Source organism: Pollicipes pollicipes, unplaced genomic scaffold (assembly GCF_011947565.3).
Source record: "Pollicipes pollicipes isolate AB1234 unplaced genomic scaffold, Ppol_2.1 Scaffold_7261;HRSCAF=8764_pilon_pilon_pilon, whole genome shotgun sequence".
In the NCBI taxonomy this organism is placed as follows: domain Eukaryota; kingdom Metazoa; phylum Arthropoda; class Thecostraca; order Pollicipedomorpha; family Pollicipedidae; genus Pollicipes; species Pollicipes pollicipes.
In genome coordinates, this window is record NW_023597054.1 from 59,545,110 (window position 1) to 59,606,057 (window position 60,948).

A 60,948-nucleotide genomic window follows, 5' to 3' on the forward strand; every position below is an offset into this window, starting at 1 on the left:
CAGCGACAGCGTCGGCCGGGCTGCCGAGCTGCAGCGACAGCGTCGGCCGGGCTGCCGAGCTGCAGCGACAACGTCGGCCGGGCTGCCGAGCCGCAGCGACAGCGTCGGCCGGGCTACCGAGCTGCAGCGACAGCGTCGGTCGAGCTGCCGAGCTGCAGCGACAGCGTCAGCCGAGGCCGCACACGCGCCGCGGAGGCCGAATCTAACGGCCGCCCGACTTTGACTTGGCAATCAGCCACTGCAGCGTGATGTCTATGTTGTCTTTCTCCTTGCAGGAGATGGAGTAACAGCATATCTCCCGGTCTTGGACTGCCGATAGGTTCCTGAAAACAACAGCATAGATTCAACAAGCCGTAGATCAGGGGAATGTACCATCTCCCACCCATTATCATGACCAGCCCATGTAATCATGTGGTCCAGTGGCATAACTGTATTAAGTGGGAAATCATTTATCAGGGTTGGGTAATATGCAACTTCAAAATAATGCTTGATCTTATCACCGCTCTTCCCTCTACTTAAATTAAGGAGAAGGGACACATATCCCCATCCCATGTCCAACAAACTGTTACTCCCGTTCTGCTCGGGCTCAGCCTGCACGGCAGCATCACCCGAGAGGGGGGGGGGGGGGGGTTGAGGGACGGCCGGCTGAGTAGACAGCTGGCTCACATGCGTTCGATGAGGCCCTTCTCGTCCAGCGCGTTTGGCAGGTCACGCTTGTTGCCCAGCACCAGCACGGGCAGGCCGGCCAGCTGCGGCTTGTCCAGCAGGTTGTGCAGCTCGTTCCTGGAGGCCTCCAGCTTGTCCAGATCAGCGGCATCCACCATGTAGCTGGCAAGAGCGAAAGCGATGGTGACGATGGATCGCCGCTTTTAAGTGCTGCGGCGGATGTGGTCATTTTGTATCGCGTCTGGTTACGGAACGAACTTATCATGTGAACATGTAGGGTGGCATTTGCATTCCGTTACGCGCATTGCCCAGTCCGAGTGCTCCGACCGCTGTCATACAGCTTAACTCAGAGGCTGAAGTGAAGAGACCGTCCAGTCAGTGTCCATGTCAGAGCTGATGTCTGATCCAATATATTATTAGTGTAGCCTGATTCATAGGATAGGTTTCAAGTCAAATGGTACATAGATCAGTGTCGAGGACAAAGTACCTGCCAAAAAAAACGCGACATTAAGTGTTCTGACCACTTAGTCAAACCTGTGCTAAGGTGAAGTGAATTCTCTTTCTCAAATGGTGGCACAGGCATCCCCACAAACAGAGTCTCATCCTTACAGTATCAACATCGGCCAGACTTGGAAACCTGTGCATTCAGCGCCGCGCACTACGGTGCTGTTCCACATGGCCTGTGTGGTTGGCTGGCCTGCTGAGGCCCACTAGAGGGACTCACACGATGGCGTTCACGCCTCGGCAGTAGCGCTCCCACATCGACCGGAAGCGCGGCTGTCCGCCGATGTCCCACAGCTTGATTGTCACGTTGCCCTTCGAGATCTTGCGCATGTTGAACCCCACTGTTGGGATCATGTCTTCATTGAACTGGCCGGACTGAGGGATGCAAACAAAGCATGATCACCCACAGAAATGGATTCTGCCGGCAATCAGCCCCATTTTTTAATCTACCACGGGCTAGAAATGGTTGCTACATGGCTTGAGATGCAAGCTCTCTTATTACTACCTCATAAGCAGCATTGAAAGATTTAGCCTTGGACTTAGATTAAATGGACTGGATGATTCAGCCTTCGGTTTGACAATGGTCAATGAAGTGTATAATATGCTGTACTTAATTTGTGGTTGTTTTGATTTTTGTATGGGTAACTGGTGATTTTGCAAGCCACAGAGAACTAATTGAAGACTGTATGGCATGGAACACTTAGAAATTAAGGGTATATATGCCAAACTAATGCCCAAGTAGTGGAAAAGATATACTGAGGAGTTATCTTCTCTGAGGCAGCAACTAACAGCTGCTTACATGAAGCAAGTACGGGCTTGTTTTACATTCATGTCTTGATTTGTAGTCATTACTATGTCTTAAAATGTGGTTTATTTGGACAGTACTTCCTATACCATTGTGTAAAATGCACGTAACTTTGCCAACTGATAAAATGGCCAAAATCTATACTACTAAGCTCTTGGCCAGTTAACTCATGCATATTCTAGATCCAAAGGCTATATCACTAATTTTCTGTTATGGCTTAGTTTGCTATGGTTGCTGGCCTGATGTGCACAACTAATATTACACAAGGTCTGATACCATTAGCACTGCCATTAGCCTGAAAATGAGACAGAAGCCATAATATAAGGTGAGCTCTAACCTGGTCCACAAAGAAGTGTTGTCCATTATGCACAGTAAGTTAGGCCAAAATATTTTTTTTCTGAAAGCAGTCTAGGAATACATGTTTTGCTTTAATAAACAATATTAATTTGAATGCTTTTATTAACCCATTTGCAAATTATTGCTGCTTTTCTTGCAAGCACTTGCCTGCATAGTAAACATTCATTTCTTGGTTTGGGTTATGAGTCTTATCTCATTATTCATACAATCACCATATGTCCACAGTATACTGGCAGTGGAATGTTGTGGGATGTTGGAAGTTCTACATAAGCTACATTACATCACTCCTTTCATCACTATGCTTAAAATCCAGCTATCATTGAAGGTTCTGGCTTGGTTTGTTGGTCAACAAACAGCAGCACTGATTGCAAGATGAATATCCCTAGGAAGGTGCAATGGCTAAAGGAAAGTAAGCCATGTCCACATGCATCCAGGGACTTCAGGCTGCACATTCAAACACATAAGTCCAGAAGGTTACATATCATAGACTGGTGATGATGATCATGATGATTTGGGCTTTGTGACATGACAATAACTTTAAAACTTGAATAGGAAAACATAGCTCAACAAAAAATATATCTTCAAATTGTCGCTACATTTAGCCACTGGTCTTAGCCAGAGAGCCAGTCACAGATCAATTGTAAATTAGTTAGTAACCATGACCACAACACCAGTCAGTGATTCAGACTAACAAGAGTTCAAGCCAGCCTTCAAATACTACCTGAAGTCATATTATTCAGAACACAACAAGCTTCACTTACTGCAATAACATTCACGAAGGTCGTTTTGCCAGAATGCTGCAGCCCCACCAACGTGAGTTCCATTTCTTCCTTCCAAAACAAACTTTTTACCCAGTCCAGAAACTTATTCACAAGGGACATCATCTTGTACACCTTAAAGCTGAACAGGCCCAAATATATGTTCACTGGGCCCCTCTAATCACTCCTACCGGACACCCACTGTGCTACAAAGAGATCTACACAAAGAGATCTCATCAGTACAACATACACTAAACGTGAAGTCTGATTGAGCTTGGTCGATATTTGGCCATATTTGTCTCGGATGCGGCATTACCCGCTACGTTAATTGCTACCACATCCTTTATGCACCAAGGACAAAACAGCATGATGCAATATTGCCGTAAATGCCGAGAAATACGAGCGCATTGCAACGTCTGGCTTCCTGCTTACGAAAGCAGGGGTCAAAGATGATTTGTTTCGTTCGTGCAGTCTACTTGCGTCACTGCATGGGCTTTTGTAATGCCCGCTTACTATATTTTCGTATTCATCTTCTCGTGCACATAGATTTGAACTCCATGAACGGAACCATTGTCCATGTACCTGTGTGCGTATTTGTGATTTGAGTGATAGAAGTGATTGATGCTGGAGTGACTGAGCCCTTGGGGGTTGATGTCGTTATGCCCGTCTCACAGCACTTCTTGACAACACCTCGCTGCTTGGTCCCACGCAGCTGTTATCAGTCACCATTATCTGCAAGTGCAGCTCCTAACGCGAGTTCCCAGTGTAGGTATGCACCACATGGGCCGATGAAAAATGGTGCTGAGAGTCTGCACTGGAACTGGTGAACATTAGCCTCGAGTCCAATTGTCAGTGTTCCTCTCGCAAGATAGGGGTGGGCCATGAAGCCCGGCAAGGCAGCCTGCACCAGGTTGCCATTGGGCATTGGCGTCGGGTCCGAATTCAACCGTCTTTCGAGTAGGCTGGACTTTCTGCGTTTTGTCTGTAACAGGTGACACTAGAACAGAACGAAACACCAGCAGCATTTGAAGCGGGTTTATGTCCATGGACATGGGCTTGGTCATGCAACACTGCTTGTCGTCATTCTCTGCAACGTTGGGACGCCTGTAAGAAGCAACCCTAATTTCTAGACTTCGCATCACTGGTTTTCTGGGAGTATGTATGCCTTAAGTTAAGGATCGTATGCAGTTTGCAACAGCTACATTGAAGTTTTGTCTGTCTGTCTACGTTTTGGTCCGCGTCACCCAGACAAAACAAAAATGTGGTTGCAACCAAGATAATAAGGCTGGGGGAGCACCCATGTTGTCTATAAGATCATCGGTTACCACGCCATGATATTTCATGTAATGCACTTTTTCGACATCAAGGCAATATATCATGTCAATCCAACCTGCGCAAAACAAACCCGCAGTAACTATCATCTTGGTGACACACGTGTGTTGGCGAATGTGGCAGTTTATCACATGGCACATTAAGGACAAACCACGGAGAGGCGGGGTCGAGTACACCCCTTTTTGAGAGGTGCTGCCTTACTGGCACGCTTCAAAGTCACCTTTCCAGTCCATGAGTGCTTAAGCATACCATTCCATCCGGAAGATTTTTAGCGCTATAGCAATCATGAAATTGATTGTTGACCTACAGGTCACAATGTCCATGATACACGTGTTCCATGCGCCTTTGGCTCAGTTAAATACGTTCCACGTGACCATATCCCCTCGAATAATTGCGTCTTATGCAAAATGGGCAAACAATCCGTTGAGCTGCTGACTTTTTAGCGTCGTTATGAGTGGGTAGTTTTTATGCCGAAGATAAATGACCCCCAATATAATAGGAGGTACTAGTTAAACTGCGTTATGAAGCACGCACTAGTTCTTATTGACAAAACTCGTCGTTTGGGAGCCGTGGTCATGATCGCGAGTGAACCATGTAAGCAAATAAACCAACATTGCTCCTCAATAAATGGCAACGCTAAGGATCGCACGAAACCTACGTGGTTAAGCCGAAAGGTTTTGATGAGCCATGCCGCGCGCAAATTAAACAATGACGTACCACGAACATCAGGCACCACAAACATCACTCTAACATGGGATCAACGTAACAGCCACTTAGGCTTTCAAACGCGTAACACCTCATACATGGTGTTGTACCGAGGCTGCCCGAATGGCTAAGCCGAACAGTCTCGAGGACCCGTAGGATGTATAACGATAGACAGGACTTGCCAGCCAGTTTTCGTCACAACGACCAAAGTGTATGTCTAAGCGTACATAACATGACAAATTTGTTCAAACCAAATCCCAATGTTGGCGTGTATGTGTGTCATTTGTGTGTGTGTCATTGGGGCTTTACGACGCACTCAACTGCTGAGGATAAATGGCGTTGCCTGTCTCTCACCCTGGCAGGAAGGGCGGGCACCGCGGGGTATGGGCTACCAACGCAGACGCGCTAACCACTACACTACCGGCACCCCGTTGGCGTTCATGTGTCAGCCTCTGACGACAAGTACGAATGTTCAAATATCTTGGCATCCATACTGCCTTGCGTTATGCCTTCTTGTTTGCGCTATGCTCCATCATCGCGAGCCAGTCGACCATGCAATCCCCTAGCGGGACGTACGCTCTCCGCACACGTACGTCTCCAATGCATTTATTCAGCTTAACCCAACGTAGCATTCTTCAAACAAAATGACGTAAAACAAAACGTCGCTTTCGTGACCAGCTGCACGAACGCTTTGAAGGCGACCGTTTACCGAGAACACGTACACCACTAGGGAGACATGTGATAGGCAGACACGCGGCAGGAAGCATAGTGCAACAAATACCAATTTTACAGCAGAAATTAACAGCAGCGAAAGACAGAGCCGATCTCGAGACGCTGGATTCGCCGCGTGTCTGTAATCTCTTTCGAGGCTAAACTCACAGATCGTCTTCAGGGTTCAGTTTTAACAACGCTGTTTAGGTTGTGTACTTAAAGAAATAGGTTCCCAGTGGTTCCAGCACCTGTGAAAAACACTGGTGCACGCTGGTAAGATTTTTGCTGTCCTCACACTAGATAATGGAACGCAGACTCGGTGTTTCGGGTGGCCTTCGGCACAGCACCGCGTATTGGATGTTCGGATGTGGGAACCTGATTGGCTGGAATGTTCGCAATGCTCGTGCAATGTCCGTGATGCCTGACAGTCGCGGGAAGTAATTTTCTAACCAGATGCTTGGTATATGCCGTCTTAACCTTTCGGTTAAGCCAACTGTGCTCCTTGCAGTCTTCGGCGTAGAACCGTGTATCGGGTAATATGTAATATGTGAGCTTAAATTATTGACTATTTTGAAGCATTTTCTTACATTAGTGTTCGCGTGGATCCAAAGCATGAGCGCATCTTCGGTACATCAGGTTTTCTCAACATAATTTAGGCTTGCTTGATAGAGCCGTTAGGCCATAGCATTTTGATGCATTGAGGGTTTTTAATTTTCACCATCAGGACTCGCAACTTGCAACAGTTCTTTGCACTCATAGCCCAGACAAATGGGTTTTGAACGAATCAGCATTTTGTCTTCGGCTTGTAAGCATTGCAGCACGTCTTTTCCTGGGTGAGTCCGCCAGTCGGATACGCCGGATTACCTGTATATTGCACGATTTGCTTTATCGTGCTTGCCATCGCAACAGTGCATTCAACTGAACCTGATCGGTTCAGTCGAAATCCAACTAAATCCAACGTCCCAGACAAAATCCACCGGAATCGTCGCAAGCATGAAGGGCATTTATTGGTGATACCCTTATCCAAATCTTGGCAGCCATTTTCGCTCACCAAAGTCCAGCAGACGGAATGGAAGCTTATGCGGCATTTTTTAGAGAAAAAGACCGTTTCGTCACTTTCGGTTTCTTCTTTTTTTATCAACGAGTTACTGCCTCCCCACAAACAATACTCATCACAGTCTCTGTCAGAAGGGCATTACGCAGTCGCGGATCTGGTCGGATGTGAGCTGCTGGCAAAACAGCGTTTTCACAGGTTTGGGGTGAGAAGAGTATCTGTTTGCTGCGGGGCGGGGGGGGGGGGGAATTTGGTGGTTTGTGGTGGGGATTGTCACATTAACATGCTAACGTAGTATCTGGTGTTAAGAATTATATACTGCAAGCGAAGCATCGGTTCCACGAAAAGATGATGACGTGTTCTGTCGGGTTATCACCACCTGACATACCAACACGCGACCACAGAAATCGACCTTCAGTCGCTCCTAGTTTAGAGTTTCCCCAATTTGGAAATCAAACATGTCTGTAGTCAACGAAAATTAGCTGAATACCTTAATTTCTGCAACTTGCAGCTTGACATTGCAATCCATGAATCTAACCGACAAGTGCATTCCATACCATACGCATGCCTTCATCCGAGTGACTTTAGAGCTCAAAGGCCAACAACGAAGAATCGAAACTGAGCAAATATTATTCCGTCGCCTGGCGTTTGCATCGGCGGTGGCCATCTTGCCCATCCAGATGTAGCAGAACACACGATAAACGGATGGGACGGGTGGGTGACGTTCATATCCAGCCCTGCAATCTCCAGGTCGTAATGAGCTGACAAAATGTATTTCAAAGTGCTTGTCGCACATTTTAACCACACAGTACCCAACACTCGTTAAAAATATCGATGACTAGTCGGAAGAACGACCATGACAAGCCTGTCACGACGCAGATGACGGTCATGCACGTCTGCGTCGCACTCGTTCACTTCTCGCAGCGCCAGGCAAATTGACAAGACAGGACGGCCAGTCAGGCAGCTGATTCGACCTGTCGGCGGTGTTCCACTGTGCTCCGTGAGCACTCCTCTGGGACGGAGGCCCTCCGCAACAATAACAGCGCAGGTCGTCAGCTGGCGGCATTGCCAATGACGACTCGGACTATCCAAAAAGCAATCATAATCACTAAAAACTATCGTAATCATCTCGAAAATACAAAACGGCGCATCTAGTGCGCGCAATTGGCCTCGGGCCCAATTTCAGAGTTAACGACGACAAACACGGACCCGTAAGGACGTCAGTGATTGACGATAGACAAGCCAGCTATAAATAGCGTAATCATTTACTGCCGCCACGACCTTTCTCTGCCTGCAGAGTTCACTGACGAAAATATACGTAGATTCGTGGTCGGTATTGCACGACGTAACAAGGGTGGTAACAAAATATAGTTATTGCCTTTGATTGCGTCTTCTAAGGCTTAGAGGTCACGCCTATCAGAAGAACCTGCTATAGGTCTACTAAAAAGGCATTGGCAGACATCATATGCGCCTGCGCACATCCTCAATGCACAGAGTGTACTCATTTACGCCCCCCTGAGCGCAGCTCCGGTGTGCCAGCATGCCACGCGTCCAAAAGCAGCGGATCGGCGGCGTCCATTCCATCGGCCCCGAAGATAGCGATCTGGCGGCGTCTGGCGGGCGCCAGCTGTAACCTGACCGCGGAGCCTGTCGAGCCAACTGTGACCTGACCGCGAGGCCTGTCGAGCAACTGTGACCTGACCGCAGAGCCTGTCGAGCCAACTGTGACCTGACCGCGGAGCCTGTCGAGCCAACTGTGACCTGACCGCGGAGCCTGTCGAGCCAACTGTGACCTGACCGCGGAGCCTGTCGAGCCAACTGCCGAGCCAGCCGCAGGCGCCGGTGGCGGTCCTTTGCCGCCTCCCCGCCGGCGTCACAGGGTGCGGACCTGCCCCGGCCGACGGGCTGGCGTCACAGGATGCGGACCCGCCCCGCCCCGGTCACAGGATGCGGACCTGCCCCGGCCGGCGTCACAGGATGCGGACCTGCCCCGGCGGCCGGCGGGCTGGCGTCACAGGATGCGGACCTGCGTGGCTCGGCTGAGCGCGCGGCCCAGCGCCCTCAGAGCGACGATGTCGAGCAGGCCGATGCCGTGCCAGGTCTTGACCCGGCCCAGCCGGCAGAGCGAGGCACAGCGGCGCAGCAGCAGACTGGCGCCGCGCAGACCCAGCTGGGCGGGACCGATCTCAAGCACCTGCCGACATACAGCGATGCGATTTACGACTGGTGGTGTGACGCTGGCGGATAGGAGCACTGGTAGACAGACCACTGGCAGACAGGCGGCGCAGCAAGGTCCTGTCACACCGCCGGCAGACAGGCGGCGGCAGCAAGGTCCTGTCGCACCACCTGCAGACAAGCGGCGGCAGCAAGGTCCTGTCACACCGCCGGCAGACAGGCGGCGCAGCACGGTCCTGTCACACCACCGGCAGACAGGCGGCGGCAGCGAGGTCCTGTCACACCACCTGCAGACAAGCGGCGGCAGCAGGGTCCTATCACACCGCCGGCAGACAGGCAGCGGCAGCAAGGTCCTGTCACACCACCTGCAGACAAGCGGCGCAGCACGGTCCTGTCACACCACCGGCAGACAGGCGGCGGCAGCAAGGTCCTGTCACACCGCTGGCAGACAGGAGGCGGCAGCAAGGTACTGTTACATCGCTGGCAGAGAGGCAGCGGCGGGGAGGTATTGTTTCTCCACTGCAGATATATTTTTATGCCAACTACGCAACTGACAGAAAGACAGTATATCAGAGAGACGCAACTGTCACATCACTGACAAAAAATAACACTGTCACACAACTGGCAGCCCAGTACAATTCTGTCATGATGCTGGAAAATTGTCACCGTCACACCATTGGCTGAAAGACGGTGCCGTGACACTGCCGGTGGAGAGACGACACCATCACATTGCTGACAGAGAAACGGTGCCGTCATACGACTGGCAGAGACAGTATTGTTCTGGCCGAGGGACGACACCGTTGCTCTTGACCGGTAGAGGGACACTACCGGAATATTAATGACAGAAGGATGTCACTATCACACCGCTGGCACAAAGACGATAAGGTCACCCCACTAGTATTGCCTCGCTTTGAGTGTGATGTGACAACCGTTGTAAGTATCTGATGTGCGAATATGCGATCTACTTTCAAATTCTACAGCAATGGCTGGAATGGAGCCGCCGACACATACATTAGCAGGATCGATGCCACAAGTTCCTAAAGCGGCTGTGTGGCTACTGCTGTAGTGGCTAAAGCGGCTGTGTGGCTACTGCTGCCACAAGTTCCTAAAGCGGCTATTTGGTCCGTGTCGCGTGACGGGCGTTTGAACAAATGTTCACGTCTCGTTTATTGTTCGGTGGAAGCGGGTGCACTGACGGCCTAGTGGGAGCAGCATGTTTCATGTTCATCGCTAACGTTCATCGTCGAACCGTCTGTTCTTCTAGAGAAGATACATCTGGCTGTTTCCCCTCGGCAGCTCCGCAATAAGATTCTTCTTCATTCGCAGTTTGCTAGGGCGAGGGCATTTGGAGGCGGTCTGTTCCATCGCGCTCCGAAACTGTTACGGATTCCCAGGCGCCCACTGCGGTGTGGATAGTTGGGACCACAGGCTTCTGCCCATTAAGTAACGATGGCAATTATGCATGCAGTCAGCGGTGTAGTGAGGTTTGCGTTGAAGTGTGTGTGTTTTAGTGCTTATGGACTTAACCTTAATGGTAATAATAGGGGTTTTACGTGTCATCGAATGCCAGGGTCGTTTCTAGACGGGAAGCCCGTAACAAGGACCACGTGGTATACGAAAGTGGCGCGGCAGGGACGGGCGCTTTATCTTTATGTGCTTTACTTTACGGTTTCCTGTGCCCTTGGGCATGCACTGGTAAGGGATCTGATGGCATTCCAAACCAAGCCAAACCAAAACTACCATCACAGCACCGTCAGGGAGACGCACCGTTTCGCCACTGGCAGAGAGACGATGCCACTACACCACTCGCAGAGACACAGCACGCTCGTAGCACTGGCGGAGAAACGATCCAGTAGCATTACTGACAGAGGCGGTCTGTCGCACTGCTGGTGAAGAGATAGTTTCTTCAGTCCCACTTCAGTGAGGGTGTGACAGTACCGGTAGCGGCGGTGATGACGATAGAGCCAATGCTACATTTTCAGGAAACTGGAGGGGCTCAGCCCCCCCCCCCCCTCCTCCCGATTTCTGCGCCCTTGGCAACGTCACACCATTAACAGAGATGGCATGTCATATTGCTGACATCACACCACTGGCAGAGAGCAGATGAATCACGTCAATGACAGAAATGGTGCCGTCACAACGACAGAGCGACGGAACCGTAATGCCGATGATCTTGGGACGACATACCCTTGTGTGTGTGCCATTCTGGCTTGGCAACAGACTCAGCTATAGAGCCTATTCGGCATCGCCTGCACCTGGCTATTCTGATCGAGTGTTCTCTTTTCTCTTGTTTTTCCGTAATTATGTTCCTACCGATTACATTTTGAACAGCTCGCGATGCTCTGCAAATTCGTTGATTTGTATGCACAGCTCCATCATCGTCAGCGTCATCATAATGACAAATCGCTGTCCCAGAACCCACAACGCGTCAAGCCGCCCACGAGTGTGACATGTCACATCTGACCTGAAGTGGGACGTCCGAATGCATGATTAACCAGCACATGTTCCAAGCAAATATTAAATTAATGAAATGTGCCAACGTTCTCACGAAAGCGTCGCAAGCTACAAGCCGCTTCTGCCAGCCTGTTTTCAAGGAAGAATATTAACTCCGGCCCGTTCAGGGCATACGTTTTTTCAGACAAACCGTCGCAATTTTCCGATCGGGCGCGCGCGGACCGTTCGGCGTCCAACACCCAACCATGCGAACATGCCGCCGCAGAGCGCAGCGGAAAAGCGCCCCGCCGAACGAACGCGACCACAGTGTCCGCCAGCGACCGCACAAACCTCCAGCGGCCGCTCAAACCTCCAGCGGTCGCACAAACCTCCAGCTCGGAGAGCGGGTTCTGCGCCAGGATCGCCTCCAGGTCATCATCGACGAGCGGGAAGGGCCGGCAGCGGACGGTGCGGAGGCGGGCGGCGCGCAGCAGCACGGCTCGCAGCGCCGCCGCCTCGGCCGTGACGTCGCGACCCCAGGCTGCCGTTACGCCCGACAGGCAGTCGTACTCGAACGTGTGCAGCCGGCCGAGGAGGGGCGCGCCGGCGGCAGTCAGCGCGCGCGCCGCCTCGCCGTCGGCCAGCGTCAGGCTCGGCAGCTTGAGCACCTCCAGGTGCGGGCAGTAGACGGCGATGAGGGCCACGTCCAGCGTCTCGTACACGTCGCCAGAGATGGCGAGCGTGCGCAGTTGGTGGCCCTGCCGCCAGAGCGTGGCCGCCAGCTCCTCTTGCGTCAGCAAGTACGGGTCCTTGCAGCGGAAGGTGAGGTGCTGCAACTGCGGCAGGCACGTGACGTCACGCAGTGACACGCCCACCTGCTGGAAGACGAGCGTGACCGAGCTGAGCTGCGGGCAGAGCCGCGCGAAGTTGCGCAAGTGGCCGCCGCTCGCCTGGAACTCGGGCAGCTCGCGCAGCCCGAACTGCGCCGGCACGTCCAGCTGCTCAAGCAGCGCGATCGTCTGCGCGCAGCCGACGTGCTCGAGCAGCGGTAGCGTCTCCAGCACGTGGAGCACGCCATCGACGGTCACGTCGGTCTTGTGCAGCGCCAGCCGGCGCAGCGGCGGCGGCTGCGGCCGCTCGCGGCGCGCCACCGCCACCGCCAGCTGGCGCAACCCGGCGTCCGTGACGGCCGGGCAGCCGCTCACGTCCAGCTCGCGCAGCTGCGCGCACTGCCAGCTGACCGCCTTCAGCAGCGCGTCGGTGGCGCCGAGCAGGCGTAGCCGCGCCAGCCGCGCGCACGTGCGCGTCAGCTCGCGCAGCAGGCGCTGCGCCTCGGCGCCCGGCTCGGGCACGTACACGGTGAGGCTGCGCAGGCCGTCGCCGTGGCGTAGCACGAGGCACAGGTCGGCCGGCGGCGGCTGGCCCGGTCGCGGAAAGCTGAGGTAGACGGCGCGCTCGACGACCACCTCGGCGCTGAGCAGCACCAGCGCCGTGTTGGTCAGCTGGTCGCGCGTGTCCGTGTCGCCGGCGTCGGACGGCGCCAGCGCCAGGTGCAGCATCTCGGCGCGCAGCGCTGCTGGCAGTGCCGATAGGTAACGCTGTAGCTGCCAGAGGCCAGCCGGCTCGGGCGCCAACCGCACCCGGCCGCGCAGAGCCTGCAGCCAGTACTTCTGGCCGATCTGGCGCAACGGCAGCGGACGGTTGTCCGACACCACCGCGTCCTCCATTGCCGGCGCCGGCCGATCGGTCCACTCGCCCGTTGGAGGGAACAGGTATGTGCTGGGAAAAGAGCTGCTGCACACGGTCGGGGCTCCCGCCCGTGAAAGCAGACGGGGGCTGAACAAACCGGTCTTCGGATGGTGGGCGGGTCCCGCCGGCAGAGCCGCGCGCCACAGCAGCGGTTAGTCACCTCACCCAGGCACCACTCTCGTCACCACTGTTTTCGTGGTCCATGGCGATCACTCCGTCGCCTGCTCTTCGGTCACTGTCACCGCGCGCCACCGCCGCCCGCGGTGTCCGCCGCCACTGGTGACGGCATCCGCAGCTCGACTGCCGGCGTCAGCAGGCGATCCGCACGGCTGGCGACGATGGCCGGCCGCAGCCGAGGGCGGGAGGGGGCGCAACGGTACACCGCGGGGATTCACTCGCGCCCAGGCGCCGCCATCATTCTGCAGCGCCACAACCGGAGGCGCGCCCGCGCGCGTCCGTATAATTAGGACGGACTGCGGCGCGGGCTACCGCGCGGGGCCGACCGCACTAGCCTTGGCACTACTTTGTGTAAGGGCTTGGCACGCGGCGAGGACGCTATTTTTACGGGAACGTCGCCAAAGGCTGGCAGGCGCCGGTGGCCGCTGTGAAGGCAGGTGTCCGCGGCTGCGGACCGCGCCGCAGTTCGTGCAGCGCGAGCCACGTCCGACCCCGCTCTGAGCCGTGACATGCCCCCGATGCCGTGCAGCGCGGGCGGCGGCAGGCCCGGCGCCGGCTGGCACCGGCGACCCTGAGAGGTCCGTGCCAGCGTCCCGGCTCCCGAGGCGACGCGGGCCGTCGCCGTCGACGAGTCAGCTGACTGGCCTTGACATCGGAGACGGCGCGGGCAGCGTTGCGTTACATGAAGCGGACCGCCGCTACGCCCTGCTCGCAGACGGCTGTAGAGAGGGGTGTGGAAGAGAAGCAAGCGAGGAGCCGTGTGCGAGGTGATAAAAAACACCTATCTCCATTACCTCCATTCTCTCTGTCTGTCTCAAAAAACCTCGACCAAATCGCAGGCAGCAATTAATCAAACAAAATAGGATCGCTGTGAGCAGCAATCAGACAGCAAAACTGACCGCTGATGATGCATGCGTTCGAGAAGGATTTTATAGCCTCGTCACCATGGGACTCCAAATCTTTGGCATCACACCAACGGGTCAAGCTTGGCGTGTCATCCTATCAAAACATACCAAAATGCCAAGGGGTGTAATTATTTAAGCCAGATTTGATCAGTTCATTTTCACATCTCATTTCTCCATCGTTTGTGTAAAAATCCCCTCCTCTCTCTCTCTCTCTCTCTCTCTCTCCCCCCTCCCTCTCTCTCTCTCTCTCTCTCTCTCTCTCTCTCTCTCTCTCTCTCTCTCTCTCTCTCTCTCTCTCTCTCTCTCTCCTCTCTCTCTCTCTCTCTTCTCTGTCTCCCTGCTGTTCTCAGCAGTACACCAAATGAATGGATCTACGTGGTGTTCTGTATTAGATTTTCTTTTTACAGAAGGTCAAATACCTGCTCAAAATGTTTCTTGGGGTTTTCACACCAATGCTCGCTCTCGACATCACAGAAAAGGCTAGATCATAAATAATACCTCATTCTAAATCATGATCATCCAAATTGCACAGAATCATTTCAGCATGAACTCCCGTTGGGAACGTTTGATTCGAGGCAGACATCTTGCTCCGGTGGGGTGCCTAGTGATTCTAATTGTTGTTGCTGAAAGCTCCTTGGAGCTGAGATCGGCGACTGCAGAGACATTTGCTCGTATTGAACGTAATGTCTGGGCCGGACTGGGGCGCTGACCGCTGTCGGGCTGCTCGGGCTAGATGGCATCGACCCATGGGCCCGTTCTTAGCCTCGTTCGAAGCTTGATCTCAGCTGTCGCTACTGCCGCTGCCGCTACTGAAGGGTTTTTGATGGTTTTCCCTCGCTTAAGATGTCGAGAAACTGTGGGTGGCCCTCGGTATAATTTCTGCACAAAGAGCGTTGTAAAAGCTATAAAAGAAAGATGCCGTGAGCGGCATGGAACGAGCGAGCCTGAACCAGCTGTAAAGTTTCCATTTGTCATTAAGAAGAGGGGGTCGGAAAATAAGGTAATGGAGCGGACGCCTTTGGCAACCAGCACCGATGAGCTCGACTAAATCGTAAGAAAAGCACCTTTCATGAGAATTTGCAGGCTATGTCTAGTGCTGTAGAGTTTTAGTGCTATTCCATATCTGCAGCTACTTGAGAATAGGATATTATACGCCTGAACACGCTTGACAATGATTTTTGAGGGCATCGATGAACACGCGTTGATGTATAACTTCAGAAAATGGGATCCAAACTTTATAAAGGTTGCAGAGTGCACCCATGTTGATTGCATATTAGTAAAAATGAACAGGACCACATGCTTGTGCAGCTGTCATGTGCCAGCCTCTCTCAGCTTGAGCCGCATCCTACTATGCTTGAGATGGATTCTTGAGCTGAAATGGGCCGTTTTCCGGTCGATCCCTGGCACACTTATGATGTTGGAAAGAGCCATGTTTCGGACAGTGTTGAGGTCTGTCAGCGAGTTGTGGTCGGTACGTTTTTCCTCACCATGAGGCTGGTAAGCCACCTGTACCCGACATTCGCCCGCACAACACAGTTGTTTTCGCGTCTTCGTCCATTCTGGTTGTTAAGCTCTGCCGAACGGCGCATGTCGTATCAGCTGCGCATGGAGCATGTTGCATCAGCTGTATATGTGGCATGTTATATAAGCTGTTGTGTCAGCTGTGCCTCCAGCATGTTGTATCAACTGTGCATGGGGCATTTTGTATCGGACGTGCATGGAGCATGTTGCATCAGCTGTTGTATCAGTTGTGCATGTGGCATGTTGTATCAGCGGTGCATGGGACATTTTTTGTCAGCTGTGCATGCGGCATGTTGTATCAGCTGTGATTGAAGCATGCTGTATCAGCTGTTGTGTCGGCCGTGTATGAAGCATGTTGTATCAGTTGTGCGTGGGGCATGTTGTATCAGCTGTGCACGGGACATGTATCAGTGATAAAATGCATCGGCAATGATATCATTGACTGATCTTCTGCCAATCATTGGCTGACATGATTTTCAAGACCCATTGTCACCCATACTTAATAATTTCCGCCTGAGCAGGGGAACCGATGCGGCAGTAGGTGTAAAACAAATACTGATTACAAAGTGCGGATATTTAGCATGTCGCAGTCGAAAAGAGCTGCGGCATAGCAGTGACTAATGCATTTCATTTATCAATCGGAACGCCTTTGCTGGTTTGCGATGCAGCCTTCTTAAACAAAATAAGCTCAGTACAGCTTCACCCGTCACGTGATATAATTTGCCAAAAGGTGGGTCAAGCTTCCTGATCTGAAATGGGTTCATTCAGAAATCATTCACCAAAGGGAATAATTACTTCTTCTGGAGAAGCATTTGGTGCTTCAGAAAATTGAGATATTTACATGTATTTACAGGTAAAGGTTCATACACACGAAAGTCGAACTTTCTACACGCTTACTGACTTGGACACGGCCGCAAAATAGGTGATGCTTTACTAACAGTACCAACTATAAGGTAGGTATTTTATAGTAGCTCTAAGCCTCTTCACTGATTTTAACTATATCTTCTGAAAATCTAAAGATATTGCTCTGAGTTCCTGTACTGGAGACATTCAATGGTGTTTGCTGTCTCGTTCGATCCTGCAGAAAACTACTGGGGCCAGACTCAAGACTTTGGACAAGATAGCGACACAGACTCAGACTAGGACTCAGACTCTGGCCCTCACTCAGGCTCTGAGGGCTTAGACTCAGACTCGGACTTCCGGGACTTGAAGTGATTGGACTCCGAGTCGTGTAATTTGACGAGTCTGGACCCGGGGCTCGGAAATAGACTCAACAACCAGAACACGGGCTCAGTTTGTTGGACGCGGACCTAAGCCTGTACATATTTATACATTTCAGCATACATGTAGGTGTGTGGAGAGTAGCGTACGGTTTGTGTTGCAGCCACGCGAAAATTTTGTTGAAACTAGCACGATGACACCACTTTGCTATTAAAAGAAACTCATCCTAGTAGCTCTGCCACTACAACTTTTCTTCGTCTCTTTTACCATGCCATAGATAGGCGTGCCTTTTTAAACGCTGTTGCGTGAGCGTAATAACGCCTACCATGTACGTAAGGTATTTTCCAAACGGAAGCCAAATGGTCTGAGTGGATGGCTTAAGGTTCGGAAGACTCACCAAACAGAGCCTTTTGTGCGTGCCCAGAACCTTCCATTCAAGCTGCGCTGTGCCATCAAGCCGATCCATTTCATGAGATAATCTTTCTCGGGGATTGATGTGAGATATTACATGATATTGTGTGATCTTATTTTCCTCTTCAGTCAGCTGTCGTCCTCTTCGGCCAGTTGACAGGTCACCTTTCCACATCGCTCGGGTCAGACAATGCGACCGTTTTAGTAGTCAAAACGCGGTTTAGCAGTCTGTAGCGCGGTTCGTATTGAAGACTTCGGAGTTAACAAAAGGCATTACACATCATCGACAAGCTGAGCGTGTGTCCAACAGATCACAATTTGCAAAAGATCCACTCTTAGCAAGACGTGCCGCCCTCGCTTTGGCGCCCTTGTCGGTACGTTGGGCCGACCACTGCTGAGATATCCGACGTTGAGCTGCGGTCACGTGTCCAGTGCAGGACCACCTCATACACGACACTGGCGGCCTGCGCTCGGCCGGTATCCCGCCAGCAGTGTCCAGCACGGAACCACCTCATACACGACACTGGCGGCCTGCGCTCGGCTCCCGCCAGCAGTGTCCAGCACGGAACCACCTCATACACGACACTGGCGGCCTGCGCTCGGCTCCCGCCAGCAGTGTCCAGCACGGAACCACCTCATACACGACACTGACGGCCTGCGCTCGGCCGGTATCCCGCCAGTAGTGTCCAGCGCAGGACCACCTCATACACGACACTGACGGCCTGCGCTCGGCCGGTATCCCGCCAGTAGTGTCCAGCGCAGGACCACCTCAAACACGACACTGGCGGCCTGCGCTCGGCCGGTATCCCGCCAGCAGTGTCCAGCACAGGACCACCTCATACACGACACTGGCGGCCTGCGCTCGGCTCCCGCCAGCAGTGTCCAGCGCAGGACCACCTCATACACGACACCGGCGGCCTGCGCTCGGCCGGTATCCCGCCAGTAGTGTCCAGCGCGGGACCACCTCATACACGACACTGGCGGCCTGCGCTCGGCCGGTATCCCGCCAGCAGTGTCCAGCGCAGGACCACCTCATACACGACACTGACGGCCTGCGCTCGGCCGGTATCCCGCCAGCAGTGTCCAGCACAGGACCACCTCATACACGACACTGACGGCCTGCGCTCGGCCCGGTATCCCGCCAGCAGTGTCCAGCGCGGGACCACCTCATACACGACACTGGCGGCCTGCGCTCGGCCGGTATCCCGCCAGCAGTGTCCAGCGCAGGACCACCTCATACACGACACTGGCGGCCTGCGCTCGGCCGGTATCCCGCCAGTAGTATCCAGCGCGGGACCACCTCATACACGACACTGGCGGCCTGCGCTCGGCCGGTATCCCGCCAGCAGTGTCCAGCACAGGACCACCTCATACACGACACTGACGGCCTGCGCTCAGTCAGCATCCCGACAGAATTGGCATCCAGAAGAGAGGTAAATAATGGAGCATTACTGCATTCATGGTGGAAGGCAGCCATGAGCTGACCCTGAGGTGATTCTTGTGCGGACCCCGAAGAGCGGTCCGTACAGGCACCGCTATTCGGGGTGTGTGCGAACGCTCGTGCGGGCTCCCGGCTGCCATTCGAGGTGAAGTGATGAGTACAGACGGAGAGTCAGATGTCTCGCGTCTCTTCCTTGGGAAATCTTCTTTGGTCTCGCGAATCTTCCTTGGGGAATCCTCTTTGGTCCCGCGAATCTTCCTTGGGGACGCCTGTCAGTGATCTTACGCATATTTGGTCATTCTCCACGCCTCTCCCACGGTTGCGCACTGGTTATGCTAAGCGAGAACTCCCATCCCCGTGGCTACGCTATGGTAGGAGAAACGTTCGAAAAAGTAACATCCGTTTGGCTTTTAATCGAGCTAGAGATGCGAAAAGGAGTGAAACGTGTTGCTTTTCATCAGGGAAACCAACGCCATCCGGATCCAGTTTTCAAATATTTCAAAAAACTAGCATGACAACCATGTGTGAGCGTGACGTCACACCGCCCCAACTTGCTGCCAAATTGCCCAAAACCCTTGTTACGCTCTGATTACGCCCCATCAAAACACCATTCCACCTCTAATGTAATACAATTTATCGTCAACACTTCATAAATAAGGCGTGACGACGTGCACTGCGTTCCTTCATAAACAAAAATGGTCACCTTCAAAGAGTGACATCGGAGACTGGGGTAGTCAATAATCGACCGTCTTCACTACACAGCGGCCGCACAGCCTTGAGCAATCACGACATAGCTCAATCTCAAACGTTCTGTTGGCCAAATAAATCACGAGACCCCAGGTCAGATTTGCCCCGCATGCGAGTCGACACGTCAAAAGTTTGGCAAGTCCCATCTCCCAGACATCCGTTGGACGCAGCCCACGCTGCCATCTAGGGGACATTTAGGGCACTAAGCACTCGTCTGCCGACCGCTGGAGTCTCAAGAGCGTGGAAGGCGGTATGCCAGTCGGTGCGCGCGCCGCTACGCCAGAGGCCTGCCGCCACGCGAGCCCAGGGAGGCGTGCCCGGAGGGCGCTGTGCCGTACAAGTGTACACTGAACAAGCTGGCTCCCCTCGGCCGGGGCGTACAGCCGCGAGGCGCGGCACGGAGCGAGGACGGCGCGCTGGGCACTACGCGGTGACGTGTTTGTTGTGTCCGAAGGTCGGGGCGGTCGTCGCCGTGGGCAGCCCGGGCCCGTGGCGTCTGAGGAGCCCGCCGCTCGCCGTAGCACTCGGTGGTTCGGAAGGGCGGCTGGTGGCATTCTGCGCGTGAGAGTGCGGAAGGCTTGCAGCATAGAAGGTAAATTTGTTTGTCACGAGTGCGTGTCTCCATAGGCTTAAGAACCGGTTGTCAATGGGACTTAAGTTTTCCCCACTTTGTATGCAATTCTTTAACTTAAAGTGTTAACGTAATTCATTAGTTCTACAGTGTGTCGTGGGAGTGACTGGCCGCACAAATGGCTTGTCCGTACATTTCGGTATGTCCCTGCGTCGCCAGTCATTTCGGTATGTCCCTGCGTCGCCAGTCATTTCGGTATGTCCCTGCGTCGCCAGTCATTTCGGTATGTCCCTGCGTCGCCAGTCATTTCGGTATGTCCCTGCGTCGCCAGTCATTTCGTATTTCGACGCTGGCAGCTGCAGGATGCATGGGTGTTGACATTTTCTTTCCCCGCGCAATGATTCGGGAAATGGGAATGGATGTTTTGTTACCGGTTGAGAATTGCGATAAGGAGTGTGGCCTTCAAAGCCAGCAAGGCCACGATGGAAGAGACATCAGGTACAGACTTGGGGAGTATGGAACCTCTGCCTCGGGTGAGCAGGTGGCTCGTGATCAGCTGGTGTTGGCGACGCCCGGCCGGCTGTGCGCCCTCGACAATAGGCCTCACCTGGCTCTAGGGGCGGCACCACCGGCACTTGTGACAACCGGGGCCGCTCCCCCCTGCAAGTTGCCAGAGGCGGGACGTGTATTGTGGCCCCTAGACGTATCAGAAGGCCCTACCGTGCTGACGGAAGGCTCCAGATGACCGAGAAAATATATTCAATTAAATAGAGAACCTTTACGGCATGCAGGAGACAATGTTTGCCCATGAGGGGTCCTAGCCGGCTAAAGAAGGTCTATTGGTTGACAGCAGACCTCAGATGATCCGAAAGGTTGTCCATCAAAAACCTAGAAGGCCCCATGAAAAACAGGACAAAAACATTGGCGGTCTACGAGGAGGCGCCAATAAGAAAAATGGGATGTCCAGAGGACCGAAATGTTTTATTCGATTATGTACGGTACTCGTTGGCGCCGACCCTGCCCTGCCCAGATTACGGCTCATCGCTGCCTAATTAACGTCGAACCAACTATTCATTTATAGACTTTTAAAGGAAGTAGACGCATTTTCTGCACCGTGCAAAGGTCTGCACTTCCGTGGGAAACGCGTGCTTCGTGCAATCGATCACAGTTTTGGAGGGCTGCGTCGCCCGTCCGTCTTCTGTCCCCGCCAATTCCTATTGAATGTTCCCCGTAAATCGCCTTTCTGGTGTCAAAGTAGGACATATTGGCTGTACCTACTTCGGCTGAACACTGCACGGCTGTGTCAGAGTTAGGAAGAGTACTGTCCGACAATTTTTAAAAAAGATAATTCGATCAGTTTTAAAACCAACATGTTTGTTTGTATTTTGAGCGCGTAGCGAATGAAACGCAGAATGTGAGTATCGCGACAAATTACATAAACTGCATGTGAGTCTAATACACGCTGGTAATCAGCGAGCTCACTAAATAGGTAGCTATTGAGTCTAATGCATGCTGTTAATTAGCGAAAAGGCACGTGACAAATTAGCGAAGGGTAACGATTCTTCAACACAGCTGTAGATTGAACACGTTTATTGTAGTGAAAACTAACCGCATGCATGATGACCACACGCTGGAGGCTACTGGGTGCAATATCATGTTTGATCTGCCATCGACCCCATCCTCATCCTCTCATCCCGGTATTTTTCCTAGCCCAGTGAAATAAGCCGTCATCTAATTGTCAGATCGTGACAATTCCAGTGACCAAATTTCGACCATATTTCGGGGCTCGGGGAGAGATCACAGCAGCTCAAATGGAATGGTAATGGCGGGTGCGACATCTGCCATTGGCAGGTGTACCACTTGCCACAAAGAACGTTTCCGCAGTAGGCGTAGAAATATCGTTTGATGTCTGCACGCTATTGTGAAAGTGAAGAATGCGCCTCATCATTTGCGCTATCATGCTATCAATATCACCACTGATGAAGTGTGGTGGGATGCACTGCTTAGTCGGGTTTCTTTCCCTAGGTGTCGCCATTCGGCTGTGCGCGCCGTTCTTTTCGTCAGTGAATTATGCTGCAGGACGGAGATAACATGTGCTCACAGCGCACAGCCAGCAAGCATTACCGCATTCGGTAGCAAAAGACTGACTCGTAATTTTGACCCTCCCGATATTTAGCCTACGAAACTATAACCGCTTCAATGCTGCGTGCTGTTTGGTCATCTCATCAGCGGCACCATCCACGTCGGCATGGCGGCGGGAATGCGGCGTGTCTCCGATCGGGGGCTGGTCATCTCATCATCGGGCCCCACGTCGGTATGGCGGCGGGGTGCGGCGTGTCTCCGATCGGGTCTCCGTTCCACGAGAGAGGGCGAGCAGCGCTGTGCAGCGGAGTGGCGGCGACTTTTCACACCATAGCTTACGAGGGTAACTGTGAAAATCCAAAGCCACGACAGGGCTTCTGGCTCATTCCGAGTCCGCGATCTTGGCTGGCAGTGATACAAGCGAATGGGAAAGGCCAAAGATGGTTTTGAGAAGGCAGCTGTTTACCTTTGGTCAATCCCAGGAAAATGTGACGTCACGAGAGGATCGATGGTTCGATGACTTCACTTAAAGCTCATTCCAGTGCGTGCTGAGTCGTAGCCTTCAAACACAATTTTTGTTCAATATTCTACAACTGTGAACCCAATAATGAAAAAAATCTGCCGGGCGTGTGTGACTTACTGTCTGGAATCCGTCCTGATCTTTCACAGGCACGCTTAGTTTACCTTTACTAAGCGGGTAAGCACCAGCAGCTGGGTTTCTCACAAATGTCTGCCATCCCGGTGCTACGGAGAACCAGAGCTTGTAAATATGTGTCACACTACACAATTTCTGCCGATCCAGGTCACGAGGCCGACCTCCAGACATCGGTGGCCACCCTGCACAACATACCGCGGTGTCACTAGGGCGACTGTGCAGGACGAGCGGGGGCAGTTCCAGGGAAGGGGTGTCACCTTACACAGCACACATGGCTACCGTCGCAAGCCTGGCGATCGGCGGAATCAAGACAACAGCGACGACACTGGCTCGATGGTCGCACGGGTGTGTCCTGGATGCCGGAAGGTCCAGGACGGCCACGACACGGTCTCAGCGACTGCAGAGCTGGCCTCTGGTTCACGGAAAGTCTAAAAAGCCTCGAAGCTTTTTCGACGCGTATAGAGGTCTGCTTGCCGTTGGAGCGGGGAATTTAGGAAGGACATTGTGTAGAATGCCGGGGCGGAAGCTAAGGCAAGGCTTGCAGCTGTTGGGCAAATAAGGGACGTCGTGGTTGGCTGTAGCATTAGTCTCCTTAATCACAAAGCTTTGAAGCTCACGCGCTCTTCACAAGTCGCGTCATCAAATCCAGCAAATGAGGTGTTGTAGGATATGAACGTAAACGGTAGGAGTGGTGAGAACTACGCTGAATCCTATAAAGCTTAGGGGAACACTATTCTTGATATTCCTTGCTTTACGCTTAGGCTTGCTCAATTTGCTTATGCGAAGTCTGATGTGCTTCATGCGTAAGGTGTAATATGTTTTATTAGATAATGGGAGCGTATGGCCGCTACCCGTCTTTCCTGTTAGCGCGTTGCGCCATGGACGTTCCATGAGTGGTGGAATAGTGCCGTGCGCTCGCACGGGGCCTGGCGGGTCTTTCCTGTGAGCGCGCTCCGGCATGGGCGTTCCAAGAGTGTTGATGCCGTGCGCTCGCACGGGGCCTGACGGGTCTTTCCTGTTAGCGCGCTCCGGCATGGACGCTCCATGAGTGGCGGAGTGGTGCCGTGCGCTCGCACGAGGCCTGGCGGGTCTTTCCTGTGAGCGCGCTCCGGCATGGACGTTCCAAGAGTGCTGGTGCCGTGCGCTCGCGCGGGGCCTGGCGGGTCTTTCCTGTGAGTGCGCTCCGGCATGGACGTTCCAAGAGTGCTGGTGCCGTGCGCTCACACGGGGCGTGGCGAGCTCACCGCGGCTGCATGCGAGCGGGCAGGGGCGCACGGCGTCAATACTGCGCTGCACCGGACCGCACGCTGCGAGACCTCGCCGAGCTCCGACTGAATGACGCGACGACGTTCCGGGCCGCCGGTTAGCGGGGACTCACAAAGGCCGGCCCGGATGGCGTGTGGACGTGTGGACGTGGACAAACGAGCGGTGTCGTCCGCGGCCGCGGCTAGGTCGTACTGGCGGCGGTGCGCGGCCGCCCGTGGCGTGTGATGTTCGGCGGGCTGACCGGTGCCGGCGGAACGTCTCTTCGCGCCGGCGGAACGTCTCTTCACGTGGCTATGTGGGCGAACGGTGTGCTCTACAAACGAATATATCCTGGAATGGGTCAGTCTGTGGACGTGTGAACGGGATTCTTTTGAGCATACGTGTGTTGTGTTGACTACAAGACGTCGATGGTCGATGGCATGTAGTCCACATTAGGTCAGCAGGTCCGCAGACCTGCAGAGTTGTCCGTTGACGGTGGTGGATCGCGCGAATTACTGGTGGCTCCGTCACATTGCACATTGAGAAAGGGGTTTCGAGTGTCACGTAGTTCACAATTGCTCCCATTCTTCTACAGTATGAAAACCTTCGTTGTTTGCACTGGATTGGTCTGTAACTCATGACTTCGCACGTACGGTGTAGCAGTGTGCCCATTGCGTGCTCTGTGTGGAAACTTGCCACGGCTGGCGCAGAGCCAAGTTTGACCTCGGCGCGTCAACGAGTTTCAGTATTCGGACAACGTAAATTTTGCTCCTCCTTTTCTGCCACAAGCTAGAGATCGTTCCGCAATCAATGCACGCAAAATGATCGGTTTTGACTCATGTGATGATAGTGTGACAGTGCCTTAATTACGACATGTGACGAACGTGAGAACTGTGATCTCGCAAATCACCTTCGATTTGAAACCGATAAATGCAGAGCCCATGCTCCTTTGATTGAAGCGTGTAACAGGTGTCGTGCAAAATAGTGCAATTAATTCATTGACATTGATGAGATGCATGACGGATCTATATACGCATAGTCGGCATAGGGTTTCTTGTTGTCCACGTGGCAAGGTGAATATTGCTGTATGTCACAGCGTCTTTGAATACATGGCATAAATTTGCGGAACAGCGTAATGAGCTGCCACATCGATTACTCGTGCATCATTACGCCGTCATCAGTAAGGTGCACACAATCATCGACGACGCGCAATAACATTTTTTTATATGCCTTTGCTTGCTTTCACCCGAACCATGTCACTAAGGTGGTTTGTTTGCCTGCTGCCATCGTGCTTTTGTTCTGTGCCATTGTTTGGCCGTTGGTCGATAGTGCATTTCGCATCCATCAAAACCACTTTTATCATATGGCTGCCGTTTCACGTAAATGAAATCGCTGGAAGTGTGACCGTCTACCACCTTGTGCTCCTTACGAAAGGAGATATGTAGATTGAGGATGTTTCAACATGTCTGCATTATGCTCTGGGCAAAACACAGCAATGTGGCATCGTCAAACCGTTAAAACCGTAAACCGCGTCGTCACCTTGTAGGGCCGATTACAAACGAAATCAGATGTCAGCGTGCACTCGGATGACGGCGCTGGGCCGGGAGACAGGCTGCGGTCCGGTGGAAGGATCTGGGTGACCTAGCCGATCCGCTTCGGCTGGTGACGGAGCCGGGCGGGGAGACAGACTGCGGCCCGAAGGAAGGACCTGAGTGCCCTAGTCGATCCGCTTCGGCTGGTGACGGCGCCGGGCCGGGAGACAGACTGCGGCCCGGTGGAAGGACCTGGGTGCTCTGGCCGATCCACTGCAGCCCGGGGTGGGGCGCGTCGCGCAGGACACTGCCGACTCGGATGCCAGTGTCCACTGGGGCGACGGGGCCGAGCCGGGCGCCAGGCCGCGCCCCGGCGGAAGGGCCTGGGTGTACTGGCCGACACCGGCCACGCAGCAGAAATTCGACGCTTCGTCGCTCGCCCAGGAGCCTCCAGTGATGGTACTCAGTACTTCTGAGGACTCTTATCAACTACGGTGGCCGGAAGGGTTTGGCCAGCTGTGTAACCCAGGTGCTGACTGGCGTGTGTTGTGGCGGTGGTGAGCAGGGTGACAGCCGTCACGCCCAGGCGCCCAGAGGCAGCTGTCACCAGCTCCGGCGTCCAGAGGCAGCTGTCACCAGCTCCAGCGTCCAGAGGCAGCTGTCACCGGCTCCAGCGTCCAGAGGCAGCTGTCACCAGCTCCGGCGTCCAGAGGCAGCTGTCACCAGCTCCAGCGTCCAAAGGCAGCTGTCACCAGCTCCAGCGTCCAGAGGCAGCTGTCACCAGCTCCGGCGTCCAGAGGCAGCTGTCACCAGCTCCAGCGTCCAGAGGTAGCTGTCACCGGCTCCAGCGTCCAGAGGCAGCTGTCACCAGCTCCAGCGTCCAGAGGCAGCTGTCACCGGCTCCAGCATCCAGAGGCAGCTGTCACCAGCTCCAGCGTCCAGAGGCAGCTGTCACCAGCTCCAGCGTCCAGAGGCAGCTGTCACCAGCTCCAGCGTCCAAAGGCAGCTGTCACCAGCTCCAGCGTCCAGAGGCAGCTGTCACCAGCTCCAGCGTCTAAAGGCAGCTGTCACCAGCTCCAGCGTCCAAAGGCAGCTGTCACTGGCTCCAACGCCCAGACACAGCTGTCACCGGCTCCAGCGCCCAGACACAGCTGTCACCAGCTCTAGCTCCCGGAGGCAGCTGTCACCAGCTCCAGCGTCCAAAGGCAGCTGTCACCGGCTCCAGCGCCCAGACACAGCTGTCACCGGCTCTAGCTCCCGGAGACAGCTATCACCGGCTCCAACGCGCAGAGGCAGCTGTCACCGGCTCCAGCTGCCAGAGGCAGATGTCACAGGCTCCAGCTCCCAAAGGCAGCTATCACCGGCTCCAGTTCCCAAAGGCAGCTGTCGCCGGCTCCAGCGCGCAGAGGCAGCTGCCACCGGCTCTAGTGCCCAGACGCAGCTGTCACCGGCTCCAGCGCCCAGAGAAAGCTGCCACCGGTTCCAGCTCCCAGAACGCATCAGAGGCTTCGTTCTAGCACAGTACTTAGTTATGATCGATATTTACTTTTTGTTAGACAGCGTTAAGCCTAACAGTGATGACTGAGACCATTTCCGTTATTGCCGGAGGAAACCAGTCTCACTGTTCTTTTCACTGTGCCACCCAGTCAGAGGCATGAAATGATGGACCATGGCCTCATCCCTAACTTATTCCTTCCCTATGGTTATATTTGTGTCCGAGTAAGCTGGGTAGCATTTGGTAGCAACACATCAGTTTTTTCAAAGTTTTCAGAACTTAACTCAGTTTACAACATAAATGCATACGACATTCTTACGCGATGATTCGTTGTAATCCTTTATGATAGCATTTTCGCAAAAATGTGGTGCGAGATTCTCTTTAAATTGTGTTTCCTATCGTACAGTTGTTTTGCTAGCTGTTTATGACATTGGATGATTTGAATGCGGAGGCAAATAGATTCGTGAGAGACAATAACAGCTTAACTAAAAATGTCGTCCGAAAGAGCATATCTAATTATGTGTTACCAGTGTCCAGGTGAGACCTCGACGGGACACAGAAGGCGCCGCACTCAAGGGTGTGACTCGACGGATTCTAACCAGGAGAGCAGACCGTCCACACCGGTCCTCGCGGTCCGATTACGTCTGGCGGGATTTATGGCGTCTGGGCTGGGGTAGGCCGGAACGTCTAGCTCCGCCTGGTTATTTAGTGCCTGATGCAATGCCATGACTATTTCGATTTCGCTGGCGGTGGGAATGGGCCGTGGTCCATCACTTCATGTCTCTGACTGTGAAGAGAGCAGTGAAGAGAGCAGTGAGATTGATTTCGTTCCGCGATAGCAGAAGTGACCTCAGCCATAATTGTTAGACTTAACGCTGCCCAACAAAAGATAAATGACGGCCATGGCCAAGCACTGTGTAAGAACCGAGCTTCTGGTGCTTCCTGGGAGCTGGAGCCGGCAACAGCTGCTGCTGGGAGCTGGAGCCGATAACAGCTGCTGCTGGGAGCTGGAGCCGGAAACAGCTGTCTCTGGGAGCTGGAGCCGGTGACAGCTGCTTCTCGGTGCTGTCAGCTGGTACACTTTCAAGCTGAAAAGACTGCTCTAGACAACACGATTTCTCAATTTAGTAAATATGCTCCCCAATACGTCATCGGTGGACTACGTCATCGTATCCTGCATAACATTGATAAAAGCCGATTGACGGCCGTTATGTCTGGAATTCGTGCTCCCGAACACCAGACATGAACGACTCGACAATTTTATCTTTCTTGGCCCCGATCGGTGCATAGCCAATATAATACAAGAATTTAAATGACGTTATTATGACGCCATGCATTTCAAGGTGACTTTGAAGTACTCTCCCTTTATTACCCTCGCACATCATTGCGGCCTTTATGCTCAGGAACCAGAGGATTTTAGATCTTTAGAAAAAGGGCATGGCCGTGAGCTGCATCGAACGGTCTTCAATATGGCTATTTCAGTTCAAAGCCCCCCACAGATGTGGAACACTCCCTTTCAAAAATATCACGTGCTGCGTGGTATACCGCGTGTTGCACAGTGCATGCAATACGCGGTATATGCAAGGTCACTGGTCGTGTAGCGTGCAGAAATTCATAATTTATGCGTATGAGCGCGTTTGCCAATCTTAGTGGTATGAAATACGGCTTACATTTCCCTGTGCCTTCCATCGATGCAAAGTCACTGAAGACCATTTCACATGCATGGACGCCGACGTCGCATGATCATTAACCTGACGAACATATCCCATTCTGAGTCATAATGCGAGCGTACTGAGGACAGGCTCGTAATTCACCCTGAGCGCCCTCAATTGTCAAGCCTTCCTCAGCGCCCACTGTCCTTTCGGGCTGTGCGGGATGCGTGCACTGGAGAGGTGCGTTCACTTCAATGAATGCCGGTGTCGCCTTTCCGAGGGGCGTCAAACGCCGAAACAGCAATGTGCCAGTGAAGTTCGTTCTCGATCCAGTGTTATGAAGCCGTCAGTTCATAATCCCCAAAAACGCACAACGGTGGTCGATAGGCCCTGAGCTTCACTAGAAGCCTGAGCTTTGCTCGTGTCCTTCAACGATGCGCGCCGCACCCTGCACGTGTCCGCGTTCGCAAAGCGACGCACGTTTGCAAAGCCGGCTGCTCTTCGTGAACCTTGACTTTACAAACCGGACCTAACAGCGGCCCTTGGCGACCGGCTTTGTTGTGTCCTTGGGCGCCGGGTCCCACACAGTGGCGTAGCCAGGGAATAAGAAGTACGTTGTTTGCAATGTTAAAAGCGCATAAGACCTCTTAAATATGCCAAAGAAAACAGAACCTGAACGCATCGATGTAGGATCCGATGCCTAAAAAGGCCATTTTGAATCCAGAGGCAGGGCCCCGAAGCGACTAAGAGCGGTCCCTTAGCTGGAAGAGCCCGTATGAACCAATACGGGCCCTCCAAAGTGAAACCCTGGATACGGCACTGGTTCTGCATCCCATGATCAGATGATTTTGGGTGGACGGTAAGTGCGATCATGCCTACACTTGGGCTCGAAGTGAAGCGGCTCATTCCGAGTATACCTGAGCTGAAAGAGTTCGTTTGCTACCAAAAGGTAACCGGTCGTGTGCACGCTTAAAGACAAAAATAAGGTCGCATGTTCGAGGCCCCTTACCAAGCGTGCTGAATGCTTCCCGCGGCTGCCAAGCCGACGAAGCCTTCGAAGTGTGAGTCTATTTAGTTGTCGGCTTGTTTTGAAAATTGGCCTCGTTCTTTTTGGCTCACGGTTCTCGAAGAAGTTCTCTTCCGCGTTACCTGCGGCGCTCGATAATGCGGGCGAAGCACAAGCGTTCAAAGTGGCGGTATGGTGCGTGCAACCAGAGAATGACGTCCAAAAGCCAGCAGCCATGCTCGTCCTCGGTAGAACGCTTCGGTGTGCGTTCGGTGGCACGTGCGACATGAGATACGGGCCGGTCATGGACGCGGCCTAACTGGTCCGTACCTCGCGAGCTGACCATAGAGAGCACGACCTTGGACGGCTGAGCGGTACGGGCGCGGGACCAAAAGGGTCCAGCCAGCCAGCGTCGGGTCCAGTATCGCGAGCTCTCAGTCGTACAGCCATCCCACTGGCTCCGTCAGACTGCCCCGCCTCGCCCAGCTCAGCGGATGTTCTGACGAGCCCCCCCCCCCCCCGCCCCCGCCCGCGGCATCGTCGGTGGCGACGGCCGTCCTGGCGACGGTGCGCACCGCCGGGCCGGTTACGTAAACGGCGCGGCGGCGTCACGCGGCGCCGGCCCGAACCACATGGTGCGGGGAGGCGGCGGCGGACGCGGCGTGGCGCAGGTCAGTGGCGAGGCGGCCGCGGCTGGCATCCGTGAGTGGCGCCACCGCAGCCGCGGGTGCGCTGCGGCCTCACGACGTAGGTCGCCACTCTCACCACGCCGGCGGACTTATCGATCGCGCCGCAGACTTCGCACCAGACTGTCGGGGGACGCTGGTCGGCACGGGGCCGCGAAATAGCTGCCGGAGCCTTGCACGGGGGCGTTCCGAGGCGCAACTGGACGCCCAGTGCCACCGACGACGCGGGACCGTGCGCGCTGGCGGCTCGGGTGGCCGCCACCAGAGCCGGTCGATCGTGTGCACCCGTCAGGATTGATCCTGGCGTGCGGCACTGCTGGGCTGGCTCAGCCACTGGGGCCTGCGCTTCCGGACGGGGCTCGGTCGCGTTCGATTCCACCCGCACTGACCTGTCGCCAGCCTCCGACGCCCCCGCTCGGTGACTGCACGTGCCAAGTGGCCGCCTTCGACCGCGACCGTGTCAGACCGCGGGCAGGACAGCGCTGCGGGCTGCCCGCCTTCGACCGCGACCGTGTCAGACCGCGGGCAGGACAGCGCCACGGACTGCCAGGCGCGGCGAGCTCCAAGCACGTGGCTGAGACGGCTCACATTGTCACTGCTTCAGTGGTCACTGCAGAGTGCATATTTAGAAGATTCAGTTTGTTTTATTCTGAGTGATTTTGATGCGCTGAGTAAAACTGCGTTCGGAACCGTCCGAGCGGCTTCGAGTGACTGATGCCATTTAATGGGAGTGTCCCACCTTTGGGACATATTCGAAAACTTGCTATAGTGAGACCTCATGACTAGTTACGTCCAATAATAGCTGTGGGTATTGCCACCGCAGCACCGTCAAAACATAATTTATGATACCAATTTTAATCATTTTCTAGTCCAAATTACGCTGTCAAAGCTTTGTAACAGCAGAACGCTTTTTTCCTTGCCTTGCAGGTGCGCCAACCGTCATCATGACAACCACCGTGCGCACCTCTACTGGTGCGAATAAAGGAGCGCTTATGATTTGCCCCACGAACAAGGGCCTGTTACTGAGAATTCGGCTGGTTCAAGTTTAAACCAGTGCGTCGCATAGATCATGTGATACTCCCATTCCCAAAGCCAATGTGCGTCTCGAAAAGAGCCGCCGCGGTAAATGTCAAAGGGAGAAACCAAAGCCATAGTATGACGTTTCGCTGAAGTCGCGAGATAACGGCTTCATGTTTGCACATTGGTTTGTCTAAACAGAGTGTTTCTCAACCTCTCGTAGCCTTTACTACGCAAACATTTTGACACATTAGTGTGTTGCAAACATTACAAAACACGTACGTTGGAAAAAAACAAGGAGAATTGAATGAATTATTTGTGTAATGGTGAGCGAGGAGTCAAATGATATTGCTCCCGCGGGGTCGTTTACTTCGAATAGAAACTCTAGGCTTTTTCAGAAGTCCCTTTAAGAAGCTAACTAGGTTTGCGTGAAACAAGAGCAGTACTTTTCCAGCTCGCAGCGTCGAAGGGACACCAAGCCATGATTTGGCAGCTGGAATGAGTGTATCCTTGACATCATGCTTGGCCAATCATTGGTCTATTTGCTGTTGTGGCTGAGACCGGCCTGGGTCGTTCGCTCATACAGCTAGCGAATGGATACCGCAGAATTTCCACCTATGAACGCTGAGCTGTTTATTAGCACTTCGTGGCGTTTGACGCCTTTTGGGGGCACCAGTGTGTACATGGCCTCGCCGTGACCGCAGCGGTCATGCCGCTAGACACATCTGACGCTCGGGGTCTGCTGACCACGCTTCGTGGTAGGCCAACGGAAAAGTTACCTTTCAATAATTTCACCAGATAATTAACTGTGTGAGCTCGAATGAGCTAAGCACATTAGAAAAAGCAGGGGAAATTGCGTTTTGGCCAGTTCTTTCCACACAACATCAACACTAATGATGCTGTGGATGATGTATCTCTTCTTGGGACTTTCTTGTCAATAGTCCCATGGCTTATGTCCTAAGCCCATATGCAAGCAAATAAAACATAACTGCATGACAACTAAGGCTAACATCACGCCAGCACGTTGTCCGTGAATGATGATATGTTTCAGAACAGCTTGAAAATGAAGCGAAACATTTTGAAAATCAAACTTTTTATGCCAACGTTGAGCTGACCGTAACGGAAATGTATGCCTCCGTGTATAAAATCCCGGGTTGTAACTACGATCATCTCTGGCTGGTAAGCTGGGGCAATTTTTAAAACGAGTTTTGCGAACTCAGTTTTGCTTGCCATACATTTGTGCCAGAAACGTACTGTGAATAAAACTCACCTCCACTCCCTGTTGTCTTCTGGTCACATGGTCTCATGGTCCAAAATCATTAAAGACGTGATCGTAGTGACATTTTTTTCTGCGTACTCTCCACCACGTAGCGCACACTCCCCTCATCGACCGAAAAAAATCCACTTACTTATCGGTGGTGGGGGCTGCAGGTCGTTAACGCGCCACCATTGTCTTTCTCTCCAAAACTGGCAGATCGTAAATCATCGGGACCTCGAATCCGTCTGGGTCCTGACGGCATCCTTTCCCAGTGCGACTGTTCATTTACCGCCGACCAGACTAATCGCTGCTAGTGCGCTGTTTGGAGCGAAAGCGATGGTCGATTTTCATCCCGTGCTTTAGGATGTCAATACACTTGTGGGGGCAAGGCCGTTTGCCGAGCCTCGTAGCATTTGGACCTGTTTGTACAATGGTTTACTTTGCAGTTTACGGGTGGTACGTTCTTCTGGAAAGAGGCGTTTGATCTTGAGTGGCTGCGGCGCACGTTACGTGCTTGAAAACGATAAATGCGTCGTTACATGCGTGCATTCTCGACAGCCAAGGCACATTGTTCGACTCAGGCTGCGCTTCGTCAATTAGGAACCATGGCTCTGAGCCAAAGGACGCCTTCATCGCCACATCGGCGCCGATGTGTGATATTGACTAACGAGGTGAGATGGCGAACGCGGGTGTCCGCCTCCGAGGTGACGCACTGGGTGCTAGCGCGTGTCGGTGAGCCGTCCCAGGGCGGGGTAGCGGGCGTGATGAACATCTCGAGACGACGGCGGGTGACAGAGACTGCAGGTACCCCAAGGTGCCTTCAGATATTGTGAAATGGTATGGCATTACATATTGAGACTTCGAGTCCGCCACTGACACTTCGAGACCTTTTCGAGCTTTTGTTCGCTATTTTTCGTCAATTAATCCCCATCCAGTGAGCAGAGAAGATACCGTGAGCATGGATAGATAACGTTGATGTGAGGTACCCATTGGTTCTCAACAGTGTCGCTCTTGAACAGTGGGCATGGGAATAGGTCCCATGAAGTCTAGTTAGACAAACTGATATGAGAAGTCACTCCTATTCGCCAACATGTCGGCATGTTGCGGCAACAAGGGTGAAAGCAAGTCCTCAGAAAGTGAAAACCACGCTGGTAAACACGTTGCTGGCCTCATTCTCAAGCACGAGCTGAACACCGGGTTCCATGTATCCGTTGTCAGGTGACCCCCCCCCCCCCCCTAAGAGGGAGAGTTCAGGCACGCTTGCGTGGCATGACTAGCCCGCTGAAGTTTCCGTCGGCTCTCTCCGTGGACTCTCTGGACTCTCCGTACCCAGGCGGCCGCCCAACGGCTCTGCTGAAGCCTGCACGATCCCGCACCCGGTAACTGGAAACGGTCGCTAAGGCGGCCTGACCTGACCTGCGTCCGGATGACCGGCAGACTCGTGCAGGCGGGGTCGATGGAGAACACTGCGCACGAGTCATACTACGCTAGTCTTCCCGCCCTTTCCCATTGGATATGCCGCTAAACGGGGTGGAAGATGCGTTTTGTCTCGCCGCCGTCGGCTTCTGTACGCGACGTATCACGTTATCGGTGCATCTTATCATTCTGCTAGTGTCTGACTTAGGCACATTCGTGTATACAGCGCGCTTACGTGCAGGTGTATTTTCAGACATCGCGAGATGCGCCCGAATGTGCATTGCCATTTTTTTGTGTGTTGTGGTTCAATAGGACTCCGGTCGTTCCAACAAATGCCAAGGTAATCACCATTCAGGGTAACGTAAAGACACAGTGAACGCGGCATACACAACTCGCCTTTGAGCATGGCATCCACAATTTACTTTCAAGGTACTCACCATAATCACCAAAGGTAATCACCATTCAGGGTACCGTGAAGACGCGGTGAGCGCGGTATGCACAACTCGCTCTCGGGCATGGCATGCACAACCCGCCTTCGAGTGTGGCATGCACACCTTGCGTCATGGCATGCACAACTCACCTTTGGGTACGGCATGCACAGCTCGCCTTTGAGCATAGCATGCACAACTCGCCTTATGAGCATAGCATGCACACCTCGCCTTCGAGCGTGGCACGCACAACTCGTCTTCGAGCATGGCACACACGACTCGCTTCTGAGCCGCATTGTAACTGTAGGACAGAAGCCGTATATTGTAAAGGGGCAATAAATGAACAGTTACCTGGACGTAACGTCGACCGTAATACAGGCCATGGAATGACCGCGCAGTGGACATTGCGAATCCTGCAAGCGCACCACAGACAACTTGTGTCCGTCCGTCTGTTTGCACTTCGCCTGAGAGCGACACGGACAGCGCCTCGAGTGAGCGAGGCGCTGTGGAGGCGGGCCACCTTTGTCCGCCGCTGCGGGCCGTGCCGCGAGCGCGTGCGGCGCCTCTCTCTTCTCCGATCCGCGGTGACCAGGCGCTGTTGTGGAGAGGGACGTTGGGGTGCCGCTGTGGTTTGTGCCGCGTCGGGCGACTTTCTCCGCGAGTTCGCCGGCCCCTCGCCACACGGGTCACGCGCGTTCGCCGCCGTGTTGTGTGCACGCCGGTCGGGTGTCGGCCAGCTCCGGTTCGCTCGGCCGTGCTGTTCACTCGGTCTGGCGCCGTGCGGTACGCCGCGGCCGCAAGAGCTGCTCGGCTCGGCGTTGCTCGGTCTGCAGCCGTCTGCGTCGCCACTTGGCCTGGTGCAGTGCGGTCGGCTTCGCCTGCAGCATGGACACGCAGGCTGGTGCCGCCCCGTGAGTCAAGACGCAACGCGGCTTGTGCGTGGTGCTCTTGTTGCGTCACTTGGTGCTGCAGGAGGATCCCGCATTCGCCGCCAGACTTCTGAAGTTTTCTGTAATCGCCTTCCGTAGGTTTAAGTTGTGGTGGGCTCGGTTGACGCGTACCTGGACTAACACAACCTCGATGGTGTTCGGAAGTTGGTCGTGGAACAACCGCTTTTTACTGGAAAGAATTTTATCTCAGAGCGCATGCAAATCATGGACATTTCTGGTGCCGAATGTCTTGTCTAAGTGTGTTATGTGGATGTGCTGGATGAATGATTGATGATCCCAAATCCATGCTTGATATCGATCCAGAGGTTATGCAACATTTTGCTGGAAACACGGCGGCGTTATCATGCAACACGTGAAGGACGGTAGATCATGAGCTCCTACGGCTGTGTAGCAACCATAGCCGTGAGCACAGTGTCTGACCCCTATTGCAGTGGTGGTGTGACTGCCTTGGAGCCGGAAGACGTGGACAAGGGCTCCAGTATGAGGACTACGTGGACCAACAAAATTGAGTTTGTGCTTGCCTGCCTCGGGTACGCCGTTGGCCTGGGCAACCTCTGGAGGTTCCCTTACCTCTGCTACAAGTCAGGGGGAGGTGAGACGCGCGACTGAATCTGACGTGATTTGCATCCTAAGTTAACAGCAAAGTTCACTGGCCATGCGATGTGACATGCAAACAAACTTTCTCATCATAAAGACAGATCTTTCGCTTTAATTTAATCAGCGTGGGACAAGAGACGATTGGGAGGATTCACAGCTGTTAAGTATGTTTGAACATAGTTTCCTTGGCAGTGTCGTCATTGCTGCCTCGAGTCGTCGATGTGTGATGCCGCTGTGGCTGCGGTGAACGGCTTATGCCGGGAACGCTGTTTGGTGAATCCCGTTGAATCCCGGTGAATCTGTCATGCATGAACACCAAAGTTGTTTGCGGGATGCCTTTCTTGCGCATGGTCAACACTCCATGCAGCTGTTTCATATTTCGTTGATTTATCCTAAATTATCGTTGCTCCATGCTTGTATTTTGCTTGGTGTTCGGTCCAGCAGGCTTTAGTTTTATCCGGATATGCCGAATAGCCATCGGTCGTATACGTATATACGTATATCACGCATGCATAATGTCACTCCATGTTACGCTCGCTCGTCCGCTATCCACGTACTACGGAACGTCACCCGTTTGATGTGTGCGGTGCGACATCGGCCCGAATGTCCGCGGCCGTTCACAGTCCCAGCCACGTCCGGGTTTGTCCGCGCCGCCCACCCACCGATTCTGTATGTTTCAGGGGCGTTTCTGATTCCGTACTTCATCATGATGTTCGTGTGTAGCATCCCGCTGCTGCTGATGGAGCTGGCCGTCGGGCAGTTCACCAGACAGGGTCCCGTCGGGGCCATGCAGCGACTCTGCCCACTGCTCAAAGGTCAGCGGGGCGCCGCAGGGGGGGGGGGGGGGGCGCACCTCTGCACCGGCCAGCGCACACACGCGCACTCCTGCAGGGTTTTATGAATGGTAGCGCTGCTCGCAGCCGTTGTGTTGGCATACGGTGCTGATACATGTGTTGTGTTATGTGCAGACTTCCTTTACGTGGCGTAGAGGAGGACCTTTTACCAGATTGTCGTATTCAGTTAGCGCCTCCATCTCCAGAAGGTTTTGTAAGATCGCCTGGTATGAGCGAAGTAGGCTTAGGCCAGTATCTTCCTGGCTAAATTCCTCTAGATCAGTCGACGTCTCACCTCCAGGAAGTTCCGCAAGACCGCTGGATAACGATGTTAGTATAAGGTGGATGAATTATAAGCGGGGCACCTGCTTTGTTTTTTTTCTTCCGGAAACCGGTTCAATGCTTGTAGTAGTATTAAGGTAACCGCAATGGTGCCCTTCGCGTTGTTTTTTTAATAACTAATCCGTTGAGACCGCGAGCAGCGCCGCCATGAACACTTTTCTTGTTGCGTTGCCGTCAGTCAAGTCGTCAGAGCCAGTTTGCGAACGGGAAAGCGAATGGATGATATGACGACCTTTGAATTGGGCTTCAAGGTAAAAAGGATCCTTACCAATGTATTTAGATTTTATCAGGATCTTTGGAAACAAACTATTGTCACGACTCACAAATGGATGTCATTCCCGGCTGGGAACTTGATGCCAGCTGTATAAGATTCATGAACACAAACTCATTGCTCGAGCATTCTTACCATGAGCTATGCCATCAGCGGTGTTAGTATAGTGTTCGGTCGGTGCTTGTTGGAAGCAAGAATTTCCGGTGTTAACAAGACTAAAACACCGTAAGCAAAGCGATTTTATTGCGGAGGTTTCATTCTGGGCGGAGGGGAAAAGGGGGTTAATGTACCCATCGATCCTATGTTGTCCTGCTTTGCCCGACAACATCACGGTCAGCTGACATCAGATATCAGCTGATTACTAGATTCCAATCAGTGGTTAGAACTGGTTAACCTGGCACGGGGCGGCCGTGTTGGAGTGATTTACACCAGGAAGATTCCCCGCAACCCTGTCCCGCAAAAAAGCCAGCAAGCTTAAACTTCTTTTTTTGTTCAAATAATATTATGAAGGTGCTAGAGCTTGCGGAATGCTCTTACGATTTATATAACATCTTTCTTTTTCCGGGTTTGTTTCTTGCGCCGTCATAGTTCTGCGAGAATTTGTTCGCATATGGGCCGATGGAGGACGGAACTGTCGGTGGCACTTTTATTTTGGTTTCGTTTTGATCCATATTGTTACGGCCGGGGGCGAAAGGTGCGAGTAACAGCATATGAGATGCCGGAATGCGTTTGAGTTGACAAAACTGTTTGTCAGATTTTTTTATTTATGGTGAAAACGCTTTCGAAAATTAATATCCGTTAATGCCTTGTTCATTACATTCACCCTGGTTGCTGGATATGTCGACGACTGGCGCGGGTTGAAGCTTGACTACGTCGCGGGCGTGTAGCTAGCACACCAGACCAGGCCATGACAGGACTGGTTTATCTCTGTTCCCACGCAGGCAGTCGCCGACCTTTCTAAGACCGATGGTGTTTATGCACAGGCTTGTAGCGCATCGTGCATGGATATCTGGTTCATTTTTCAGAGATATAAACATCCGCCGCTGCTCTACAGATTCTGCCCTCGATAGTGGGATGCGTTCGAGGAACGTCAGGGATTGTACGTCAGGGTTTGGGTTGGCAGCTGCGCACGGACGGAGCTAGGGACATGGTTCGAGGAACGTCAGGGATTGTACGTCAGGGTTTGAGTAAGCTGCTAAGCACGGACGGAGCTAGGGGCACCCTTCGTAATAACCTTTTCCGAAGCAAAGGCCTGCGATAGCTGCGATGGATCTCGTCTGACTGTTCAAGCACGATCGCGAAGTTAAAGAATGGTGCTACGAAGGAGGCGGACTTGAGACGTCATGAAATATATGCACATGGAGGACATTTTAACCTTAATCAGTGCTCATTCGTGCCTATTATCGTTTGCATCTCACCAGGCTGTCGCTTATCTGCACTCCTGGTCTAAAACATATGTAGTGTGGTCCAGAAGGAGCTAGTACACCCACACCTCTTAAACACCTGGACTGCATGAAGAATAGCAAAGCATGCCAGCCACTGGGGTTTTGCACGGAGCCTGCTGTTGTAGTCTACGCTGTGACCTTTGAAAGCCCGTTCGCTACTGAGGCGAGGTGCCGCGATTGCCTCGGAAGTTCCATAACATCATTGCTCGACTATTTATCGCACGGTGACGCACAGTTCGTGGAACAGCGCCGCTGTGGCCCCGCCTGTTTGACCGTTGGCGTGCGGTTCGCGGAACGCTGCTCCTGTGTCCACGAATGCTCGATCGTTACCGGCATGGTTACTGCAGGTTTGACCGGTCAACCCATCTTTGTAATGTGGTGTACAGTGTCGAACGGTTGTGTTTCTGCACTATTGACCAATGCAGGCTAGCTGGACCGGCAAACACCCGAGCCCCTGTAGGTTTGTGTGCTGAACATTTATGTCCCTGCATGCTTGACCCGTGCACCCTGCATGTTGAACCGACGTTTTGCAGGCTTGGATGGTGATGACCCGTCTACTGCATGCATGGCTGGTGATGGCCGGTTTGGTGCGGTGTTGACCGGTGATGGCCTGAGTACCGCAGGATTGATCTGTTATCGCCTGAGTACCGCAGGATTGATCTGTTATCGCCTGAGTACCGTAGGATTGATCTGTTATCGCCTGAGTACCGCAGGATTGATCTGTTATCGCCTGAGTACCGTAGGATTGATCTGTTATCGCCTGAGTACCGTAGGATTGATCTGTTATCACCTGATTACCGCAGGATTAACCGGTGATCGACTGAGTACCGCAGAATTGACCAGTGATCGCCTGAGTACCGCAGAATTGACCGGTGATCGTCTGAGTGCCGCAGGATTGACCGGTGATCGTTTGAGTGCCGCAGGATTGACCGGTGATTGCTTGAGTACCGCAGGATTGACCGGTGATCGTCTGAGAGCCGCAGGATTGACCGGCCAGCACCTATTCACTGCTGCACCAACCAGGGCTTGCAGTCTGCGGCAGTTTTGACCGAGAAACGCCCGTGTGCTGCAGGCACGGACCGTGAACGCCAGTGCATTGTAGGTTTCGCCTGTGACCTCCGTTTCCCCGCAGGTGCCGGGCTGGCGACCGTCGTCATTTCATTCCTGTTCTGCTCCTACTACAACGTGGTGATCGCCTGGGCGCTCTACTACATGTTTGCCTCGTTCCGGAGCGAGGTCCCGTGGGCACGCTGTAACAACACGTGGAACGAAGCCTCGTGCCAGGACACGTTCAGCCCGAACACATCGGTCGCAGATAACGTCACTACACCATCCGAGGACTACTTCTAGTGAGTGGACGTCATCGCCGCCGCATTATTGCCCACATATATCGTTATGTCATATGATATAATGGTATATTTTTAGCAATATCATAATCCCATATATCATTTCCGCCGAACGACCGCAATGCATTCTTACCGTGAGGCTCCGCAACACGTATAAGTGAGGGCGCGTGAGCGCACATGAGCAGAGGTACGTGAGACCATTGTACTAGCTCACATTTAACCATTACCGCCGAACGACGTAAATTTATTCGCTACGTGAGGCTCCGTAACACGCACCATCATCCGAATTCCACACACACGCGCACCCATCCAGGCGCACGCCGGGCAAGCAGACCTAAGGAAATGGAGGCACGTGCATGCGGGGAGGCATTTGCCAGGTTGGAACAGTTTTACGCACGAACCTCGAGGCATGACTTGTCGTCTTCTGTTAAATGCCGCATTTTACACTGCGATTTATTTACTTTTGGTCTCAATACGACCGCGCCCTTTTACCCGTATCCTTGGCTTTTGCTATGTGAAACCTGGATTCATCTGTATCGTTGTGTTGATTTCTGAAATACTTTTCCTGAAGTAGTCATTGGCGTGGGCTATACCATCTGTTCAGGAAGACCGCACCGTTCTTCAATCACGTGCTTCCAGCTTTCCATCGTCCGTGTATCGACCATCCCATCCGCGTATCTGAGTCTGACGTCACGGGCAGCATCGGCTGGTACACCCAGCCGTTGGTTATGGGTAGCTACTGTCGATACCGACAACGTCTGGCCTGGGGCGGTCTCGACGATGATTCATCGCTGTCTGCCCTCACACGTGGTGCTGGAATAGCCCGTGAGGATGCATTTGAACAGGGCGGGTGATTTTCGGCTTGACGTGCCGGTGTGTTTGGAGTGATGTTATGCGCGCGCCTAAGGCCTGGTTGGCGGGTAATAAGTCGACATCTCTATCTCTAGCCTCGGCGTTACTCACGACACGCTTGTTTCGGCCGGCGGCAAAACAAGACAAAGGAAATGAAGGCGTGCAAATGCTGAGGGTACCCTGAATCCAGGGCACCGTGTCCCGCGCATGTACCCTTCCACACACTCATGACTTGGCCAGTCCTTTAATACTTGACAGGCCAAAATGGAAGCACTTGAGATGGGCACCCCACACTGTTTGCGATCCTGAAAATAAACCATTCCATGAGGAAGCTTGGATACGGCGTCGGGCGGCAGACACATGTCCACGCGATCCCGCAGAAAGAAGAATGGCAGGTCGCAACCAATGAAAAAGCGTTCCCAAGTGTGATTCCGTGTTGCGGAGACGGCCCTGAAATTAACATCTTGGTCGACATTCCTACGTACTTTGAGACTCAGACAGGGGTGACAATCCCAACTGCTTTGGCAACCACCTCGACGTATGGCCTGCCCAATAATGAAGCCCTTTATTTGCTTTCGTCGCCAAGTGAAATGAGCCTCATCATTCCCCGAGCGTTACAATCCGGGGATGTTTTTGGGAATTCCTGATTCCTGAGTTGGCCAATCCTGCGTCGGACACTGGCACCTTGCCTCCGGGTCGCCGTTGGCTGCAGATTCCTCAGTTACCCCACGTAGGAATCTCCGGAGTCCCTGATCAAGCCCCGAAGCTCCGCCTTGGCTGGCCGGTTGGTCTCACGGTTCTCCGTTTGTGAGGTCACACACCGTTCACTGTCTTCGGAGGCCCTCGCCGGCCATCGGTCACCGTGCTCTGCGACGTCCCCCCAATTAAAGCAGGCTGTGCAGTAAGTCGCGTAAGATGGGCACCCACAGTATGACTTCACCCTTCTTAGTATGCATCATCAGTCATGTTATTCGGGCCCACTCGAGCAGCAGGTATCTTATCCGTTCGTTACGGGTTTCAGCGCGAGTTATTCCAGCCGTCGTCTGTGCGATGGAAATCTCCGCTGGGATACGCCTTTTTATCAAGACGGTACATTCTAAAAACGTGTCTTGGTTTATCAACCCTCTCGTTGGCACTGAGGACGGCGAGCTCAGAGCCGCAGCTAATGACGGGAGCGCAGTGATTTAATTTCCCGGCCCGCCGCTCGGCCTGCCTGGCCGCCGGCGCAGAAAACACCCATTTTCAAGAAGCTACGTTCTTAAGCCATGCGCAAACCTGCAGGCCATTCCCGTGGATCCAATTTTATCTTCAATTAGTTGTTTATGCATAACCCAGACTTACTGCAGTCTCTCGCTGGGGTCAATGTGTCTCAGGGGACTCAACAAGTCCCCGCTTCTGAAGCGAAGAACCCGTGTCTGAGTGATACAGTCCTCGCCCCCACGGGTATGACGCTCGGGGTACGGCGCTCAAGCTATGGCGCTCGGGGTATGACGCTCGGGGTGCGGCGCTCGGGGTACGGCGCTCGGGGTACGGCGCTCGGGGCACGGCGCTCGGGGCGCGGCGTTCAGGGTACGGCGCTGGGGTGCGGCGCTCGGGGTACGGCGCTCGGGGCGTGGCGCTCGGGGTAAGGCGCTCGGGTGTGTCGCTCGGGGTATGGCGGTCAGGGTTCGACGCTCGGGTGTGGCGCTCGGGGTATGGCGGTCAGGGTACGGCGCTTGGGGTATGACGCTCGGGGTATAGCATATGTAGTTGCGTGACGCACTCTGCTGTCGGACATGTTGTTGGCATTGATATGGGCGTGTTCTGGCTCTCAGCCGGAATGCACTTTTTTCGTATCTTCAGTCGATTCCTTCATTCATTAACCCTATAATTAAAGGAGAAAGAAAAAATATGTACTAGCACACATTTACAACAAATGTAGGATTGTCGTGCACAGAACGGTTTCGTTTTACACGAATTTGCATTGATAATTTTACGGTAACAAGCATTCATGCGATGATAAGTCTTTGATGGGCAACGGATTCTTTTGATGCGCGAGCGCTCAGAAGCGTGGAAATGACATTCGAGTTAGTTCCTGCGCTCGTTGAGGCGCCCCATTGAACGATGCCAGGGAACAGGTTACAGCCAGAAGACGAAACCAATGGGCGCAATATAATCGACTGTCAAATCGGCTGCCAGCGAACTGCCGGCCGGGAGACGAGCGGCGTTCCGGCGTGCAGTTTATTTCCGTGGCCTGGCCCCTAGTCCACCTGTTGAAATCCCTTCCATCCCCTCCATTTGAGCCCCAGGCGTCCGATCGTGCTCGGATTTTGCGACCACCGATTTTTGCACTTCTTTCATGTCATGTTCGATCGCTTCCGAGCTTACAGTCTGGGCCTTGGTATCCCACCACGACATGCATTTTTTCCAACTGCATTTGATCATTACCTGTGATAGTCACGTGGCTTGATCAAAACCGGAGGCAATGACTTCTCTGAGAACGAAGCGCACACCAGATCCATATCGGGGCCTGTACCTCTCCATGTGTTAGTTCCTTACGTAACGGGTCTCGCCGCAGTCCTCCACCTGGCGTCCAAGGTGTAGCCGTTTCATTTTGAATGGCTGATCTGACGTTGGGATCGTGAGGACGTTATCAGTCTTCATTTTGGGATACCGGGAGCCCGCGTTAAGAATTAACGAACGACAGGAACGACAGCGATCGGGCACTTTTTACTGAAAATAAAGTGGCATGCTGCTGGGTTACGGTGCACCAGCCTCACAGCGCTCCTCCCCCCCCCCCCCCCCGCCCACCGCTAGTGTGGTCCTTCGTCCGTCGCTGCCGATCTCGCCGGTCCCTCTCCGTATCACCGGTCCTGATCGTTTCATTTTTTCTTGGGGGGGGGGAGGGGGGGGGGGGGCCATGCGTCCATCCCAACCTGTTTTGTTCTTCTTTCTGCCGTCAGGGGCAGATCCCGGCGCTAGTGCTGCCTTGTGCCGTCCCCGTCCCTGCAAAAACACCGATGCTGTCTGTAGTTCGGCGCTGATTTGTGTGGGTGGGGGATCGTGAATATTCGTGGTTTACTTGCTTTTGCATGGAGTATATCCATCCCGGATCAGCCTGTGTCCTCACGGCCGACATCAGCCAACGCTTTTTGCTCCCTTCCCATCGAGATCGCACGATTGGGGAGAGGCGAGGGCCGTCTGGCGACTGTTTGCTCACCTGAGCCTGCCGGACAGACTGGGCACCTCACGGCACTGGTTACGTACCGAACTGTGCTCGAACGGATGAGGAGAGGCGGGGGCCGTCTGGCGACTGCTTGCTCACCTGAGCCTCCCGGACTGACCGGACATCTCACGGCTCTGGTAACCCGCCCAGCTGTGCCTGAACGGGTTCCGACCAACTGAATAACCTTCAAAGCATCGTCCAGAGTACAAACAAGCCATACCAAAGGCTCGTGTACACAGTCATTGAGCGCTAATCGATAGCCTTATGTACCGCAACGCTTGCCGGCCATTGCGTCGTTTTCAGTCGCCCCGCCATTGCACATCACCCAAACACATTATCGCGCTTTCAGCAGAATTGTGCATTGCGGTAGGAGAAGTGTTCTCATCAGTTATCGTCAGGCCACCGATCCACTTGATGAGTTGCTGCATCGTTCACGTGTGTCGTCAGAGGTAGTGGAAGTCCTCCAAATTGGGGGAATCCGGACACCCATTTTGGTCACTTCTTTTCAGGCAATGCTCATAGGACCAGTGCCAAATTCTGGGAGAGTAGGGGGAGGGAGGCTTGGCCTGTCCCCACCTCCCACCCCCTGGGCTTCTAGTTTCCGCGCCGATGTGTGCTGCCCTCATCGGTGACCGCTCCCGCCACGCCCGCCCGGTGGTCCTCGTCTGCAAGTGCCGCACCCCGCCACACGCCGCGCAGAGCGGGGGAGGGGGAGCGGGACACCACGTGCAGGCCGCGGCGCTGTGACTGGCTTGCAGCCACGCGGCTGGCAGTGCAAGGCCGCCAGGTGCGTCCACCAGTCCTTGGTCGCCCTGTCGGCCGTGAGGTGGGTGCCTGGCTGACGTAATCCCAGCTGTAGTCTTATGGAAAGGTCAAGATTCGCGTGTTTGATACGGGCTCTATCCGCCTTTCCGTTCTCCTAAGTTTCCTTTTTGAAAGTGTGTGAGTCTTATTGAAGCATGGCCGGCTGTCAGTGCTCGGGCTGTTACACCGCTCATCATGCGACTGGCCCGCCTACACAGAGTGAAGTGATGCCGTCGTTACACTGGTGGCCGGCCGCCCGCCAGCACCGGTGCCCCTCTCCAGAACTATTACGGTCGCTGTTTGGCGGCGTGGCATGCAATGTACGGCGTTAACGTATACATAAACGGTTCAAAATAATATGAGCGTATGCTTACAAAGCAATAAACGTATGTTTTGCCGGTAATCCTTCTGTCAGGGTTATGCATGTTGAAGGCAAATTAGCGGACTTATTTTCTAAAGATTTGAGCGGTGCTCTTTCGATAGATGCGAACCAAATCTAATCAGATGATGATAATAAGCTAACTAGTAGGGACAAATCTTGAGTGCAATTGTTCGTAGTTCCGTACATGTCGCATCATCGTGGTACATATATGACATGTACATCTGGATGTGATGAATGTTTGCGTTTTCGTAATGCGCCAGGAGCAGCGTCTACTCCAACTGACGCTAATCCATCATGCAACCAGAGGTGTGGCCGAAGCATGGCTGCAGATATCACGGCTCATTGACGGGCTTCAGATGTTCACCAGCAGACACAACATGGATTACTATCGTGTTCCCTTGTTTCACGCGTTGCACGTTGCCTGGCAACCGTCGCGTGTCAACGAAAGCCTCGGGCTCGGTCAGCCCGGGTCGATTGCAAGAGTAACAGAAGGTATCTGAAATTGCGGGTGCCGTTAGCCATTTTTAGATACTTATTTACAGTTTTTTTGTTTTTGCTCTAAGAGCCAGACGAAAAATGGGGGGGGGGATGGGAAGCCCAGCCAATGGTGTGACCAAAATTTTGCCCAGGAGTAGGCCAAAGCGAGCGATAAGGGGTCCGTCGGCAAAAAAAAAACCTTTTCGTCGCTTGGTGCCCGATTTTGGACTAGGAACCTTTTCAATATTGTGATGCTATTTTGATTCCTCGAGAGGGTCTTAAACTGCCAAAATATGCTGGCGCTGTCCGCGCCGGGGCCCGATTGCCCCCTGGCTATGCCACTGGGTTCAGCCCCGACTTCATCCCCCCCCCCCCCCCTGTCCCCGGTAACCGTTGCCCTGGTCGATAAGTCCAGCTGGCAGTGCTGAGGCACAGCCGTTCTACTCGTCTTTTCATTCATACGTGGACCGACAGAACGACATGCCGTTAATAACTATGTGCTAGTGAGAGCACTACTTCAGCTTGCAACCGTGGCTTACGTACGAAACAGATGCAATATCCCGAAACATAGAAATGCTCACTAAATTTCATGAAATCTGTTCGTTTAATTTCGTACTGAAAAACTCGTGTGCTTCAAAGTCCAAGTTTCCCATATTCCACGAAATGACGTGACCTAGGGATCTCCATCACGGTGGCGATGACCTGACAAACAATGCTGCTTCTCGTCCCCACTTGGCTGCCCACGACCTCAAGCCGTGCTCCTGGTTTAAATCGTTTCATCCCTACGACCGGACCGACGGCTGGGCCCGGCTGGCGAATGCAGCGGTCGTTCTTGTTCCGATTCCAAGGTTAATAGGAGGCGCTTCGGTGTTACCGATGCATTCGTACCATGCACCGGAGGCGTGTCAGAGAATCGATTTGTGACCTTAGGAGGTTCGGGTTAAAGGGAATGCTCCACGCTTAAATGGAGTTTTGAACCCAAATAGATACATCGAAGATCATTCGGCGCAGTTCGCAGTCCTGTCCTTTTTAAGACCTAAACCCGTCAAGGTTCTGAGCTACACATAAGCGAAGATGTGTAGACACCTTCGGGGAGACTATTTCAAGGTCACATCCATAAGTTCCAATCGCGAGGTGCTACGATGTGGCGGCACACTTTTAAGCGCGTGGTGGCACACCTGAGATGCTATGGTGCGGTTGTTTCCGTATCGAGATGTTGCATGTAACCCACTAAATGTGTTCCCAGCCATGAAGTGCTGCAGATCACGGACGGTATAGAAGAGGTCGGATCCGTGCGCCTCCCCATATTCCTCACGCTGCTGCTGGCCTGGGTGCTCGTGTATTTCTGCATCTGGAAATCTATCAAATCCTCAGGCAAGGTAAGTGCTGAAGCCCTAGCAGGCCCTCCGTAAGTCCGTAAAGGCCGACTGCACAGCGCAGCATTCAAGATTACTTCGAAAACTTCTGAGGAGACCCGGTCTACCCCTCCCCATTCTTACGAATTTCATATTGTGACGTAACGTGTATGACTACGCATGGAAAAAATGACCCTTCAAAATTTCAAAGTTACTCTTGGAGCCTTCCAGCTATTTTAAGAGACGCTCGTGAGAGACGCCCGTTGTTGAAGGAGCCAAAAGAACTCACAAAACATTCCAAGTCGCACCACGCGCACAAGCTCCTCGCCGCCGTCTGCGCAGGCGCGTCACTCTGACCCGCGTTTGGCTGTCCGCCGTCCAGGATATCAGGCTGTCCGTCGCCTCCTTTAGAGCCCCTTCCGCGTGGTTCGCCGCAGAGCGACGCCGATTGCCTGCGGTCAGGTCGTCACCTGTTGGCTGGGTGTCGACAGGTCGTGTACTTCACCGTCATAGCGCCGTACGTGCTCATCGCGGTCTTCCTCTGGCGGGCCCTGACTCTGGATGGCGCCACCGACGGACTGCGTTTCCTGTTCGATCCCAAGTGGGAGTTGCTGAAGGACGCCAAGGCAGGTCTCCCGCAGAGCGACGTGGCTTTGATAAATGTCGCGCGCACTTGATCTGAAGGGGAAGGGGAAGTGTAAGGCGATGTTAGATGAGACGTGGCGCGCTTTATACTGTTGTGTTTTATATTGTATACAAAACAAAACCACCCTTCGACTCGGTGAATGAACCTATGCGATTCGTTTTTCCCTACCAATCGGGCGCTGACTTTTGTTTAAAGAAAGGAAAAGGGAGAATTTTCTGCAACACAGTTTTTTTATTCGTGATGACAGTATGCAGCTGGTTTCCTTCCAACGTCAGTGTGGCATATCAGTCGGCAGCACACAGTTTCAGCATCTCACACTCAAAAGTTTGCTGCATATTTTGCACATAACTTAGCGCATTTTGAACTAAACACATAACTAAGCACATTTGTGAAGCAAACGACGAGTGACGAGAGCTGCGGGTTTTCATGGCATGCACAGAGCACGGAAATGCGGGCCGCGCAGTGAAGCACTGCAGGCCCTTGGGCTGGAAGATCCCGCAGAACCCAGCGGGACGAAGGCTGGTGAGCTGGCGGCGTTCTGTGTAGTCTCGTGGCAGAGCCACTGCCGCCTCAGACGTGGCTAATCGCTAATCGTTGCTTTGCGTGCTGTGGTAAACGGCCCTTGTTTCATGTGCTGTTCGGTGGCGCAGGTATGGGTAAACGCCGCTGCGCAGAACTTCAACTCCGTCGGCATAGCGTTCGGCTCGATGATCGCGTTCGCCAGCTACAACAAGTTCGACAATCGCTCCATCCTGTTCGACACGTTCATCATCTGCTGCCTCAACTCGCTGACCAGCATCTTCTCTGGCATCATCGTGTTTGCCACTCTAGGCCACATCGCTAAGGAGCTCAACCAAAAGATTCAGGAAGTGGTCGTGGCAGGTGAGAGTCGGTTGACCTACAGACATCAGCTATCACGAAACCGTCTTGCCGGAACAAGTCGTGACTCAGATTATGACACTAAACTCTGTTGGATTAGCACTCAGAGTGCAAGCCCTTTGTTTCGCGTTTAACATCTTAAAGGAAATGTTTCACATTTGAAGATATTGAAGCCAACATCAGATAAGATGAAACAGGCTCACTTCTGACTATTGGTATACTTTTAAGTAGAAATGACTGCTCTAGCCAACATAATTTCGCTGTTTATAGATATGCTTCTCAATACGCCATGGTTTGATAACGTCATTGTACCTTACATAGTATTGATTGAGAGCCAATTGGCGGCCGTTATATCTAGAAGTCGTGCCCACTAGCGCCAGACATGAACGGCTCGACCAGTACATTTTTTCTGGCCTTGATCGCCGCATGGCTAGTGGAATGACAGGATTTTAAGGATGTTTCTGCTGTGTCACGGATGCCTAGGTGAACTTGAAATAGTCTCCCCGAAATAGTTTGCACATCTTCACGTGCGTGTGGCTCGGGAACCATAAGGGCTCAGGTCTTGGGCAGGGCCGTGAACTGCACCGAATGATCTTCAAAACATCTATTGGAGTTCAAAACTCCTTACAGATGTTGAACAATTCCTTTAAGGCGGCAAAATGTTAGGATAATTAGAAGCAAGCGATACGCGTATTCCTTTCCGCTTGACTTTTATCGGGCACGCTGATGCAGACCTGTTGCTTCCGGAGAGTTTTGACTCGTACGTGAATGAGTACGCTTCAAAAAAAGACTATCTGAACCAAGGAGTGAGCGAAATGAGTAAGACGGGTGGGGTGGGGGCTCTTAGGGGGGGGGGGGGGGGGAATGACGGTATCGATCTCCAAAAACAAAAAAAAGAAGGTTTCTCAACAGATCTGGCCACAACTTCTCAAAGTTAGGGAAAGGAGGCTGGAGCCTTAATTGGAAATGGGAGGGGGCTGGGCCCTTAGTTGGGAAGGGGAAGGGGCTGGAGCTCCCCAACTAAAGAAGAAACTACACCCCTGCTTGGACCGCAACAGTTGCCAAGCGAGTGATGGAAATTGCGCATGCCCAAGTTGGGTATACTTTGCCAGTATCTAACATGACGAATTTGTTTGGGTATGTACGGTTTCACAGCTATAGCTTTTAATGAGTAATTTCTGGATGTTGTCAGCAGCTTCGTCGATCAAGGATAGTTGTACATTGTGCTGTGTTGTTTTGTGATCTAAAAATCAGACATTTCGAGAATCGGACGCCGTTTTCGGAACAGCGTTGTCTAAACCATTTCAGCCGATTCTAATGGGGGCGCTGCACATATCTGCCTGGCTTGTGGAGAGATAGCCTGTAATAGTGCTACACTCGGGACGCCAGTAACGTCGCCGCTGCCAGCCATATTACGCTGATTGTAGGCGGATGCCCGTGTGTCTGAATGGTGCGGGCACGGAGGCCGTATAAAACAACATTACGTATACCAAGGCCGATGCATTGCGGTATTACAGTTCCGCGAAGTACTGCGTGTCTGATTTGTGTGCATCTGTGATTCACACTTCATGCCTCAAAACCCCGTGGCACCGTCAGGAAACCGTCTGATGCTTCGCCAAACAGAAGGTTGCCTGCAAATGTGCTGGCAGTTGGTGCACAAACAGCTGTTTTGAAAACTCGCTGTCCTTGTACCCGCCATCGACAGTAATCGCTTGATGTGTTTTCTGCTGGACTGTTTCAGGACCCGGTCTAGTATTTGTGATCTACCCCAAGGCGTTGGCAAATATGCCGATTCCACAGCTGTGGGGTTTTCTCTTCTTCTTCATGCTGCTGTGCCTGGGTTTGGACAGCCAGGTGCGTACGCGACGTCGACTACCGCGGTGGCGTCGGTGGTACGCTGCACTCATTCATGGCAGCTCTTTTGGGGTCAAGTCGCTCGCACTGCTGTGCTCGCGTCAGACACCAAGCTGTAGCATTAAAAGATGATAGTAAATCTGTATCGTCAGCGTATCTGTGTGAAATTCGCATTTCCAACTTGCGAGCGTCTTCGCTGTTCTATGTTATGCTGTCATTTATGCTATATTTTGATTATTCCGCTTTTCTGCTAGATAATAACGTCACGAATGCAGTGGTTCTGCCATCTCGGTCCGGACCAACGCTACGTCATATGGTGCAGATGGCCAACATAGTTCAATAGACGCAGTACCCGTGTCGCCTAGCTACTTCAGCAGCTACAGCAGTTCCTCCTTTTCAGTTCGCCACGCTGGAGGTGGTGATCACAACCCTGCAGGACGCCTATGGAAAGTGGATCAAGGAGTACCTGAAGCGCCACGAGGTGCTGGTGCTGATGATCTGTCTCGTCTCCTGCGTGCTGGGCCTTCCGCACGTGACTCAGGTAGGCCACGCATCTGCCACCTGTCAGTCTTCGCTTTGCGACGCCGGACACTGTAATGACCCCAGGGAATTTCTCTCCACGGACGCAGGCGGGGCAATGATACCACTTTATTCCTGAGCACGTGGTCCGGCCACGTGTCAGCCACGTGTAAGGAAGTGTAAGCTGAGCCGAGCCCATGTAAAGCCGGATGGGAGTGGAACCCTCGCTGCATAAAGCTGGCGCGGCGTGGTGTCATGACCATGTTTGTTTGGGCTTTAAGCAGTAACAAGAAAATTTGTCGAAGTTTCTCTCGTTGTGCACAGGAAGCCTCAGGAAGTCCACCAACATTGTAACACAATGCTCCGACAGCGTTGTCGGGTTTATGTGCGCTAAATGACGCCTTTCGCAGGCGAGACACGGGCTTACAAACATGTCACGTGCGACGTTATCTTGTAAACGACTTATTCGTGTTACGGCTGTATGGCACGTAGGCTATGGATGAATGACATTTTCCATTTTTTGCACTCACTTCAAACTTAAATTGTACTTCGCATCTTAGTAGGTCAAATTCATTCCAGGCTTTCACTAATCGTCTTTCTTTTCTCCTTTGATTTGTTAATTTAAATCAACGTGCTAACATCTATGCATCTAATTGAACAAAAACAAGACACCTACGCCCTAGGACTTAACAACACCTGTACACATCATGACATCACACACGCCGCCAATGTACAGGTCACATCACATCGCACACGTCATCATTGCGCACATCATCACATCACATGCATCCCAGGATTCCGACCGCAATCCGTCTGCTGATAATCTCTATCGCCTTTCTTCATCTTCCGACCCTTTTGATATATGCAATATCGTAAAATAATCATCTCTGTTATTACAGCGAACATTCGTTCATGTACGTTTTGATTAACTTTCCTTCAGCATGTGTTTTCGTTCGCAATGTGACCTAGCACCCTCTGCTGATCGGCAGGGCGGCATGTACTTCTTCCAGCTGATGGACTACTACGTGGCCGGCATATCGCTCATGTTCCTGGCGTTCTTTGAAGTGATCGCCGTTACCTGGATCTACGGAACAGAGCGGCTCTGTCGTGACTTTGCCATCATGACGGGCGCGCGGCCCTCCATCTACTTCCAGATCTGCTGGAGATATCTGGCGCCCTTTTTGATCCTGGTAGGCACAACCAAGTATAATCGGTGACCTATGTATCGATGTATGCCACTGCTGGTTGTCCGTGAGCCCAGTCACTATCCCCTGCTCAAGGCCGGAAACGCCAAAAGTTGTCTACCGCGGGAGTGAGACAGGATGGTTCAACCGCGAGCCCAGCCTCCCCAGCCGCTCTGCCAGTCACGTGCCGTCGCGACGTGAGCACGTGATCACTGCGAGCGCTCCGGCGCCTCACCGCAGCGTGTGCCGCGCGGCAGGCCATCTGGATCTTCAGCCTGATCGACTACGAGCGTCCGACGTACGGCGCGTACCGGTACCCGGAGTGGGCCATCGGGCTCGGCTGGCTGCTGGCCTCGCTCTCCATCCTGCCGATCCCCGTCTGCGCCGCGCTAGCGCTCGTCCAGGCGCCTGGACGCACGCCCTGGAAGGTCAGCGGCCGTGACCTGGCCTCGTGCGCACGGCTGGTCATCGAGGACCTCGTCCGCGCACTCGTGCTAAGGTTCTCGTAATCAAGGTTGTAGCTGTCTGTGGACCTTAGTGGTTTTGTTTAATTTTTCTTTCCGATGCGTGAAGCGATCTGAGAAAGCTATCACAAAACGTCGTGTCGTTTCCCAGCGCCTCGGTCGGGCCGGATATGCCGTGGCGAAGATTGTCTGTCGGTGAAAATGTGCTGTGATGTTCATGGCCTCTGTCGTTTGAGAAGTGCCGTGTGTGGAATCTGTTGGTCGAGTTCTGTCATCTAGGTCTTGCTCTGCGGTGCATTGCCTCCGTCGGTGGGAGCGCTCTGTGCCCTAGGCTTTCGCGTCGACCGGTGCAATGTCCGTGTAGTGTTTCGACCGATCGAGACAGGCTGTGCTGTGCACCGGCTCGGTCGGTTGAGGCGCGCGCCGTGTGCTGCCCCCGGCCACCGACTCCAGTCGTGGTCCGCTCCATGGTCCTGCCGTTCTGAGCCTGCCGCCGTATCCGACAGCGGCTGATGGGTGCCATTCGGCCGGACCCCGACCTGTACCCGGACGGCATCTACGGAGCGGAGCATGGGGGCGCGTACGGGCTAACGCCGTCCTCGCCCACCAAGGGTGCCGGCTTGGTGCCACCCTCGCCGACCAAGGCCGCCACGTACCGGCGTACAGCCGAGGACTGACGCCAGCGCCGCCAGGCGGACCGGTGGGCAGTTGTTGATTCCGGACGCCACCGGTCGGCGACGCCACCGGCCGATCGTGACAGTTGTCGAGCTCGCCGACCGCGCCTGCGATTGACTGCCTCCCTCAGCGGGGGTGCGATGATGTTCACCGTTGTCGCGACTTTGAGAGATAACATTTCCAAGTGTGCTGATTCAGAGTCGTCGAGTCTGGCCGTCCCACTGAACCGTTTCCTTTCAATCAGTTGAGGACACGTATATTTCAGATAAGCGCGAAAGCTCATATTGAGCGCTAGGCTTCGGTTAACTTTGTATGTCGTATTTACGAAAACACATTACAAAGCATAAACGCGCACATTTGGTACGCTGGTGCGTTGACCTGCTCGCTTTTGGGCGGCTGCGGATAGAGAATGTCATATTAGTGCCTTCATAGCCCACGCCTGCCTCAATATACAGCCGACACGTCCTCACCGCATGCTGCAAAGCCCGGACGGAGCGCAGTCTGACCGGGGGCGGGTCGGGGTCACGTGGCATGCCACGGCGCGCACCCGACAGCAGAGCACGTGGCAATTGACACTGTGTGGCAGACACGTACATTCATACCCTAGACCGTCTTCGGAACGGCGGGATCAAGGCCTTCGCGTCGAGCAATGCTCAGCAATGATCCTGTTCCTACTCTGCAAAACAAGCCATCGAGTTGTGTTCAAAAGCTAATTTTGTTTGGAAAATGCATGGTACTGCTCACTCGGACCCGCACTTCGGGCTGACAATCCCGGTTATGCCCTTCGATGCACTGGGGCTCGCACTTGGGGATGGAAAATATCGGTTATATCCTTCAAAGCGCTAGGGCTCGCACTTGGGGCTGACGATCCCGGTTATACCCTTCGATGCACTCGGGCTCGCGTTTGGGGATGGAAAATCCCGGTTCTCCCGTTCGATGCACGACAGCGCTATGCATGTGGTGGCATATGCATGTCGTTGGAGTTCGGCGCTCTTGTGCTGGTAACCACCGTCAACTGAGAATGAGCTCTCAACGAGACCCCAGCTGGGAACGCCGCCGCACACCGCGAGAGTCGCCCGCTGCTACCAGTGCGGCGTAGCACCCAGACAATCCGAAAAGACCACCCGTCTCAGTTTGGAAAATGTATCACAGTCCACGCTTTAACACATGATACGTGATTTTTACATGATGTATATGACACACACGATTCGTACCACGCAGAACGCTGAACGTCGGTCTGCTTCAACTGACAGATGAGCGCGAGAGAAAGACCGTGCCGGCATCCACAACCACAAACGATCAACACCATCACACCCCACACAGTCACCCCGCACACAGCGCACGGTTCCCGCGCGCGCGCTGCGCATACGCAGACAGCGGACGCCGCAGCCGCGCCGCGTCCCTCTAAGCGCCGGGTAAGCTGCGTGCCTCGGCTATGTTCGGCATCTTCAACGTCATGATGGCCCGCTTCATCTGGTCGCGCTGGTGCGGTCCCAGCGACTGCCACATCCGCTCCAGGCAGCTCTCCTGGTGCCTCTGCGCACGAGGGAGGGGACACAGGCGTCAGAGAACAGGCAACGGCCGGGCGGTGCGTTCGCATGCACATTGCGTACCGCGGCGCTACACAAAGGCGTTCCGGCACGGCGTGCCGACGCAGGTGACTCTGACAGGCATGCACAGACGTTCAGTCATCCCAAGAATCAATGCACATCTACAGAACCCCATCACTTCCGCCATCCACGGCTACTACGAGGGCGTTGTTTTACTCATAGCGTGTTTACCTTGTTTAAGCGTAAAAATCCACACAGCCTTCCCACAGCGAGCCAATGGTTTGCAAATTCATTGCGGGATAAATTCATTCGTCCGGACAGCCAGAGAGCGTCCGACCACCAACGTCGGGGAGGTCCCGTCCGAGCCCCGCCCCAGCCTCAGACGCCAGCCCACCTTAAGGAACCGGAAGCAGTGCATGATGGTGGCGCCCACGTAGATAGTGCGCGGTGTCACCGGCTGGCCGCCCAGCGACGTCACGAACGGCAGCGCAGACGCCAGCTGGCGGTGCGCGTCGTGCGAGACGCGCAGCAGCACGACGCGCGTCACAGCATTACAGTACTTGACTGCCGGCCAGGGGGAGCACGGTCACACAGCGTACGCGCCGGGCAGAATCCCCAATGGGCCATGCTGAAAATCTCTCCCTTTTATGGACCATGTTTGGCAAAATGTATGGCGGAATCTCTTGATAACACTTATGAAAACAATGCCTTTGGCAAACGAAAATTGTGTGTAGCTCGGGTGCCCCGCAGACATCACGATGAGCACACTCTGACACTGCGGCGCGGGGTGCGCTTCTGCGCTCCCCATCAGCGGGAAGCTGGCACGACGTGGATCGGGCCGGCGCGGAGCGTCAGGCCAAAGGTCAATCGACGTGCAGCAGCCGCGGTCCACATTCATGCAGACACAGGCGCAGCACGAGACGTGCTCATTGTGCCTTTGTTATCGGGACCGATCGGCTTCCGCGAAAATTTTCGCATAACAAGCTACCGGTCACATTGCCAGGCAGCTTTTATCTCCGGTATAAACGGGGCCTAGCGCTGGTCGGTAAAAGCTCTGCCGGCAGCGTGGACGGCCAATATGCGGTACTGAAAGAATAAAATGTTAATTGCCACGGTTGTGCGCGTAAGTCACAATAAAATTACAAGAAATAAAATTCAGATTGCGGCGCGCATCAATCAAGTATAGCCGGTAACACAATATCAAAATGCCTTTCTTGAAACGTACCTATTAGCCTCGTCTTCACAGCAGCAACGCCATAGTCGCCATGGATCTGAGACACAGCTTCTAAAACTGCCTGGTAGATGGCGTCCTCCTTGATTTCTTGCCTGAGAGGGCTTGCCTCGCTCGCAGGGATCAGCTCCACCACAAAATACCTTTGCAAATACAGATCAGAAACTGGGATGTGCAAAAGGCCAGACAAATGACCAGCTTTCTCTATCAGCCAAGTTTGTATCTCAGGATGCCACCATAATACCCCCACTGTAGCATGCACTAAAGGAGGGGCCTGCAGCTCCTCCTTCAGAAGAGGATCAAATTAAGGGGGTGGGCAGGTGGGAAGGGACTTGGAGGGGAGCCATCTACCTCTGGCACTGGAAGGATTCAGGAAAACAGATGCAAAGCTGTTACAAGCTTAGTCACTAATCAATATGAATTCACAGGGCTTGACTAGTATAACATGATAATAACATGTCCATCTTCCATTCACCAAATATATGGAATAAATCAGTGACACAAGCATAGGATCCCACTTTAACATCTTACCTGTTCTTTAGTCGAACCATGACTGCAGCAACCACTGTTCCTATGTGCAGCCAGGTTTACAAATCTAAAAACAAGAGGAAATTTACTGGTGAATATTGTACATGTTGTACATGCACACAGGTAAGATGACACTGTTCTTCACCACTTTATCCCTTTATGCCACCAAGCTGGTGCTGGTATACCTCATGTCTGTGGGATTTGGCACTAGCACAAGTATGTGCATTTGTAGAGCATATAAGGCTTGGAAATCTGCCTACACATTTTGGCTGGTGACAGCAAAAACTTAGGACACTGCAGTCAGGAAGCCAGCCCTGAAACCCATGTGAAAATAGAAAGAGTTAAGATGTAATAGTAAGCATTAAGCTCAAATGGCAATATCTTCACCACATTTGCTCATGTTATGAATGCCTTTCTGAAATGAATCTGTCAGCTAATCATAGCAGCAATATCACAAGGTTTTGGCAGATGGTTAGCCTCATCCATGTAAAGAAACATGTTCCTGTAACCAGCATGTACATCCTGTGACATGGGAACTGAGGAGCAGGAGAGCTTCAGTTTTCTGAAAATTTATTATTGACCTTGGAGGCATTGAATGGAAGGAAAATAAGACAAATTGGATACACACAAAGCACCTCAAGATAATTTTGCTTTCCTTGCAGCCTGGGCATATAGTTAGGAGAAAATTATCATGCAGTATGCAGGATACAGCTGACCAAAAATTTAATTCAAATGCACCACAAAAATCAGCTTCACAGATGCCCACCTACTACAGCCAGTAGAAGTAAACCTTCTGAGGAAATGAGAAAAGGAAAAATGTTATTTTCAACCTGCTCTTTTCAATAGCTCAATACAAGTGACATACAATTTTAAAATTTTGCTCTTCATTCTTCACACACACACAAGTCTAATCTTGATATGACATCAATTATGACATGCACGTGGGTTGCCCCTGCCCCCTCAAATGCTGCCATGGCTACTATAATACAATAAGAAGCACTTGGTACGTGAAAGGTTCTCAGCTCCTGGCCTTTTGGCACAAATAGCTGACTGCTGTGCTAGACAGCTTTTAACTAAGATAACTGAGATTCAACACCCTATAATAATAAATATACTGGTTAAACGGCGTTGTGCCAACTAACAATATAATACGGCTAATATAATCGTTATCAAGCACTACAACGCCGTCTTACCGGCACCTCCAGATAGACTGAAGTTTGTTCACTCGAAACAAAATTTTCAACTAACAAAAATAAGAAGTTTCATACTTGGTCAAATTGGCGCCACGCGAGCCATGCCGGACATTACTCACTGTACGAGCTGTGCGGAACTCCGTGCGTTCAACGCAGAAATGTCAGTGGTTACAGTTGTCACACCTGCGCCATTAGCCGGTCAAGGCTGCCCCGCAATATCCTTCCTTTTCATTTATGCTGGAAAGGAACATACGTCAGTGGAGAACTTTTTTACTGCTGTGGGCGAGAGGGAGAAGAAACCCCGTTTTTCTCTCAAGATGTGGGATTAACCCATGAACCCTGCCCATCCTTTTCCCGAGATGCATCTTTTCCATGAATTGTGTCCAGTTTACGCTACGGTCATGATTTCGAGCTACTATAAGGAAGAAAGGCTTGCAGCTCCTGTTTGGGGTATTACCTTACCTTACCTTACCTTATGGTGATCGGGAATTGTAAAAGGCCACTAGGCCTGTAGGTCTCGGTCTCGTCAGGCTCCCGGTCCGGTAACCAAACAGTCTCAAATTATGGGAAGATTCTGTGTGGGACGTCGTACATGATGTCAGCCCAGTGCGTATCAAGCCTAGACTCGAACTGTTCAACTGAGGTCGACGACGCGACCAGGTGTGGAAGAGCGTTCCAGTCGTTGACAACCCGCGTGCTGAATGAGTTACGATGGACGAGAGTCCTAGCTCGAGGTTTTCTGAACTTCCATTGGTGTCCTCTCGTCACCTCCGAGTTTTGTCTTGTCAGGAACTCTTCTCCCGGTAGCGACATGCCCCCGTGAAACAGCTGGTACACTGTTACCATGTCTTCCCTGCGACGACGATAGTACAGTGAGGGCAACTGAAGGAGTCTGAGCCTCTCAGGGTATGGCTGGCGCAACTCTTCTCCCGGTAGCGACATACCTCCGTGAAACAGCTGGTACACTGTTACCATGTCTTCCCTGCGACGACGAGAGTACAGTGAGGGCAACTGAAGGAGTCTGAGCCTCTCAGGGTATGGCTGGCGCCTCACTTCATAGACAAGCCGGGTAGCTCGTCGCCGAACCCGTTCCAGCCGTTTCTGGTCCAGTTCGCCGAACGGGCCCCAGATAACGTTGCTATACTCTAAGTGCGAACGTACTAAGATCTTAAAAAGTAATAGCAACGTGCGAGCATCGATATTGGCAAAAGACCGCCTCACGACCGCCAGGATCTGGTTGGCCTTGAAGATCGCTTCCGCCGTCTGCACGTGGAACTGGAGCCGGTAATCCACGAAGATCCCGAGGTCCTTCTCGGTGGACTCGACCGCGATTTCGGCACCGTCCGAGAAGTACGTCAGCCTCGGGTTGCAGTTCCCGATGTGCATTATTTTGCACTTTTCTGCACTAAAGGGGAGCAGCCACTCCTTTGACCACTTGGCCAGGGCGTCGAGGTCAGCCTGCAGAGGTGAGTGAGTCAGGGGTCTCGGAACAAGACAGTAGACCTTGGTGTCATCCGCGAGCATCTTGACCACGCTTCGCACTTGTTCTGGCAGATCGTTCACGAAAATAATGAACAGCGTTGGTCGAAGTACTGACCCTTGCGGGATGCCGCTGATGACGTCGGTCCAGTCCGACTTCGAGCCCTGGACCCGCACTCTCTGCATCCGGTGAGTAAGAAAAGCCCTGATCCAGCGTAGCAAATTACCTCTCACACCGTAAGCATGAAGCTTGGAGAGCAGACGGTTATGGGGAACAGAATCATTTGTTGCTGAACACAAAAAATTGCTGAAGTCCAGATACGCCACGTCCACCGGCTCTCCATCCTCTACCAAGGCGCTCCAATCCCCCATGACCTCAAACAGCTGGGTGGTACAGGACCGCTTAGCAGGTATTATTAGCAGAAAATAACTATTTTGGGATACCGACCTCCAGTACACGTGGAGATGTTGATGAAACGGCGTTGTGGTGTCACAGAACGATTATATTGACGGCACTCTATACAACGAGCTGCCCTCATCCTCAAAAACTCATCTCTAGAGGACGAGCACGGCATAGCACATGGACGTATGTATTTTAGAAATGTTTCTTCACAGTCGTTTCACGGCTTCTTGGCCGATTTTGCGCCCTGTTTTGGTTCAAAGATGGGCCATTTGCTGGAGAAGAACCAGCCACTACTTTGTCACAGCACCTGCCTGTCATAGTGGACACCGCACAAGCCCACAAATGGCGCCGCTTCCGGGCCGCTCCAGGTGTCTGAGGAAAAGCAGCAATTTTAGGTGGCTGTTGGGCTCCTGCCTGAAGTACCAACCACTGAAGCTAAAGAAAATATTTCATTGAACGATGTGATGGCAATGCCCCAAAACTGTGCAAATTTGATGTCCTCATCCTGCTTTTAATTGATCAATACAGACAAGGGGTCATCCTAATGGTGGGTGGGAGACGGTATGGGGCCATGCCGTCCGCCCCTTGGGCCACACATGAGCGACCCCCTAGGGCCACACCAAAAGTTCATTTCGCAACCAAACAGCAGATATTTCCAAGAGGCACCAAATTCCAGTAACACCGCAAAGGGTCCAAAATTTTCACTTCCGGGAGTAACCAAATTCCAGGGGCACTACTATATTTGTACCTTGGCTGACAAAATCCTGGA

At 53.0% G+C, this 60,948-nt stretch overlaps 4 protein-coding genes across 8 annotated transcripts; 1 reads left to right on the top strand and 3 right to left on the bottom strand.

Annotated features, from left to right (window-relative positions):
• Nucleotides 1-90: 90 nt before the first annotated feature.
• Nucleotides 91-3,321, bottom strand: LOC119112174 (ADP-ribosylation factor-like protein 8). Its single transcript, XM_037236246.1, has 4 exons — nucleotides 3,094-3,321; nucleotides 1,391-1,545; nucleotides 667-828; nucleotides 91-323 (listed from the first exon to the last, which is right to left on the bottom strand). The coding sequence occupies exons 1-4, from the start codon at nucleotides 3,214-3,216 to the stop codon at nucleotides 203-205; spliced, it is 561 nt and encodes a 186-aa protein (XP_037092141.1). The 5' UTR covers nucleotides 3,217-3,321; the 3' UTR covers nucleotides 91-202.
• Nucleotides 3,322-12,129: 8,808 nt separating this feature from the next.
• LOC119111683 (uncharacterized) lies at nucleotides 12,130-13,651 on the bottom strand (the record flags this gene model as incomplete). Its single annotated transcript, XM_037235488.1, has 2 exons — nucleotides 12,832-13,651; nucleotides 12,130-12,594 (listed from the first exon to the last, which is right to left on the bottom strand). Coding segments are annotated over exons 1-2 (861 nt in total), but the record flags the coding sequence as incomplete, so codon positions are not given.
• Nucleotides 13,652-19,949: 6,298 nt separating this feature from the next.
• On the top strand, nucleotides 19,950-54,264 carry ine (solute carrier family 6 member inebriated). 3 transcript variants are annotated; one of them, XM_037237638.1, is made up of 12 exons: nucleotides 19,950-20,264; nucleotides 36,097-36,257; nucleotides 36,943-37,077; nucleotides 40,286-40,502; nucleotides 47,466-47,598; nucleotides 48,066-48,200; nucleotides 48,871-49,102; nucleotides 50,841-50,953; nucleotides 51,354-51,494; nucleotides 52,462-52,662; nucleotides 52,914-53,084; nucleotides 53,627-54,264. In XM_037237638.1, the coding sequence occupies exons 2-12, from the start codon at nucleotides 36,146-36,148 to the stop codon at nucleotides 53,795-53,797; spliced, it is 1,761 nt and encodes a 586-aa protein (XP_037093533.1). In that variant the 5' UTR covers nucleotides 19,950-20,264; nucleotides 36,097-36,145; the 3' UTR covers nucleotides 53,798-54,264. The 3 variants fall into 3 exon arrangements, with proteins under 3 accessions (XP_037093533.1, XP_037093532.1, XP_037093534.1); XM_037237637.1 differs by lacking the exon at nucleotides 19,950-20,264 and adding an exon at nucleotides 35,369-35,626; XM_037237639.1 differs by lacking the exon at nucleotides 19,950-20,264 and adding an exon at nucleotides 35,659-35,739.
• A 660-nt stretch (nucleotides 54,265-54,924) lies between these two features.
• Pop5 (POP5 ribonuclease P/MRP subunit) lies at nucleotides 54,925-58,453 on the bottom strand. 3 transcript variants are annotated; one of them, XM_037237642.1, is made up of 5 exons: nucleotides 58,417-58,453; nucleotides 57,108-57,171; nucleotides 56,571-56,719; nucleotides 55,740-55,909; nucleotides 54,925-55,331 (listed from the first exon to the last, which is right to left on the bottom strand). In XM_037237642.1, the coding sequence occupies exons 2-5, from the start codon at nucleotides 57,125-57,127 to the stop codon at nucleotides 55,200-55,202; spliced, it is 471 nt and encodes a 156-aa protein (XP_037093537.1). In that variant the 5' UTR covers nucleotides 57,128-57,171; nucleotides 58,417-58,453; the 3' UTR covers nucleotides 54,925-55,199. The 3 variants fall into 3 exon arrangements, with proteins under 3 accessions (XP_037093537.1, XP_037093535.1, XP_037093536.1); XM_037237640.1 differs by having other exon boundaries at nucleotides 58,373-58,441; XM_037237641.1 differs by lacking the exon at nucleotides 58,417-58,453 and adding an exon at nucleotides 58,298-58,410.
• Nucleotides 58,454-60,948: the final 2,495 nt, after the last annotated feature.

Excerpts from the sequence above, each read along its gene's own strand:
- Pop5 (XM_037237642.1), bottom strand. The coding sequence starts at position 57,127 with ATGGTTCGACTAAAGAACAG. Across the intron at positions 55,910-56,570 it reads TGTGAAGACGAGGCTAATAG|TCAAGTACTGTAATGCTGTG; the intron begins GTACGTTTCAAG and ends CCTGGCCGGCAG. Across the intron at positions 55,332-55,739 it reads ACTGCTTCCGGTTCCTTAAG|AGGCACCAGGAGAGCTGCCT; the intron begins GTGGGCTGGCGT and ends CCTCGTGCGCAG.
- ine (XM_037237637.1), top strand. The coding sequence starts at position 35,601 with ATGGACACGCAGGCTGGTGCCGCCCC. Across the intron at positions 36,258-36,942 it reads CTGCTACAAGTCAGGGGGAG|GGGCGTTTCTGATTCCGTAC; the intron begins GTGAGACGCGCG and ends TGTATGTTTCAG. Across the intron at positions 37,078-40,285 it reads ACTCTGCCCACTGCTCAAAG|GTGCCGGGCTGGCGACCGTC; the intron begins GTCAGCGGGGCG and ends GTTTCCCCGCAG.
- LOC119112174 (XM_037236246.1), bottom strand. The coding sequence starts at position 3,216 with ATGATGTCCCTTGTGAATAAGTTTCTGGACTGGGTAAAAAGTTTGTTT. Across the intron at positions 829-1,390 it reads CGAGGCGTGAACGCCATCGT|CTACATGGTGGATGCCGCTG; the intron begins GTGAGTCCCTCT and ends CGCTCTTGCCAG. Across the intron at positions 324-666 it reads AAGGGCCTCATCGAACGCAT|GAACCTATCGGCAGTCCAAG; the intron begins GTGAGCCAGCTG and ends TGTTGTTTTCAG.